Source organism: Camellia sinensis, chromosome 14 (genome assembly GCF_055761805.1).
Source record: "Camellia sinensis isolate YWXY chromosome 14, ASM5576180v1, whole genome shotgun sequence".
Lineage (NCBI taxonomy): Eukaryota > Viridiplantae > Streptophyta > Magnoliopsida > Ericales > Theaceae > Camellia > Camellia sinensis.
The window spans coordinates 123,350,407-123,422,495 of NC_138974.1; positions in this window are offsets into that span (position 1 = coordinate 123,350,407).

Consider the following 72,089-nt stretch of genomic DNA (forward strand, 5'->3'; position numbering starts at 1 on the left):
TCTTCTGCACAGTGGCAGATATGTAAATACGGGGTTTACATACCATTTCTTACGCATTACGGTTCGAACACTCGAACACCTATACGGATTCTCCCGCACAGTGGCAGATATGTAAATACGGGTTTTACTTACCATTTCTTGCGCATTACGGTTCGAACACTCGAACACCTATACGGATTCTCCTACACAGTGGCAGATATGTAAATACGGGGTTTACATACCATTTCTTGCGCATTACGGTTCGAACACTCGAACACCTATACGGATTCTCCTGCACAGTGGCAGATATGTAAATACGGGGTTCACATACCATTTCTTGCGCATTACGGTTCGAACACTCGAACACCTATACGGATTCTCCTGCACAGTGGCAGATATGTAAATACGGGGTTTACATACCCTTTCTTGCGCATTACGGTTCGAACACTCTAACACCTATACGGATTCTCCAGCTCAGTGGCAGATATGTAAATACGCCGTTTACTTACCATTTCTCACGCATTAGGGTTCGAACACTCGAACACCTATACAGATTCTTCTGCACAGTGGCAGATATGTAAATACGGGGTTTACATACCATTTCTTGTGCATTACGGTTCGAACACTCGAACACCTATACGGATTCTCCCGCACGGGGGCAGATATGTAAATATGGGGTTTACAAACCATTTCTGGCGCATTACGGTTCGAACACTCGAACACCTATACGGATTCTCCAACTCAGTGGCGGATATGTAAATACGGCGTTTACTTACCATTTCTAACGCATTAGCGTTTGAACACTCGAACACCTATACGGATTCTTCTGCACAGTGGCAGATATGTAAATACGGGGTTTACATACCATTTCTTGCGCATTACGGTTCGAACACTCGAACACCTATACGGATTCTCCAGCACAGTGGCAGATATATAAATACGGGGTTTACAAACCATTTCTTGCGCATTACGGTTCGAACACTCGAACACCTATACGGATTCTCCCGCACAGTGGCAGATAGGTAAATACGGGGTTTACTTACCATTTCTTGCGCATTACGGTTCGAACACTTGAACACCTATACGGATTCTCCTGCACAGTGGCAGATATGTAAATACGGGCTTTACATACCATTTCTTGCGCATTACGGTTCGAACACTCAAACACCTAAACGGATTCTCCTGCACAGTGGCAGATATGTAAGTACGGGGTTTACATACCATTTCTTGCGCATTACGGTTCGAACACTCGAACACCTATACGGATTCTCCCGCATAGTGGCAGATATGTAAACACGGGGTTTACTTACCATTTCTCACGCATTAGGGTTTGAACACTCGAACACCTATACGGATTCTTCTGCACAGTGGCAGATATGTAAATACGGGGTTTACATACCATTTCTTACGCATTACGGTTCGAACACTCGAACACCTATACGGATTCTCCCGCACAGTGGCAGATATGTAAATACGGGGTTTACTTACCATTTCTTGCGCATTACGGTTCGAACACTGGAACACCTATACGGATTCTCCTGCACAGTGGCAGATATGTAAATACGGGCTTTACATACCATTTCTTGCGCATTACGGTTCGAACACTCGAACACCTAAACGGATTCTCCTGCACAGTGGCAGATATGTAAATACGGGGTTTACATACCATTTCTTGCGCATTACGGTTCGAACACTCGAACACCTATACGAATTCTCCCGCACAGTGGCAGATATGTAAATACGGGGTTTACAAACCATTTCTTGCGCATTACGGTTCGAACACTCGAACACCTATACGGATTCTCCCGCACAGTGGCAGATATGTAAATACGGGGTTTACTTACCATTTCTCACGCATTAGGGTTTGAACACTCGAACACCTATACGGATTCTTCTGCACAGTGGCAGATATGTAAATACGGGGTTTACATACCATTTCTTACGCATTACGGTTCGAACACTCGAACACCTATACGGATTCTCCCGCACAGTGGCAGATATGTAAATACGGGGTTTACATACCATTTCTTGCGCATTACGGTTTGAACACTCGAACACCTATACGGATTCTCCTGCACAGTGGCAGATATGTAAATACGGGGTTTGCATACCATTTCTTGCGCATTACGGTTCGAACACTCGAACACCAATATGGATTCTCCAGCACAGTGGCAGATATGTAAATACGGGGTTTACATACCATTTTTTGCGCATTATGGTTCGAACACACGAACACCTATGCTGATTCACCTGCACAGTGGCAGATATGTAAATACGGGGTTTACATACCATTTCTTGTGCATTACGGTTCGAACAATCGAACACCTATACGGATTCTCCAGTACAGTGGCAGATATGTAAATACGGCGTTTACTTACCTTTTCTCACGCGTTAGGGTTCGAACACTCGAACACCTATACGGATTCTTCTGCACAGTGGCAGATATGTAAATACGGGGTTTACATACCATTTCTTGCGCATTACGGTTCGAACACTCGAACACCTATACGGATTCTCCCGCACAGTGGCAGATATGTAAATATGGGGTTTACAAACCATTTCTTGCGCATTACGGTTCGAACACTCGAACACCTATACGGATTCTCCCGCACAGTGGCAGATATGTAAATACGGGGTTTACTTACCATTTCTTGCGCATTACGGTTTGAACACTTGAACACCTATACGGATTCTCCTGCACAGTGGCAGATTTCTAAATACGGGGTTTACATACCATTTCTTGCGCATTACGGTTCGAACACTCGAACACCTATACGGATTCTCCTGCACAGTGGCAGATATGTAAATTCGGGGTTTACATACCATTTCTTGCGCATTACGGTTCGAACACTCGAACACCTATACGGATTCTCCAACTCAGTGGCAGATATGTAAATACGGCATTTACTTACAATTTCTCACGCATTAGGGTTTGAACACTCGAACACCTATACGGATTCTTCTGCACAGTGGCAGATATGTAAATACGGGGTTTACATACCATTTCTTGCGCATTACGGTTCGAACACTCGAACACCTATACGGATTCCCCAGCACAGTGGCAGATATATAAATACGGGGTTTACAAACCATTTCTTGCGCATTACGGTTCGAACACTCGAACACCTATACGGATTCTCCCGCACAGTGGCAGATATGTAAATACGGGGTTTACTTACCATTTCTTGCGCATTACGGTTCGAGCACTTGAACACCTATACGGATTCTCCTGCACAGTGGCAGATATGTAAATACGGGCTTTACATACCATTTCTTGCGCATTACGGTTCGAACACTCGAACACCTAAACGGATTCTCCTGCACAGTGGCAGATATGTAAATACGGGGTTTACATACCATTTCTTTCGCATTACGGTTCGAACACTCGAACACCTATACGGATTCTCCCGCACAGTGGCAGAGATGTAAATACGGGGTTTACTTACCATTTCTCACGCATTAGGGTTTGAACCCTCGAACACCTATACGGATTCTTCTGCACAGTGGCAGATATGTAAATACGGGGTTTACATACCATTTCTTACGCATTACGGTTCGAACACTCGAACACCTATACGGATTCTCCCGCACAGTGGCAGATATGTAAATACGGGTTTTACTTACCATTTCTTGCGCATTACGGTTCGAACACTCGAACACCTATACGGATTCTCCTACACAGTGGCAGATATGTAAATACGGGGTTTACATACCATTTCTTGCGCATTACGGTTCGAACACTCGAACACCTATACGGATTCTCCTGCACAGTGGCAGATATGTAAATACGGGGTTCACATACCATTTCTTGCGCATTACGGTTCGAACACTCGAACACCTATACGGATTCTCCTGCACAGTGGCAGATATGTAAATACGGGGTTTACATACCCTTTCTTGCGCATTACGGTTCGAACACTCTAACACCTATACGGATTCTCCAGCTCAGTGGCAGATATGTAAATACGCCGTTTACTTACCATTTCTCACGCATTAGGGTTCGAACACTCGAACACCTATACAGATTCTTCTGCACAGTGGCAGATATGTAAATACGGGGTTTACATACCATTTCTTGTGCATTACGGTTCGAACACTCGAACACCTATACGGATTCTCCCGCACGGGGGCAGATATGTAAATATGGGGTTTACAAACCATTTCTGGCGCATTACGGTTCGAACACTCGAACACCTATACGGATTCTCCAACTCAGTGGCGGATATGTAAATACGGCGTTTACTTACCATTTCTAACGCATTAGCGTTTGAACACTCGAACACCTATACGGATTCTTCTGCACAGTGGCAGATATGTAAATACGGGGTTTACATACCATTTCTTGCGCATTACGGTTCGAACACTCGAACACCTATACGGATTCTCCAGCACAGTGGCAGATATATAAATACGGGGTTTACAAACCATTTCTTGCGCATTACGGTTCGAACACTCGAACACCTATACGGATTCTCCCGCACAGTGGCAGATAGGTAAATACGGGGTTTACTTACCATTTCTTGCGCATTACGGTTCGAACACTTGAACACCTATACGGATTCTCCTGCACAGTGGCAGATATGTAAATACGGGCTTTACATACCATTTCTTGCGCATTACGGTTCGAACACTCAAACACCTAAACGGATTCTCCTGCACAGTGGCAGATATGTAAGTACGGGGTTTACATACCATTTCTTGCGCATTACGGTTCGAACACTCGAACACCTATACGGATTCTCCCGCATAGTGGCAGATATGTAAACACGGGGTTTACTTACCATTTCTCACGCATTAGGGTTTGAACACTCGAACACCTATACGGATTCTTCTGCACAGTGGCAGATATGTAAATACGGGGTTTACATACCATTTCTTACGCATTACGGTTCGAACACTCGAACACCTATACGGATTCTCCCGCACTGTAGCAGATATGTAAATACGGGGTTTACAAACCATTTCTTGCGCATTACGGTTCGAACACTCGAACACCTATACGGATTCTCCCGCACAGTGGCAGATATGTAAATACGGGGTTTACTTACCATTTCTTGCGCATTACGGTTCGAACACTCGAACACCTATACGGATTCTCCTGCACAGTGGCAGATATGTAAATACGGGGTTTACATACCATTTCTTGCGCATTACGGTTCGAACACTCGAACACCTATACGGATTCTCCCGCACGGGAGCAGATATGTAAATATGGGGTTTACAAACCATTTCTTGCGCATTACGGTTCGAACACTCGAACACCTATACGGATTCTCCAACTCAGTGGCGGATATGTAAATACGGCGTTTACTTACCATTTCTCACGCATTAGGGTTTGAACACTCGAACACCTATACGGATTCTTCTGCACAGTGGCAGATATGTAAATACGGGGTTTACATACAATTTCTGGCGCATTACGGTTCGAACACTCGAACACCTATACGGATTCTCCAGCACAGTGGCAGATATATAAATACGGGGTTTACAAACCATTTCTTGCGCATTACGGTTCGAACACTCGAACACCTATACGGATTCTCCCGCACAGTGGCAGATATGTAAATACGGGGTTTACTTACCTTTTCTTGCGCATTACGGTTCGAACACTTGAACACCTATACGGATTCTCCGGCACAGTGGCAGATATGTAAATACGGGCTTTACATACCATTTCTTGCGCATTACGGTTCGAACACTCGAACACCTAAACGGATTCTCCTGCACAGTGGCAGATATGTAAATACGGGGTTTACATACCGTTTCTTGCGCATTACGGTTCGAACACTCGAACACCTATACGAATACTCCCGCACAGTGGCAGATATGTAAATACGGGGTTTACAAACCATTTCTTGCGCATTACGGTTCGAACACTCGAACACCTATACGGATTCTCCCGCACAGTGGCAGATATGTAAATACGGGGTTTACTTACCATTTCTCACGCATTAGGGTTTGAACACTCGAACACCTATACGGATTCTTCTGCACAGTGGCAGATATGTAAATACGGGGTTTACATACCATTTCTTACGCATTACGGTTCGAACACTCGAACACCTATACGGATTCTCCCGCACAGTGGCAGATATGTAAATACGGGGTTTACATACCATTTCTTGCGCATTACGGTTTGAACACTCGAACACCTATACGGATTCTCCTGCACAGTGGCAGATATGTAAATACGGGGTTTGCATACCATTTCTTGCGCATTACGGTTCGAACACTCGAACACCAATACGGATTCTCCAGCACAGTGGCAGATATGTAAATACGGGGTTTACATACCATTTTTTGCGCATTATGGTTCGAACACACGAACACCTATGCTGATTCACCTGCACAGTGGCAGATATGTAAATACGGGGTTTACATACCATTTCTTGTGCATTACGGTTCGAACAATCGAACACCTATACGGATTCTCCAGCACAGTGGCAGATATGTAAATATGGCGTTTACTTACCTTTTCTCACGCGTTAGGGTTCGAACACTCGAACACCTATACGGATTCTCCTGCACAGTGGCAGATATGTAAATACGGGCTTTACATACCATTTCTTGCGCATTACGGTTCGAACACTCGAACACCTAAACGGATTCTCCTGCATAGTGGCAGATATGTAAATACGGGGTTTACATACCATTTCTTTCGCATTACGGTTCGAACACTCGAACACCTATACGGATTCTCCCGCACAGTGGCAGAGATGTAAATACGGGGTTTACTTACCATTTCTCACGCATTAGGGTTTGAACCCTCGAACACCTATACGGATTCTTCTGCACAGTGGCAGATATGTAAATACGGGGTTTACATACCATTTCTTACGCATTACGGTTCGAACACTCGAACACCTATACGGATTCTCCCGCACAGTGGCAGATATGTAAATACGGGTTTTACTTACCATTTCTTGCGCATTACGGTTCGAACACTCGAACACCTATACGGATTCTCCTACACAGTGGCAGATATGTAAATACGGGGTTTACGTACCATTTCTTGCGCATTACGGTTCGAACACTCGAACACCTATACGGATTCTCCTGCACAGTGGCAGATATGTAAATACGGGGTTTACATACCATTTCTTGCGCATTACGGTTCGAACACTCGAACACCTATACGGATTCTCCTGCACAGTGGCAGATATGTAAATACGGGGTTTACATACCCTTTCTTGCGCATTACGGTTCGAACACTCTAACACCTATACGGATTCTCCAGCTCAGTGGCAGATATGTAAATACGCCGTTTACTTACCATTTCTCACGCATTAGGGTTCGAACACTCGAACACCTATACGGATTCTTCTGCACAGTGGCAGATATGTAAATACGGGGTTTACATACCATTTCTTGCGCATTACGGTTCGAACACTCGAACACCTATACGGATTCTCCCGCACGGGGGCAGATATGTAAATATGGGGTTTACAAACCATTTCTTGCGCATTACGGTTCGAACACTCGAACACCTATACGGATTCTCCAACTCAGTGGCGGATATGTAAATACGGCGTTTACTTACCATTTCTCACGCATTAGCGTTTGAACACTCGAACACCTATACGGATTCTTCTGCACAGTGGCAGATATGTAAATACGGGGTTTACATACCATTTCTTGCGCATTACGGTTCGAACACTCGAACACCTATACGGATTCTCCCGCACAGTGGCAGATATATAAATACGGGGTTTACAAACCATTTCTTGCGCATTACGGTTCGAACACTCGAACACCTATACGGATTCTCCCGCACAGTGGCAGATAGGTAAATACGGGGTTTACTTACCATTTCTTGCGCATTACGGTTCGAACACTTGAACACCTATACGGATTCTCCTGCACAGTGGCAGATATGTAAATACGGGCTTTACATACCATTTCTTGCGCATTACGGGTCGAACACTCGAACACCTAAACGGATTCTCCTGCACAGTGGCAGATATGTAAGTACGGGGTTTACATACCATTTCTTGCGCATTACGGTTCGAACACTCGAACACCTATACGGATTCTCCCGCATAGTGGCAGATATGTAAACACGGGGTTTACATACCATTTCTCACGCATTAGGGTTTGAACACTCGAACACCTATACGGATTCTTCTGCACAGTGGCAGATATGTAAATACGGGGTTTACATACCATTTCTTACGCATTACGGTTCGAACACTCGAACACCTATACGGATTCTCCCGCACTGTAGCAGATATGTAAATACGGGGTTTACAAACCATTTCTTGCGCATTACGGTTCGAACACTCGAACACCTATACGGATTCTCCCGCACAGTGGCAGATATGTAAATACGGGGTTTACTTACCATTTCTCACGCATTAGGGTTTGAACACTCGAACACCTATACGGATTCTTCTGCACAGTGGCAGATATGTAAATACGGGGTTTACATACCATTTCTTACGCATTACGGTTCGAACACTCGAACACCTATACGGATTCTCCCGCACAGTGGCAGATATGTAAATACGGGGTTTACTTACCATTTCTTGCGCATTACGGTTCGAACACTCGAACACCTATACGGATTCTCCTGCACAGTGGCAGATATGTAAATACGGGGTTTACATACCATTTCTTGCGCATTACGGTTCGAACACTCGAACACCTATACGGATTCTCCTACACAGTGGCAGATATGTAAATACGGGGTTTACATACCATTTCTTGCGCATTACGGTTCGAACACTCGAACACCTATACGGATTCTCCTGCACAGTGGCAGATATGTAAATACGGGGTTTACATACCATTTCTTGCGCATTACGGTTCGAACACTCGAACACCTATACGGATTCTCCTGCACAGTGGCAGATATGTAAATACGGGCTTTACATACCATTTCTTGCGCATTACGGTTCGAACACTCGAACACCTAAACAGATTCTCCTGCACAGTGGCAGATATGTAAATACGGGGTTTACATACCATTTCTTACGCATTACGGTTCGAACACTCGAACACCTATACGGATTCTCCCGCACAGTGGCAGATATGTAAATACGGGGTTTACTTACCATTTCTTGCGCATTACGGTTCGAACACTCGAACACCAATACGGATTCTCCTGCACAGTGGCAGATATGTAAATACGGGGTTTACATACCATTTCTTGCGCATTACGGTTCGAACACTCGAACACCTATACGGATTCTCCTGCACAGTGGCAGATATGTAAATACGGGGTTTACATACCATTTCTTGCGCATTACGGTTCGACCACTCGAACACCTATACGGATTCTCCAGCTCAGTGGCAGATATGTAAATACGGCGTTTACTTACCATTTCTCACGCATTAGGGTTCGAACACTCGAACACCTATACGGATTCTTCTGCACAGTGGCAGATATGTAAATACGGGGTTTACATACCATTTCTTGCGCATTACGGTTCGAACACTCGAACACCTATACGGATTCTCCCGCACGGGGGCAGATATGTAAATATGGGGTTTACAAACCATTTCTTGCGCATTACGGTTCGAACACTCGAACACCTATACGGATTCTCCAACTCAGTGGCAGATATGTAAATACGGCGTTTACTTACCATTTCTCACGCATTAGGGTTTGAACACTCGAACACCTGTACGTATTCTTCTGCACAGTGGCAGATATGTAAATACGGGGTTTACATACCATTTCTTGCGCATTACGGTTCGAACACTCGAACACCTATACGGATTCTCCAACACAGTGGCAGATATATAAATACGGGGTTTACAAACCATTTCTTGCGCATTACAGTTCGAACACTCGAACACCTATACGGATTCTCCCGCACAGTGGCAGATATGTAAATACGGGGTTTACTTACCATTTCTTGCGCATTACGGTTCGAACACTTGAACACCTATACGGATTCTCCTACACAGTGGCAGATATGTAAATACGGGCTTTACATACCATTTCTTGCGCATTACGGTTCGAACACTCGAACACCTAAACGGATTCTCCTGCACAGTGGCAGATATGTAAATACGGCGTTTACATACCATTTCTTGCGCATTACGGTTCGAACACTCGAACACCTATACGAATTCTCCCGCACAGTGGCAGATATGTAAATACGGGGTTTACAAACCATTTCTTGCGCATTACGGTTCGAACACTCGAACACCCATACGGATTCTCCCGCACAGTGGCAGATATGTAAATACGGGGTTTACTTACCATTTCTCACGCATTAGGGTTTGAACACTCGAACACCTATACGGATTCTTCTGCACAGTGGCAGATATGTAAATACGGGGTTTACATACCATTTCTTACGCATTACGGTTCGAACACTCGAACAACTATACGGATTCTCCCGCACAGTGGCAGATATGTAAATACGGGGTTTACTTACCATTTCTTGCGCATTACGGTTCGAACACTTGAACACCTATACGGATTCTCCTACACAGTGGCAGATATGTAAATACGGGCTTTACATACCATTTCTTGCGCATTACGGTTCGAACACTCGAACACCTAAACGGATTCTCCTGTACAGTGGCAGATATGTAAGTACGGGGTTTACATACCATTTCTTGCGCATTACGGTTCGAACACTCGAACACCTATACGAATTCTCCCGCACAGTGGCAGATATGTAAATACGGGGTTTACAAACCATTTCTTGCGCATTACGGTTCGAACACTCGAACACCTATACGGATTCTCCCGCACAGTGGCAGATATGTAAATACGGGGTTTACTTACCATTTCTCACGCATTAGGGTTTGAACACTCGAACACCTATACGGATTCTTCTGCACAGTGGCAGATATGTAAATACGGGGTTTACATACCATTTCTTACGCATTACGGTTCGAACACTCGAACACCTATACGGATTCTCCCGCACAGTGGCAGATATGTAAATACGGGGTTTACTTACCATTTCTTGCGCATTACGGTTCGAACACTCGAACACCTATACGGATTCTCCTGCACAGTGGCAGATATGTAAATACGGGGTTTACATACCATTTCTTGCGCATTACGGTTCGAACACTCGAACACCTATACGGATTCTCTTGCACAGTGGCAGATATGTAAATACGGGGTTTACATACCATTTCTAGCGCATTACGGTTCGAACACTCGAACACCTATACGGATTCTCCTGCACAGTGGCAGATATGTAAATACGGGGTTTACATACCATTTCTTGCGCATTACGGTTCGAACACTCGAAGACCTATACGGATTCTCCAGCTCAGTGGCAGATATGTAAATACGCCGTTTACTTACCATTTCTCACGCATTAGGGTTCGAACACTCGAACACCTATACGGATTCTTCTGCACAGTGGCAGATATGTAAATACGGGGTTTACATACCATTTCTTGCGCATTACGGTTCGAACACTCGAACACCTATACGGATTCTCCCGCACGGGGGCAGATATGTAAATATGGGGTTTACAAACCATTTCTTGCGCATTACGGTTCGAACACTCGAACACCTATACGGATTCTCCAACTCAGTGGCAGATATGTAAATACGGGGTTTACATACCATTTCTCACGCATTAGGGTTTGAACACTCGAACACCTATACGGATTATTCTGCACAGTGGCAGATATGTAAATACGGGGTTTACATACCATTTCTTGCGCATTACGGTTCGAACACTCGAACACCTAAACGGATTCTCCTGCACAGTGGCAGATATGTAAATACGGCGTTTACATACCATTTCTTGCGCATTACGGTTCGAACACTCGAACACCTATACGAATTCTCCCGCACAGTGGCAGATATGTAAATACGGGGTTTACAAACCATTTCTTGCGCATTACGGTTCGAACACTCGAACACCCATACGGATTCTCCCGCACAGTGGCAGATATGTAAATACGGGGTTTACTTACCATTTCTCACGCATTAGGGTTTGAACACTCGAACACCTATACGGATTCTTCTGCACAGTGGCAGATATGTAAATACGGGGTTTACATACCATTTCTTACGCATTACGGTTCGAACACTCGAACAACTATACGGATTCTCCCGCACAGTGGCAGATATGTAAATACGGGGTTTACTTACCATTTCTTGCGCATTACGGTTCGAACACTTGAACACCTATACGGATTCTCCTACACAGTGGCAGATATGTAAATACGGGCTTTACATACCATTTCTTGCGCATTACGGTTCGAACACTCGAACACCTAAACGGATTCTCCTGTACAGTGGCAGATATGTAAGTACGGGGTTTACATACCATTTCTTGCGCATTACGGTTCGAACACTCGAACACCTATACGAATTCTCCCGCACAGTGGCAGATATGTAAATACGGGGTTTACAAACCATTTCTTGCGCATTACGGTTCGAACACTCGAACACCTATACGGATTCTCCCGCACAGTGGCAGATATGTAAATACGGGGTTTACTTACCATTTCTCACGCATTAGGGTTTGAACACTCGAACACCTATACGGATTCTTCTGCACAGTGGCAGATATGTAAATACGGGGTTTACATACCATTTCTTACGCATTACGGTTCGAACACTCGAACACCTATACGGATTCTCCCGCACAGTGGCAGATATGTAAATACGGGGTTTACTTACCATTTCTTGCGCATTACGGTTCGAACACTCGAACACCTATACGGATTCTCCTGCACAGTGGCAGATATGTAAATACGGGGTTTACATACCATTTCTTGCGCATTACGGTTCGAACACTCGAACACCTATACGGATTCTCTTGCACAGTGGCAGATATGTAAATACGGGGTTTACATACCATTTCTTGCGCATTACGGTTCGAACACTCGAACACCTATACGGATTCTCCTGCACAGTGGCAGATATGTAAATACGGGGTTTACATACCATTTCTTGCGCATTACGGTTCGAACACTCGAAGACCTATACGGATTCTCCAGCTCAGTGGCAGATATGTAAATACGCCGTTTACTTACCATTTCTCACGCATTAGGGTTCGAACACTCGAACACCTATACGGATTCTTCTGCACAGTGGCAGATATGTAAATACGAGGTTTACATACCATTTCTTGCGCATTACGGTTCGAACACTCGAACACCTATACGGATTCTCCCGCACGGGGGCAGATATGTAAATATGGGGTTTACAAACCATTTCTTGCGCATTACGGTTCGAACACTCGAACACCTATACGGATTCTCCAACTCAGTGGCAGATATGTAAATACGGGGTTTACATACCATTTCTCACGCATTAGGGTTTGAACACTCGAACACCTATACGGATTATTCTGCACAGTGGCAGATATGTAAATACGGGGTTTACATACCATTTCTTGCGCATTACGGTTCGAACACTCGAACACCTATACGGATTCTCCAGCACAGTGGCAAATATATAAATACGGGGTTTACAAACCATTTCTTGCGCATTACGGTTCGAACACTCGAACACCTATACGGATTCTCCCGCACAGTGGCAGATATGTAAATACGGGCTTTACTTACCATTTCTTGCGCATTACGGTTCGAACACTTGAACACCTATACGGATTCTCCTGCAGAGTGGCAGATATGTAAATACGGGCTTTACATACCATTTCTTGCGCATTACGGTTCGAACACTCGAACACCTAAACGGATTCTCCTGCACAGTGGCAGATATGTAAATACGGGGTTTACATACCATTTCTTGCGCATTACGGTTCGAACACTCGAACACCTATACGAATTCTCCCGCACAGTGGCAGATATGTAAATACGGGGTTTACAAACCATTTCTTGCGCATTACGGTTCGAACACTCGAACACCTATACGGATTCTCCCGCACAGTGGCAGATATGTAAATACGGGGTTTACTTACCATTTCTCACGCATTAGGGTTTGAACACTCGAACACCTATACGGATTCTTCTGCACAGTGGCAGATATGTAAATACGGGGTTTACATACCATTTCTTACGCATTACGGTTCGAACACTCGAACACCTATACGGATTCTCCCGCACAGTGGCAGATATGTAAATACGGGGTTTACATACCATTTCTTGCGCATTACGGTTTGAACACTCGAACACCTATACGGATTCTCCTGCACAGTGGCAGATATGTAAATACGGGGTTTGCATACCATTTCTTGCGCATTACGGTTCGAACACTCGAACACCTATACGGATTCTCCAGCACAGTGGCAGATATGTAAATACGGGGTTTACATACCATTTTTTGCGCATTATGGTTCGAACACACGAACACCTATGCTGATTCTCCTGCACAGTGGCAGATATGTAAATACGGGGTTTACATACCATTTCTTCTGCATTACGGTTCGAACAATCGAACACCTATACAGATTCTCCAGCACAGTGGCAGATATGTAAATACGGCGTTTACTTACCTTTTCTCACGCGTTAGGGTTCGAACACTCGAACACCTATACGGATTCTTCTGCACAGTGGCAGATATGTAAATACGGGGTTTACATACCATTTCTTGCGCATTACGGTTCGAACACTCGACCACCTATACGGATTCTCCCGCACAGTGGCTGATATGTAAATATGGAGTTTACAAACCATTTCTTGCGCATTACGGTTCGAACACTCGAACACCAATACGGATTCTCCCGCACAGTGGCAGATATGTAAATACGGGGTTTGCTTACCATTTCTTGCGCATTACGGTTCGAACACTTGAACACCTATACGGATTGTCCTGCACAGTGGCAGATTTCTAAATACGGGGTTTACATACCATTTCTTGCGCATTACGGTTCGAACACTCGAACACCTATACGGATTCTCCCGCACGGGGGCAGATATGTAAATATGGGGTTTACAAACCATTTCTTGCGCATTACGGTTCGAACACTCGAACACCTATACGGATTCTCCAACTCAGTGGCAGATATGTAAATACGGCGTTTACTTACCATTTCTCACGCATTAGGGTTTGAACACTCGAACACCTATACGGATTCTTCTGCACAGTGGCAGATATGTAAATACGGGGTTTACATACCATTTCTTGCGCATTACGGTTCGAACACTCGAACACCTATACGGATTCTCCAGCACAGTGGCAGATATATAAATACGGGGTTTACAAACCATTTCTTGCGCATTACGGTTCGAACACTCGAACACCTATACGGATTCTCCCGCACAGTGGCAGATATGTAAATACGGGCTTTACTTACCATTTCTTGCGCATTACGGTTCGAACACTTGAACACCTATACGGATTCTCCTGCACAGTGGCAGATATGTAAATACGGGCTTTACATACCATTTCTTGCGCATTACGGTTCGAACACTAGAACACCTAAACGGATTCTCCTGCACAGTGGCAGATATGTAAATACGGGGTTTACATACCATTTCTTGCGCATTACGGTTCGAACACTCGAACACCTATACGAATTCTCCCGCACAGTGGCAGATATGTAAATACGGGGTTTACAAACCATTTCTTGCGCATTACGGTTCGAACACTCGAACACCTATACGGATTCTCCCGCACAGTGGCAGATATGTAAATACGGGGTTTACTTACCATTTCTCACGCATTAGGGTTTGAACACTCGAACACCTATACGGATTCTTCTGCACAGTGGCAGATATGTAAATACGGGGTTTACATACCATTTCTTACGCATTACGGTTCGAACACTCGAACACCTATACGGATTCCCCCGCACAGTGGCAGATATGTAAATACGTGGTTTACATACCATTTCTTGCGCATTTCGGTTTGAACACTCGAACACCTATACGGATTCTCCTGCACAGTGGCAGATATGTAAATACGGGGTTTGCATACCATTTCTTGCGCATTACGGTTCGAACACTCGAACACCTATACGGATTCTCCAGCACAGTGGCAGATATGTAAATACGGGGTTTACATACCATTTTTTGCGCATTATGGTTCGAACACACGAACACCTATGCTGATTCTCCTGCACAGTGGCAGAAATGTAAATACGGGGTTTACATACCATTTCTTGTGCATTACGGTTCGAACAATCGAACACCAATACAGATTCTCCAGCACAGTGGCAGATATGTAAATACGGCGTTCACTTACCTTTTCTCACGCGTTAGGGTTCGAACACTCGAACACCTATGCGGATTCTTCTGCACAGTGGCAGATATGTAAATACGGGGTTTACATACCATTTCTTGCGCATTACGGTTCGAACACTCGAACACCTATACGGATTCTCCCGCATAGTGGCAGATATGTAAATATGGGGTTTACAAACCATTTCTTGCGCATTACGGTTCGAACACTCGAACACCTATACGGATTCTCCCGCACAGTGGCAGATATGTAAATACGGGGTTTACTTACCATTTCTTGCGCATTACGGTTCGAACACTTGAACACCTATACGGATTCTCCTGCACAGTGGCAGATTTCTAAATACGGGGTTTACATACCATTTCTTGCGCATTACGGTTCGAACACACGAACACCTATACGGATTCTCCTGCACAGTGGCAGATATGTAAATACGGGGTTTACAAACCATTTCTTGCGCATTACGGTTCGAACACTCGAACACCTATACGGATTCTCCAACTCAGTGGCAGATATGTAAATACGGCATTTACTTACAATTTCTCACGCATTAGGGTGTGAACACTCGAACACCTACACGGATTCTTCTGCACAGTGGCAGATATGTAAATACGGGGTTTACATACCATTTCTTGCGCATTACGGTTCGAACACTCGAACACCTATACGGATTCTCCAGCACAGTGGCAGATATATAAATACAAGGTTTACAAACCATTTCTTGCGCATTACGGTTCGAGCACTCGAACACATATACGGATTCTCCCGCACAGTGGCAGATATGTAAATACGGGGTTTACTTACCATTTCTTGCGCATTACGGTTCGAACACTTGAACACCTATACGGATTCTCCTGCACAGTGGCAGATATGTAAATACGGGCTTTACATACCATTTCTTGCGCATTACGGTTCGAACACTCGAACACCTAAACGGATTCTCCTGCACAGTGGCAGATATGTAAATACGGGGTTTACATACCATTTCTTCCGCATTACGGTTCGAACACTCGAACACCTATACGGATTCTCCCGCACAGTGGCAGAGATGTAAATACGGGGTTTACTTACCATTTCTCACGCATTAGGGTTTGAACACTCGAACACCTATACGGATTCTTCTGCACAGTGGCAGATATGTAAATACGGGGTTTACATACCATTTCTTAGGCATTACGGTTCGAACACTCGAACACCTATACGGATTCTCCCGCACAGTGCCAGATATGTAAATACGGGTTTTACTTACCATTTCTTGCGCATTACGGTTCGAACACTCGAACACCTATACGGATTCTCCTGCACAGTGGCAGATATGTAAATACGGGGTTTACATACCATTTCTTGCGCATTACGGTTCGAACACTCGAACACCTATACGGATTCTCCTGCACAGTGGCAGATATGTAAATACGGGGTTTACATACCATTTCTTGCGCTTTACGGTTCGAACACTCGAACAAATATACGGATTCTCCTGCACAGTGGCAGATATGTAAATACGGGGTTTACATACCATTTCTTGCGCATTACGGTTCGAACACTCGACCACCTATACGGATTCTCCAGCACAGTGGCAGATATGTAAATACGGCGTTTACTTACCATTTCTCACGCATTAGGGTTCGAACACTCGAACACCTATACGGATTCTTCTGCACAGTGGCAGATATGTAAATACGGGGTTTACTTACCATTTCTTGCGCATTACGGTTCGAACACTCGAACACCTATATGGATTCTCCTGCACAGTGGCAGATATGTAAATACGGGGTTTACTTACCATTTCTTGCGCATTACGGTTCGAACACTTGAACACCTATACGGATTCTCCTGCACAGTGGCAGATATATAAATACGAGCTTTACATACCATTTCTTGCGCATTACGGTTCGAACACTCGAACACCTATACGGATTCTCCTGCACAGTGGCAGATATGTAAATACGGGGTTTACATACCATTTCTTGCGCATTACGGTTCGAACACTCGAACACCTATACGGATTCTCCCGCACAGTGGCAAATATATAAATACGGGGTTTACAAACCATTTCTTGCGCATTACGGTTCGAACACTCGAACACCTATACGGATTCTCCCGCACAGTGGCAGATATGTAAATACGGGCTTTACTTACCATTTCTTGCGCATTACGGTTCGAACACTTGAACACCTATACGGATTCTCCTGCAGGGTGGCAGATATGTAAATACGGGCTTTACATACCATTTCTTGCGCATTACGGTTCGAACACTCGAACACCTAAACGGATTCTCCTGCACAGTGGCAGATATGTAAATACGGGGTTTACATACCATTTCTTGCGCATTACGGTTCGAACACTCGACCACCTATACGAATTCTCCCGCACAGTGGCAGATATGTAAATACGGGGTTTACAAACCATTTCTTGCGCATTACGGTTCGAACACTCGAACACCTATACGGATTCTCCCGCACAGTGGCAGATATGTAAATACGGGGTTTACTTACCATTTCTCACGCATTAGGGTTTGAACACTCGAACACCTATACGGATTCTTCTGCACAGTGGCAGATATGTAAATACGGGGTTTACATACCATTTCTTACGCATTACGGTTCGAACACTCGAACACCTATACGGATTCTCCCGCACAGTGGCAGATATGTAAATACGGGGTTTACATACCATTTCTTGCGCATTACGGTTTGAACACTCGAACACCTATACGGATTCTCCTGCACAGTGGCAGATATGTAAATACGGGGTTTGCATACCATTTCTTGCGCATTACGGTTCGAACACTCGAACACCTATACGGATTCTCCAGCACAGTGGCAGATATGTAAATACGGGGTTTACATACCATTTTTTGCGCATTATGGTTCGAACACACGAACACCTATGCTGATTCTCCTGCACAGTGGCAGATATGTAAATACGGGGTTTACATACCATTTCTTCTGCATTACGGTTCGAACAATCGAACACCTATACAGATTCTCCAGCACAGTGGCAGATATGTAAATACGGCGTTTACTTACCTTTTCTCACGCGTTAGGGTTCGAACACTCGAACACCTATACGGATTCTTCTGCACAGTGGCAGATATGTAAATACGGGGTTTACATACCATTTCTTGCGCATTACGGTTCGAACACTCGACCACCTATACGGATTCTCCCGCACAGTGGCTGATATGTAAATATGGAGTTTACAAACCATTTCTTGCGCATTACGGTTCGAACACTCGAACACCAATACGGATTCTCCCGCACAGTGGCAGATATGTAAATACGGGGTTTGCTTACCATTTCTTGCGCATTACGGTTCGAACACTTGAACACCTATACGGATTGTCCTGCACAGTGGCAGATTTCTAAATACGGGGTTTACATACCATTTCTTGCGCATTACGGTTCGAACACTCGAACACCTATACGGATTCTCCCGCACGGGGGCAGATATGTAAATATGGGGTTTACATACCATTTCTTGCGCATTACGGTTCGAACACTCGAACACCTATACGGATTCTCCAACTCAGTGGCAGATATGTAAATACGGCGTTTACTTACCATTTCTCACGCATTAGGGTTTGAACACTCGAACACCTATACGGATTCTTCTGCACAGTGGCAGATATGTAAATACGGGGTTTACATACCATTTCTTGCGCATTACGGTTCGAACACTCGAACACCTATACGGATTCTCCAGCACAGTGGCAGATATATAAATACGGGGTTTACAAACCATTTCTTGCGCATTACGGTTCGAACACTCGAACACCTATACGGATTCTCCCGCACAGTGGCAGATATGTAAATACGGGCTTTACTTACCATTTCTTGCGCATTACGGTTCGAACACTTGAACACCTATACGGATTCTCCTGCACAGTGGCAGATATGTAAATACGGGCTTTACATACCATTTCTTGCGCATTACGGTTCGAACACTAGAACACCTAAACGGATTCTCCTGCACAGTGGCAGATATGTAAATACGGGGTTTACATACCATTTCTTGCGCATTACGGTTCGAACACTCGAACACCTATACGAATTCTCCCGCACAGTGGCAGATATGTAAATACGGGGTTTACAAACCATTTCTTGCGCATTACGGTTCGAACACTCGAACACCTATACGGATTCTCCCGCACAGTGGCAGATATGTAAATACGGGGTTTACTTACCATTTCTCACGCATTAGGGTTTGAACACTCGAACACCTATACGGATTCTTCTGCACAGTGGCAGATATGTAAATACGGGGTTTACATACCATTTCTTACGCATTACGGTTCGAACACTCGAACACCTATACGGATTCCCCCGCACAGTGGCAGATATGTAAATACGTGGTTTACATACCATTTCTTGCGCATTTCGGTTTGAACACTCGAACACCTATACGGATTCTCCTGCACAGTGGCAGATATGTAAATACGGGGTTTGCATACCATTTCTTGCGCATTACGGTTCGAACACTCGAACACCTATACGGATTCTCCAGCACAGTGGCAGATATGTAAATACGGGGTTTACATACCATTTTTTGCGCATTATGGTTCGAACACACGAACACCTATGCTGATTCTCCTGCACAGTGGCAGAAATGTAAATACGGGGTTTACATACCATTTCTTGTGCATTACGGTTCGAACAATCGAACACCAATACAGATTCTCCAGCACAGTGGCAGATATGTAAATACGGCGTACACTTACCTTTTCTCACGCGTTAGGGTTCGAACACTCGAACACCTATGCGGATTCTTCTGCACAGTGGCAGATATGTAAATACGGGGTTTACATACCATTTCTTGCGCATTACGGTTCGAACACTCGAACACCTATACGGATTCTCCCGCATAGTGGCAGATATGTAAATATGGGGTTTACAAACCATTTCTTGCGCATTACGGTTCGAACACTCGAACACCTATACGGATTCTCCCGCACAGTGGCAGATATGTAAATACGGGGTTTACTTACCATTTCTTGCGCATTACGGTTCGAACACTTGAACACCTATACGGATTCTCCTGCACAGTGGCAGATTTCTAAATACGGGGTTTACATACCATTTCTTGCGCATTACGGTTCGAACACACGAACACCTATACGGATTCTCCTGCACAGTGGCAGATATGTAAATACGGGGTTTACAAACCATTTCTTGCGCATTACGGTTCGAACACTCGAACACCTATACGGATTCTCCAACTCAGTGGCAGATATGTAAATACGGCATTTACTTACAATTTCTCACGCATTAGGGTGTGAACACTCGAACACCTACACGGATTCTTCTGCACAGTGGCAGATATGTAAATACGGGGTTTACATACCATTTCTTGCGCATTACGGTTCGAACACTCGAACACCTATACGGATTCTCCAGCACAGTGGCAGATATATAAATACAAGGTTTACAAACCATTTCTTGCGCATTACGGTTCGAGCACTCGAACACATATACGGATTCTCCCGCACAGTGGCAGATATGTAAATACGGGGTTTACTTACCATTTCTTGCGCATTACGGTTCGAACACTTGAACACCTATACGGATTCTCCTGCACAGTGGCAGATATGTAAATACGGGCTTTACATACCATTTCTTGCGCATTACGGTTCGAACACTCGAACACCTAAACGGATTCTCCTGCACAGTGGCAGATATGTAAATACGGGGTTTACATACCATTTCTTCCGCATTACGGTTCGAACACTCGAACACCTATACGGATTCTCCCGCACAGTGGCAGAGATGTAAATACGGGGTTTACTTACCATTTCTCACGCATTAGGGTTTGAACACTCGAACACCTATACGGATTCTTCTGCACAGTGGCAGATATGTAAATACGGGGTTTACATACCATTTCTTAGGCATTACGGTTCGAACACTCGAACACCTATACGGATTCTCCCGCACAGTGCCAGATATGTAAATACGGGTTTTACTTACCATTTCTTGCGCATTACGGTTCGAACACTCGAACACCTATACGGATTCTCCTGCACAGTGGCAGATATGTAAATACGGGGTTTACATACCATTTCTTGCGCATTACGGTTCGAACACTCGAACACCTATACGGATTCTCCTGCACAGTGGCAGATATGTAAATACGGGGTTTACATACCATTTCTTGCGCTTTACGGTTCGAACACTCGAACAAATATACGGATTCTCCTGCACAGTGGCAGATATGTAAATACGGGGTTTACATACCATTTCTTGCGCATTACGGTTCGAACACTCGACCACCTATACGGATTCTCCAGCACAGTGGCAGATATGTAAATACGGCGTTTACTTACCATTTCTCACGCATTAGGGTTCGAACACTCGAACACCTATACGGATTCTTCTGCACAGTGGCAGATATGTAAATACGGGGTTTACTTACCATTTCTTGCGCATTACGGTTCGAACACTCGAACACCTATATGGATTCTCCTGCACAGTGGCAGATATGTAAATACGGGGTTTACTTACCATTTCTTGCGCATTACGGTTCGAACACTTGAACACCTATACGGATTCTCCTGCACAGTGGCAGATATATAAATACGAGCTTTACATACCATTTCTTGCGCATTACGGTTCGAACACTCGAACACCTATACGGATTCTCCTGCACAGTGGCAGATATGTAAATACGGGGTTTACATACCATTTCTTGCGCATTACGGTTCGAACACTCGAACACCTATACGGATTCTCCCGCACAGTGGCAAATATATAAATACGGGGTTTACAAACCATTTCTTGCGCATTACGGTTCGAACACTCGAACACCTATACGGATTCTCCCGCACAGTGGCAGATATGTAAATACGGGCTTTACTTACCATTTCTTGCGCATTACGGTTCGAACACTTGAACACCTATACGGATTCTCCTGCAGGGTTGCAGATATGTAAATACGGGCTTTACATACCATTTCTTGCGCATTACGGTTCGAACACTCGAACACCTAAACGGATTCTCCTGCACAGTGGCAGATATGTAAATACGGGGTTTACATACCATTTCTTGCGCATTACGGTTCGAACACTCGACCACCTATACGAATTCTCCCGCACAGTGGCAGATATGTAAATACGGGGTTTACAAACCATTTCTTGCGCATTACGGTTCGAACACTCGAACACCTATACGGATTCTCCCGCACAGTGGCAGATATGTAAATACGGGGTTTACTTACCATTTCTCACGCATTAGGGTTTGAACACTCGAACACCTATACGGATTCTTCTGCACAGTGGCAGATATGTAAATACGGGGTTTACATACCATTTCTTACGCATTACGGTTCGAACACTCGAACACCTATACGGATTCTCCCGCACAGTGGCAGATATGTAAATACGGGGTTTACATACCATTTCTTGCGCATTACGGTTTGAACACTCGAACACCTATACGGATTCTCCTGCACAGTGGCAGATATGTAAATACGGGGTTTGCATACCATTTCTTGCGCATTACGGTTCGAACACTCGAACACCTATACGGATTCTCCAGCACAGTGGCAGATATGTAAATACGGGGTTTACATACCATTTTTTGCGCATTATGGTTCGAACACACGAACACCTATGCTGATTCTCCTGCACAGTGGCAGATATGTAAATACGGGGTTTACATACCATTTCTTCTGCATTACGGTTCGAACAATCGAACACCTATACAGATTCTCCAGCACAGTGGCAGATATGTAAATACGGCGTTTACTTACCTTTTCTCACGCGTTAGGGTTCGAACACTCGAACACCTATACGGATTCTTCTGCACAGTGGCAGATATGTAAATACGGGGTTTACATACCATTTCTTGCGCATTACGGTTCGAACACTCGACCACCTATACGGATTCTCCCGCACAGTGGCTGATATGTAAATATGGAGTTTACAAACCATTTCTTGCGCATTACGGTTCGAACACTCGAACACCTATACGGATTCTCCCGCACAGTGGCAGATATGTAAATACGGGGTTTGCTTACCATTTCTTGCGCATTACGGTTCGAACACTTGAACACCTATACGGATTGTCCTGCACAGTGGCAGATTTCTAAATACGGGGTTTACATACCATTTCTTGCGCATTACGGTTCGAACACTCGAACACCTATACGGATTCTCCCGCACGGGGGCAGATATGTAAATATGGGGTTTACAAACCATTTCTTGCGCATTACGGTTCGAACACTCGAACACCTATACGGATTCTCCAACTCAGTGGCAGATATGTAAATACGGCGTTTACTTACCATTTCTCACGCATTAGGGTTTGAACACTCGAACACCTATACGGATTCTTCTGCACAGTGGCAGATATGTAAATACGGGGTTTACATACCATTTCTTGCGCATTACGGTTCGAACACTCGAACACCTATACGGATTCTCCAGCACAGTGGCAGATATATAAATACGGGGTTTACAAACCATTTCTTGCGCATTACGGTTCGAACACTCGAACACCTATACGGATTCTCCCGCACAGTGGCAGATATGTAAATACGGGCTTTACTTACCATTTCTTGCGCATTACGGTTCGAACACTTGAACACCTATACGGATTCTCCTGCACAGTGGCAGATATGTAAATACGGGCTTTACATACCATTTCTTGCGCATTACGGTTCGAACACTAGAACACCTAAACGGATTCTCCTGCACAGTGGCAGATATGTAAATACGGGGTTTACATACCATTTCTTGCGCATTACGGTTCGAACACTCGAACACCTATACGAATTCTCCCGCACAGTGGCAGATATGTAAATACGGGGTTTACAAACCATTTCTTGCGCATTACGGTTCGAACACTCGAACACCTATACGGATTCTCCCGCACAGTGGCAGATATGTAAATACGGGGTTTACTTACCATTTCTCACGCATTAGGGTTTGAACACTCGAACACCTATACGGATTCTCCTGCACAGTGGCAGATATGTAAATACGGGGTTTACATACCATTTCTTGCGCATTACGGTTCGAACACTCGAACAAATATACGGATTCTCCTGCACAGTGGCAGATATGTAAATACGGGGTTTACATACCATTTCTTGCGCATTACGGTTCGAACACTCGACCACCTATACGGATTCTCCAGCACAGTGGCAGATATGTAAATACGGCGTTTACTTACCATTTCTCACGCATTAGGGTTCGAACACTCGAACACCTATACGGATTCTTCTGCACAGTGGCAGATATGTAAATACGGGGTTTACATACCATTTCTTGCGCATTACGGTTCGAACACTCGAACACCTATATGGATTCTCCTGCACAGTGGCAGATATGTAAATACGGGGTTTACTTACCATTTCTTGCGCATTACGGTTCGAACACTTGAACACCTATACGGATTCTCCTGCACAGTGGCAGATATGTAAATACGAGCTTTACATACCATTTCTTGCGCATTACGGTTCGAACACTCGAACACCTATACGGATTCTCCTGCACAGTGGCAGATATGTAAATACGGGGTTTACATACCATTTCTTGCGCATTACGGTTCGAACACTCGAACACCTATACGGATTCTCCCGCACAGTGGCAAATATATAAATACGGGGTTTACAAACCATTTCTTGCGCATTACGGTTCGAACACTCGAACACCTATACGGATTCTCCCGCACAGTGGCAGATATGTAAATACGGGGTTTACTTACCATTTCTTGCGCATTACGGTTCGAACACTTGAACACCTATACGGATTCTCCTGCACAGTGGCAGATTTCTAAATACGGGGTTTACATACCATTTCTTGCGCATTACGGTTCGAACACTCGAACACCTATACGGATTCTCCTGCACAGTGGCAGATATGTAAATACGGGGTTTACAAACCATTTCTTGCGCATTACGGTTCGAACACTCGAACACCTATACGGATTCTCCAACTCAGTGGCAGATATGTAAATACGGCATTTACTTACAATTTCTCACGCATTAGGGTTTGAACACTCGAACACCTACACGGATTCTTCTGCACAGTGGCAGATATGTAAATACGGGGTTTACATACCATTTCTTGCGCATTACGGTTCGAACACTCGAACACCTATACGGATTCTCCAGCACAGTGGCAGATATATAAATACAAGGTTTACAAACCATTTCTTGCGCATTACGGTTCGAACACTCGAACACATATACGGATTCTCCCGCACAGTGGCAGATATGTAAATACGGGGTTTACTTACCATTTCTTGCGCATTACGGTTCGAACACTTGAACACCTATACGGATTCTCCTGCACAGTGGCAGATATGTAAATACGGGCTTTACATACCATTTCTTGCGCATTACGGTTCGAACACTCGAACACCTAAACGGATTCTCCTGCACAGTGGCAGATATGTAAATACGGGGTTTACATACCATTTCTTCCGCATTACGGTTCGAACACTCGAACACCTATACGGATTCTCCCGCACAGTGGCAGAGATGTAAATACGGGGTTTACTTACCATTTCTCACGCATTAGGGTTTGAACACTCGAACACCTATACGGATTCTTCTGCACAGTGGCAGATATGTAAATACGGGGTTTACAAACCATTTCTTACGCATTACGGTTCGAACACTCGAACACCTATACGGATTCTCCCGCACAGTGCCAGATATGTAAATACGGGTTTTACTTACCATTTCTTGCGCATTACGGTTCGAACACTCGAACACCTATACGGATTCTCCTGCACAGTGGCAGATATGTAAATACGGGGTTTACATACCATTTCTTGCGCATTACGGTTCGAACACTCGAACACCTATACGGATTCTCCTGCACAGTGGCAGATATGTAAATACGGGGTTTACATACCATTTCTTGCGCATTACGGTTCGAACACTCGAACAAATATACGGATTCTCCTGCACAGTGGCAGATATGTAAATACGGGGTTTACATACCATTTCTTGCGCATTACGGTTCGAACACTCGACCACCTATACGGATTCTCCAGCACAGTGGCAGATATGTAAATACGGCGTTTACTTACCATTTCTCACGCATTAGGGTTCGAACACTCGAACACCTATACGGATTCTTCTGCACAGTGGCAGATATGTAAATACGGGGTTTACATACCATTTCTTGCGCATTACGGTTCGAACACTCGAACACCTATATGGATTCTCCTGCACAGTGGCAGATATGTAAATACGGGGTTTACTTACCATTTCTTGCGCATTACGGTTCGAACACTGGAACACCTATACGGATTCTCCTGCACAGTGGCAGATATGTAAATACGAGCTTTACATACCATTTCTTGCGCATTACGGTTCGAACACTCGAACACCTATACGGATTCTCCTGCACAGTGGCAGATATGTAAATACGGGGTTTACATACCATTTCTTGCGCATTACGGTTCGAACACTCGAACACCTATACGGATTCTCCCGCACAGTGGCAAATATATAAATACGGGGTTTACAAACCATTTCTTGCGCATTACGGTTCGAACACTCGAACACCTATACGGATTCTCCCGCACAGTGGCAGATATGTAAATACGGGCTTTACTTACCATTTTTTGCGCATTACGGTTCGAACACTTGAACACCTATACGGATTCTCCTGCAGGGTGGCAGATATGTAAATACGGGCTTTACATACCATTTCTTGCGCATTACGGTTCGAACACTCGAACACCTAAACGGATTCTCCTGCACAGTGGCAGATATGTAAATACGGGGTTTACATACCATTTCTTGCGCATTACGGTTCGAACACTCGACCACCTATACGAATTCTCCCGCACAGTGGCAGATATGTAAATACGGGGTTTACAAACCATTTCTTGCGCATTACGGTTCGAACACTCGAACACCTATACGGATTCTCCCGCACAGTGGCAGATATGTAAATACGGGGTTTACTTACCATTTCTCACGCATTAGGGTTTGAACACTCGAACACCTATACGGATTCTTCTGCACAGTGGCAGATATGTAAATACGGGGTTTACATACCATTTCTTACGCATTACGGTTCGAACACTCGAACACCTATACGGATTCTCCCGCACAGTGGCAGATATGTAAATACGGGGTTTACATACCATTTCTTGCGCATTACGGTTTGAACACTCGAACACCTATACGGATTCTCCTGCACAGTGGCAGATATGTAAATACGGGGTTTGCATACCATTTCTTGCGCATTACGGTTCGAACACTCGAACACCTATACGGATTCTCCAGCACAGTGGCAGATATGTAAATACGGGGTTTACATACCATTTTTTGCGCATTATGGTTCGAACACACGAACACCTATGCTGATTCTCCTGCACAGTGGCAGATATGTAAATACGGGGTTTACATACCATTTCTTCTGCATTACGGTTCGAACAATCGAACACCTATACAGATTCTCCAGCACAGTGGCAGATATGTAAATACGGCGTTTACTTACCTTTTCTCACGCGTTAGGGTTCGAACACTCGAACACCTATACGGATTCTTCTGCACAGTGGCAGATATGTAAATACGGGGTTTACATACCATTTCTTGCGCATTACGGTTCGAACACTCGACCACCTATACGGATTCTCCCGCACAGTGGCAGATATGTAAATATGGAGTTTACAAACCATTTCTTGCGCATTACGGTTCGAACACTCGAACACCTATACGGATTCTCCCGCACAGTGGCAGATATGTAAATACGGGGTTTGCTTACCATTTCTTGCGCATTACGGTTCGAACACTTGAACACCTATATGGATTGTCCTGCACAGTGGCAGATTTCTAAATACGGGGTTTACATACCATTTCTTGCGCATTACGGTTCGAACACTCGAACACCTATACGGATTCTCCCGCACGGGGGCAGATATGTAAATATGGGGTTTACAAACCATTTCTTGCGCATTACGGTTCGAACACTCGAACACCTATACGGATTCTCCAACTCAGTGGCAGATATGTAAATACGGGGTTTACATACCATTTCTCACGCATTAGGGTTTGAACACTCGAACACCTATACGGATTCTTCTGCACAGTGGCAGATATGTAAATACGGGGTTTACATACCATTTCTTGCGCATTACGGTTCGAACACTCGAACACCTATACGGATTCTCCCGCACAGTGGCAGATATGTAAATACGGGGTTTGCTTACCATTTCTTGCGCATTACGGTTCGAACACTTGAACACCTATACGGATTCTCCTGCACAGTGGCAGATTTCTAAATACGGGGTTTACATACCATTTCTTGCGCATTACGGTTCGAACACTCGAACACCTATACGGATTCTCCTGCACAGTGGCAGATATGTAAATACGGGGTTTACAAACCATTTCTTGCGCATTACGGTTCGAACACTCGAACACCTATACGGATTCTCCAACTCAGTGGCAGATATGTAAATACGGCATTTACTTACAATTTCTCACGCATTAGGGTTTGAACACTCGAACACCTACACGGATTCTTCTGCACAGTGGCAGATATGTAAATACGGGGTTTACATACCATTTCTTGCGCATTACGGTTCGAACACTCGAACACCTATACGGATTCTCCAGCACAGTGGCAGATATATAAATACAAGGTTTACAAACCATTTCTTGCGCATTACGGTTCGAACACTCGAACACATATACGGATTCTCCCGCACAGTGGCAGATATGTAAATACGGGGTTTACTTACCATTTCTTGCGCATTACGGTTCGAACACTTGAACACCTATACGGATTCTCCTGCACAGTGGCAGATATGTAAATACGGGCTTTACATACCATTTCTTGCGCATTACGGTTCGAACACTCGAACACCTAAACGGATTCTCCTGCACAGTGGCAGATATGTAAATACGGGGTTTACATACCATTTCTTCCGCATTACGGTTCGAACACTCGAACACCTATACGGATTCTACCGCACAGTGGCAGAGATGTAAATACGGGGTTTACTTACCATTTCTCACGCATTAGGGTTTGAACACTCGAACACCTATACGGATTCTTCTGCACAGTGGCAGATATGTAAATACGGGGTTTACATACCATTTCTTACGCATTACGGTTCGAACACTCGAACACCTATACGGATTCTCCCGCACAGTGCCAGATATGTAAATACGGGTTTTACTTACCATTTCTTGCGCATTACGGTTCGAACACTCGAACACCTATACGGATTCTCCTGCACAGTGGCAGATATGTAAATACGGGGTTTACATACCATTTCTTGCGCATTACGGTTCAAACACTCGAACACCTATACGGATTCTCCTGCACAGTGGCAGATATGTAAATACGGGGTTTACATACCATTTCTTGCGCATTACGGTTCGAACACTCGAACAAATATACGGATTCTCCTGCACAGTGGCAGATATGTAAATACGGGGTTTACATACCATTTCTTGCGCATTACGGTTCGAACACTCGACCACCTATACGGATTCTCCAGCACAGTGGCAGATATGTAAATACGGCGTTTACTTACCATTTCTCACGCATTAGGGTTCGAACACTCGAACACCTATACGGATTCTTCTGCACAGTGGCAGATATGTAAATACGGGGTTTACATACCATTTCTTGCGCATTACGGTTCGAACACTCGAACACCTATATGGATTCTCCTGCACAGTGGCAGATATGTAAATACGGGGTTTACTTACCATTTCTTGCGCATTACGGTTCGAACACTTGAACACCTATACGGATTCTCCTGCACAGTGGCAGATATGTAAATACGAGCTTTACATACCATTTCTTGCGCATTACGGTTCGAACACTCGAACAGCTATACGGATTCTCCTACACAGTGGCAGATATGTAAATACGGGGTTTACATACCATTTCTTGCGCATTACGGTTCGAACACTCGAACACCTATACGGATTCTCCCGCACAGTGGCAAATATATAAATACGGGGTTTACAAACCATTTCTTGCGCATTACGGTTCGAACACTCGAACACCTATACGGATTCTCCCGCACAGTGGCAGATATGTAAATACGGGCTTTACTTACCATTTTTTGCGCATTACGGTTCGAACACTTGAACACCTATACGGATTCTCCTGCAGGGTGGCAGATATGTAAATACGGGCTTTACATACCATTTCTTGCGCATTACGGTTCGAACACTCGAACACCTAAACGGATTCTCCTGCACAGTGGCAGATATGTAAATACGGGGTTTACATACCATTTCTTGCGCATTACGGTTCGAACACTCGACCACCTATACGAATTCTCCCGCACAGTGGCAGATATGTAAATACGGGGTTTACAAACCATTTCTTGCGCATTACGGTTCGAACACTCGAACACCTATACGGATTCTCCCGCACAGTGGCAGATATGTAAATACGGGGTTTACTTACCATTTCTCACGCATTAGGGTTTGAACACTCGAACACCTATACGGATTCTTCTGCACAGTGGCAGATATGTAAATACGGGGTTTACATACCATTTCTTACGCATTACGGTTCGAACACTCGAACACCTATACGGATTCTCCCGCACAGTGGCAGATATGTAAATACGGGGTTTACATACCATTTCTTGCGCATTACGGTTTGAACACTCGAACACCTATACGGATTCTCCTGCACAGTGGCAGATATGTAAATACGGGGTTTGCATACCATTTCTTGCGCATTACGGTTCGAACACTCGAACACCTATACGGATTCTCTAGCACAGTGGCAGATATGTAAATACGGGGTTTACATACCATTTTTTGCGCATTATGGTTCGAACACACGAACACCTATGCTGATTCTCCTGCACAGTGGCAGATATGTAAATACGGGGTTTACATACCATTTCTTCTGCATTACGGTTCGAACAATCGAACACCTATACAGATTCTCCAGCACCGTGGCAGATATGTAAATACGGCGTTTACTTACCTTTTCTCACGCGTTAGGGTTCGAACACTCGAACACCTATACGGATTCTTCTGCACAGTGGCAGATATGTAAATACGGGGTTTACATACCATTTCTTGCGCATTACGGTTCGAACACTCGACCACCTATACGGATTCTCCCGCACAGTGGCAGATATGTAAATATGGAGTTTACAAACCATTTCTTGCGCATTACGGTTCGAACACTCGAACACCTATACGGATTCTCCCGCACAGTGGCAGATATGTAAATACGGGGTTTGCTTACCATTTCTTGCGCATTACGGTTCGAACACTTGAACACCTATATGGATTGTCCTGCACAGTGGCAGATTTCTAAATACGGGGTTTACATACCATTTCTTGCGCATTACGGTTCGAACACTCGAACACCTATACGGATTCTCCCGCACGGGGGCAGATATGTAAATATGGGGTTTACAAACCATTTCTTGCGCATTACGGTTCGAACACTCGAACACCTATACGGATTCTCCAACTCAGTGGCAGATATGTAAATACGGGGTTTACATACCATTTCTCACGCATTAGGGTTTGAACACTCGAACACCTATACGGATTCTTCTGCACAGTGGCAGATATGTAAATACGGGGTTTACATACCATTTCTTGCGCATTACGGTTCGAACACTCGAACACCTATACGGATTCTCCAACACAGTGGCAAATATATAAATACGGGGTTTACAAACCATTTCTTGCGTATTACGGTTCGAACACTCGAACACCTATACGGATTCTCCCGCACAGTGGCAGATATGTAAATACGGGCTTTACTTACCATTTCTTGCGCATTACGGTTCGAACACTTGAACACCTATACGGATTCTCCTGCAGAGTGGCAGATATGTAAATACGGGCTTTACATACCATTTCTTGCGCATTACGGTTCGAACACTCGAACACCTAAACGGATTCTCCTGCACAGTGGCAGATATGTAAATACGGGGTTTACATACCATTTCTTGCGCATTACGGTTCGAACACTCGAACACCTATACGAATTCTCCCGCACAGTGGCAGATATGTAAATACGGGGTTTACAAACCATTTCTTGCGCATTACGGTTCGAACACTCGAACACCTATACGGATTCTCCCGCACAGTGGCAGATATGTAAATACGGGGTTTACTTACCATTTCTCACGCATTAGGGTTTGAACACTCGAACACCTATACGGATTCTTCTGCACAGTGGCAGATATGTAAATACGGGGTTTACATACCATTTCTTACGCATTACGGTTCGAACACTCGAACACCTATACGGATTCTCCCGCACAGTGGCAGATATGTAAATACGGGGTTTACATACCATTTCTTGCGCATTACGGTTTGAACACTCGAACACCTATACGGATTCTCCTGCACAGTGGCAGATATGTAAATACGGGGTTTGCATACCATTTCTTGCGCATTACGGTTCGAACACTCGAACACCTATACGGATTCTCCAGCACAGTGGCAGATATGTAAATACGGGGTTTACATACCATTTTTTGCGCATTATGGTTCGAACACACGAACACCTATGCTGATTCTCCTGCACAGTGGCAGATATGTAAATACGGGGTTTACATACCATTTCTTCTGCATTACGGTTCGAACAATCGAACACCTATACAGATTCTCCAGCACAGTGGCAGATATGTAAATACGGCGTTTACTTACCTTTTCTCACGCGTTAGGGTTCGAACACTCGAACACCTATGCGGATTCTTCTGCACAGTGGCAGATATGTAAATACGGGGTTTACATACCATTTCTTGCGCATTACGGTTCGAACACTCGAACACCTATACGGATTCTCCCGCACAGTGGCAGATATGTAAATATGGGGTTTACAAACCATTTCTTGCGCATTACGGTTCGAACACTCGAACACCTATACGGATTCTCCCGCACAGTGGCAGATATGTAAATACGGGGTTTACTTACCATTTCTTGCGCATTACGGTTCGAACACTTGAACACCTATACGGATTCTCCTGCACAGTGGCAGATTTCTAAATACGGGGTTTACATACCATTTCTTGCGCATTACGGTTCGAACACTCGAACACCTATACGGATTCTCCTGCACAGTGGCAGATATGTAAATACGGGGTTTACAAACCATTTCTTGCGCATTACGGTTCGAACACTCGAACACCTATACGGATTCTCCAACTCAGTGGCAGATATGTAAATACGGCATTTACTTACAATTTCTCACGCATTAGGGTTTGAACACTCGAACACCTATACGGATTCTTCTGCACAGTGGCAGATATGTAAATACGGGGTTTACATACCATTTCTTGCGCATTACGGTTCGAACACTCGAACACCTATACGGATTCTCCAGCACAGTGGCAGATATATAAATACAAGGTTTACAAACCATTTCTTGCGCATTACGGTTCGAACACTCGAACACATATACGGATTCTCCCGCACAGTGGCAGATATGTAAATACGGGGTTTACTTACCATTTCTTGCGCATTACGGTTCGAACACTTGAACACCTATACGGATTCTCCTGCACAGTGGCAGATATGTAAATACGGGCTTTACATACCATTTCTTGCGCATTACGGTTCGAACACTCGAACACCTAAACGGATTCTCCTGCACAGTGGCAGATATGTAAATACGGGGTTTACATACCATTTCTTCCGCATTACGGTTCGAACACTCGAACACCTATACGGATTCTCCCGCACAGTGGCAGAGATGTAAATACGGGGTTTACTTACCATTTCTCACGCATTAGGTTTTGAACACTCGAACACCTATACGGATTCTTCTGCACAGTGGCAGATATGTAAATACGGGGTTTACATACCATTTCTTGCGCATTACGGTCCGAACACTCGAACACCTATACGGATTCTCCTGCACAGTGGCAGATATGTAAATACGGGGTTTACAAACCATTTCTTGCGCATTACGGTTCGAACACTCGAACACCTATACGGATTCTCCAACTCAGTGGCAGATATGTAAATACGGCATTTACTTACAATTTCTCACGCATTAGGGTTTGAACACTCGAACACCTATACGGATTCTTCTGCACAGTGGCAGATATGTAAATACGGGGTTTACATACCATTTCTTGCGCATTACGGTTCGAACACTCGAACACCTATACGGATTCTCCAGCACAGTGGCAGATATATAAATACAAGGTTTACAAACCATTTCTTGCGCATTACGGTTCGAACACTCGAACACATATACGGATTCTCCCGCACAGTGGCAGATATGTAAATACGGGGTTTACTTACCATTTCTTGCGCATTACGGTTCGAACACTTGAACACCTATACGGATTCTCCTGCACAGTGGCAGATATATAAATACGGGCTTTACATACCATTTCTTGCGCATTACGGTTCGAACACTCGAACACCTAAACGGATTCTCCTGCACAGTGGCAGATATGTAAATACGGGGTTTACATACCATTTCTTCCGCATTACGGTTCGAACACTCGAACACCTATACGGATTCTCCCGCACAGTGGCAGAGATGTAAATACGGGGTTTACTTACCATTTCTCACGCATTAGGTTTTGAACACTCGAACACCTATACGGATTCTTCTGCACAGTGGCAGATATGTAAATACGGGGTTTACATACCATTTCTTGCGCATTACGGTCCGAACACTCGAACACCTATACGGATTCTCCTGCACAGTGGCAGATATGTAAATACGGGGTTTACATACCATTTCTTGCGCATTACGGTTCGAACACTCGAACAAATATACGGATTCTCCTGCACAGTGGCAGATATGTAAATACGGGGTTTACATACCATTTCTTGCGCATTACGGTTCGAACACTCGAACACCTATACGGATTCTCCAGCTCTGTGGCAGATATGTAAATACGGCGTTTACTTACCATTTCTCACGCATTAGGGTTCGAACACTCGAACACCTATACGGATTCTTCTGCACAGTGGCAGATATGTAAATACGGGGTTTACATACCATTTCTTGCGCATTACGGTTCGAACACTCGAACACCTATACGGATTCTCCCGCACGGGGGCAGATATGTAAATATGGGGTTAACAAACCATTTCTTGCGCATTACGGTTCGAACACTCGAACACCTATACGGATTCTCCAACTCAGTGGCAGATATGTAAATACGGCGTTTACTTACCATTTCTCACGCATTAGGGTTTGAACACTCGAACACCTATACGGATTCTTCTGCACAGTGGCAGATATGTAAATACGGGGTTTACATACCATTTCTTGCGCATTACGGTTCGAACACTCGAACACCTATACGGATTCTCCAGCACAGTGGCAGATATATAAATACGGGGTTTACAAACCATTTTTGCGCATTACGGTTCGAACACTCGAACACCTATACGGATTCTCCCGCACAGTGGCAGATATGTAAATACGGGGTTTACTTACCATTTCTTGCGCATTACGGTTCGAACACTTGAACACCTATACGGATTCTCCTGCACAGTGGCAGATATGTAAATACGGGCTTTACATACCATTTCTTGCGCATTACGGTTCGAACACTCGAACACCTAAACGGATTCTCCTGCACAGTGGCAGATATGTAAATACGGGGTTTACAAACCATTTCTTGCGCATTACGGTTCGAACACTCGAACAACTATACAGATTCTCCCGCACAGTGGCAGATATGAAAATACGGGGTTTACTTACCATTTCTCACGCATTAGGGTTTGAACACTCGAACACCTATACGGATTCTTCTGCACAGTGGCAAATATGTAAATACGGGGTTTACATACCATTTCTTACGCATTACGGTTCGAACACTCGAACACCTATACGGATTCTCCCGCACAGTGGCAGATATGTAAATACGAGGTTTACTTACCATTTCTTGCGCATTACGGTTCGAACACTCGAACACCTATATGGATTCTCCTGCACAGTGGCAGATATGTAAATACGGGGTTTACTTACCATTTCTTGCGCATTACGGTTCGAACACTTGAACACCTATACGGATTCTCCTGCACAGTGGCAGATATGTAAATACGAGCTTTACATACCATTTCTTGCGCATTACGGTTCAAACACTCGAACACCTATACGGATTCTCCTGCACAGTGGCAGATATGTAAATACGGGGTTTACATACCATTTCTTGCGCATTACGGTTCGAACACTCGAACACCTATACGGATTCTCCCGCACAGTGGCAGATATGTAAATACGTGGTTTACATACCATTTCTTGCGCATTACGGTTCGAACACTCGAACACCTATACGGATTCTCCCGCAAAGTGGCAGATATGTAAATACGGGGTTTACTTTCCATTTCTCACGCATTAGGTTTTGAACACTCGAACACCTATACGGATTCTTCTGCACAGTGGCAGATATGTAAATACGGGGTTTACATACCATTTCTTACGCATTACGGTTCGAACACTCGAACACCTATACGGATTCTCCCGCACAGTGGCAGATATGTAAATACGGGGTTTACTTACCATTTCTTGCGCATTACGGTTCGAACACTTGAACACCTATACGGATTCTCCTGCACAGTGGCAGATATGTAAATACGGGGTTTACATACCATTTCCTGCGCATTACGGTTCGAACACTCGAACACCTATACGGATTCTCCTGCACAGTGGCAGATATGTAAATACGGGGTTTACATACCATTTCTTGCACATCACGGTTCGAACACTCGAACACCTATACGGATTCTCCTGCACAGTGGCAGATATGTAAATACGGGGTTTACATACCATTTCTTGCGCATTACGGTTCGAACACTCGAACACCTATACGGATTCTCCAGCTCAGTGGCAGATATGTAAATACGGCGTTTACTTACCATTTCTCACGCATTAGGGTTCGAACACTCGAACACCTATACGGATTCTTCTGCACAGTGGCAGATATGTAAATACGGGGTTTACATACCATTTCTTGCGCATTACGGTTCGAACACTCGAACACCTATACGGATTCTCCCGCACGGGGGCAGATATGTAAATATGGGGTTTACAAACCATTTCTTGCGCATTACGGTTCGAACACTCGAACACCTATACGGATTCTCCAACTCAGTGGCAGATATGTAAATACGGCGTTTACTTACCATTTCTCACGCATTAGGGTTTGAACACTCGAACACCTATACGGATTCTTCTGCACAGTGGCAGATATGTAAATACGGGGTTTCCATACCATTTCTTGCGCATTACGGTTCGAACACTCGAACACCTATACGGATTCTCCAGCACAGTGGCAGATATATAAATACGGGGTTTACAAACCATTTCTTGCGCATTACGGTTCGAACACTCGAACACCTATACGGATTCTCCCGCACAGTGGCAGATATGTAAATACGGGGTTTACTTACCATTTCTTGCGCATTACGGTTCGAACACTTGAACACCTATACGGATTCTCCTGCACAGTGGCAGATATGTAAATACGGGCTTTACATACCATTTCTTGCGCATTACGGTTCGAACACTCGAACACCTAAACGGATTCTCCTACACAGTGGCAGATATGTAAATACGGGGTTTACAAACCATTTCTTGCGCATTACGGTTCGAACACTCGAACAACTATACAGATTCTCCCGCACAGTGGCAGATATGAAAATACGGGGTTTACTTACCATTTCTCACGCATTAGGGTTTGAACACTCGAACACCTATACGGATTCTTCTGCACAGTGGCAAATATGTAAATACGGGGTTTACATACCATTTCTTACGCATTACGGTTCGAACACTCGAACACCTATACGGATTCTCCCGCACAGTGGCAGATATGTAAATACGAGGTTTACTTACCATTTCTTGCGCATTACGGTTCGAACACTCGAACACCTATATGGATTCTCCTGCACAGTGGCAGATATGTAAATACGGGGTTTACTTACCATTTCTTGCGCATTACGGTTCGAACACTTGAACACCTATACGGATTCTCCTGCACAGTGGCAGATATGTAAATACGAGCTTTACATACCATTTCTTGCGCATTACGGTTCAAACACTCGAACACCTATACGGATTCTCCTGCACAGTGGCAGATATGTAAATACGGGGTTTACATACCATTTCTTGCGCATTACGGTTCGAACACTCGAACACCTATACGGATTCTCCCGCACAGTGGCAGATATGTAAATACGTGGTTTACATACCATTTCTTGCGCATTACGGTTCGAACACTCGAACACCTATACGGATTCTCCCGCAAAGTGGCAGATATGTAAATACGGGGTTTACTTTCCATTTCTCACGCATTAGGTTTTGAACACTCGAACACCTATACGGATTCTTCTGCACAGTGGCAGATATGTAAATACGGGGTTTACATACCATTTCTTACGCATTACGGTTCGAACACTCGAACACCTATACGGATTCTCCCGCACAGTGGCAGATATGTAAATACGGGGTTTACTTACCATTTCTTGCGCATTACGGTTCGAACACTTGAACACCTATACGGATTCTCCTGCACAGTGGCAGATATGTAAATACGGGGTTTACATACCATTTCCTGCGCATTACGGTTCGAACACTCGAACACCTATACGGATTCTCCTGCACAGTGGCAGATATGTAAATACGGGGTTTACATACCATTTCTTGCACATCACGGTTCGAACACTCGAACACCTATACGGATTCTCCTGCACAGTGGCAGATATGTAAATACGGGGTTTACATACCATTTCTTGCGCATTACGGTTCGAACACTCGAACAACTATACGGATTCTCCAGCTCAGTGGCAGATATGTAAATACGGCGTTTACTTACCATTTCTCACGCATTAGGGTTCGAACACTCGAACACCTATACGGATTCTTCTGCACAGTGGCAGATATGTAAATACGGGGTTTACATACCATTTCTTGCGCATTACGGTTCGAACACTCGAACACCTATACGGATTCTCCCGCACGGGGGCAGATATGTAAATATGGGGTTTACAAACCATTTCTTGCGCATTACGGTTCGAACACTCGAACACCTATACGGATTCTCCAACTCAGTGGCAGATATGTAAATACGGCGTTTACTTACCATTTCTCACGCATTAGGGTTTGAACACTCGAACACCTATACGGATTCTTCTGCACAGTGGCAGATATGTAAATACGGGGTTTCCATACCATTTCTTGCGCATTACGGTTCGAACACTCGAACACCTATACGGATTCTCCAGCACAGTGGCAGATATATAAATACGGGGTTTACAAACCATTTCTTGCGCATTACGGTTCGAACACTCGAACACCTATACGGATTCTCCCGCACAGTGGCAGATATGTAAATACGGGGTTTACTTACCATTTCTTGCGCATTACGGTTCGAACACTTGAACACCTATACGGATTCTCCTGCACAGTGGCAGATATGTAAATACGGGCTTTACATACCATTTCTTGCGCATTACGGTTCGAACACTCGAACACCTAAACGGATTCTCCTACACAGTGGCAGATATGTAAATACGGGGTTTACAAACCATTTCTTGCGCATTACGGTTCGAACACTCGAACAACTATACAGATTCTCCCGCACAGTGGCAGATATGAAAATACGGGGTTTACTTACCATTTCTCACGCATTAGGGTTTGAACACTCGAACACCTATACGGATTCTTCTGCACAGTGGCAAATATGTAAATACGGGGTTTACATACCATTTCTTACGCATTACGGTTCGAACACTCGAACACCTATACGGATTCTCCCGCACAGTGGCAGATATGTAAATACGAGGTTTACTTACCATTTCTTGCGCATTACGGTTCGAACACTCGAACACCTATATGGATTCTCCTGCACAGTGGCAGATATGTAAATACGGGGTTTACTTACCATTTCTTGCGCATTACGGTTCGAACACTTGAACACCTATACGGATTCTCCTGCACAGTGGCAGATATGTAAATACGAGCTTTACATACCATTTCTTGCGCATTACGGTTCAAACACTCGAACACCTATACGGATTCTCCTGCACAGTGGCAGATATGTAAATACGGGGTTTACATACCATTTCTTGCGCATTACGGTTCGAACACTCGAACACCTATACGGATTCTCCCGCACAGTGGCAGATATGTAAATACGTGGTTTACATACCATTTCTTGCGCATTACGGTTCGAACACTCGAACACCTATACGGATTCTCCCGCAAAGTGGCAGATATGTAAATACGGGGTTTACTTTCCATTTCTCACGCATTAGGTTTTGAACACTCGAACACCTATACGGATTCTTCTGCACAGTGGCAGATATGTAAATACGGGGTTTACATACCATTTCTTACGCATTACGGTTCGAACACTCGAACACCTATACGGATTCTCCCGCACAGTGGCAGATATGTAAATACGGGGTTTACTTACCATTTCTTGCGCATTACGGTTCGAACACTTGAACACCTATACGGATTCTCCTGCACAGTGGCAGATATGTAAATACGGGGTTTACATACCATTTCCTGCGCATTACGGTTCGAACACTCGAACACCTATACGGATTCTCCTGCACAGTGGCAGATATGTAAATACGGGGTTTACATACCATTTCTTGCACATCACGGTTCGAACACTCGAACACCTATACGGATTCTCCTGCACAGTGGCAGATATGTAAATACGGGGTTTACATACCATTTCTTGCGCATTACGGTTCGAACACTCGAACACCTATACGGATTCTCCAGCTCAGTGGCAGATATGTAAATACGGCGTTTACTTACCATTTCTCACGCATTAGGGTTCGAACACTCGAACACCTATACGGATTCTTCTGCACAGTGGCAGATATGTAAATACGGGGTTTACATACCATTTCTTGCGCATTACGGTTCGAACACTCGAACACCTATACGGATTCTCCCGCACGGGGGCAGATATGTAAATATGGGGTTTACAAACCATTTCTTGCGCATTACGGTTCGAACACTCGAACACCTATACGGATTCTCCAACTCAGTGGCAGATATGTAAATACGGCGTTTACTTACCATTTCTCACGCATTAGGGTTTGAACACTCGAACACCTATACGGATTCTTCTGCACAGTGGCAGATATGTAAATACGGGGTTTCCATACCATTTCTTGCGCATTACGGTTCGAACACTCGAACACCTATATGGATTCTCCAGCACAGTGGCAGATATATAAATACGGGGTTTACAAACCATTTCTTGCGCATTACGGTTCGAACACTCGAACACCTATACGGATTCTCCCGCACAGTGGCAGAGATGTAAATACGGGGTTCACTTACCATTTCTTGCGCATTACGGTTCGAACACTTGAACACCTATACGGATTCTCCTGCACAGTGGCAGATATGTAAATACGGGCTTTACATACCATTTCTTGCGCATTACGGTTCGAACACTCGAACACCTAAACGGATTCTCCTGCACAGTGGCAGATATGTAAATACGGGGTTTACATACCATTTCTTGCGCATTACGGTTCGAACACTCGAACACCTATACGAATTCTCCCGCACAGTGGCAGATATTAAATACGGGGTTTACAAACCATTTCTTGCGCATTACGGTTCGACCACTCGAACAACTATACAGATTCTCCCGCACAGTGGCAGATATGTAAATACGGGGTTTACATACCATTTCTCACGCATTAGGGTTTGAACACTCGAACACCTATACGGATTCTCCCGCACAGTGGCAGATATGTAAATACGGGGTTTACTTACCATTTCTTGCGCATTACGGTTCGAACACTTGAACACCTATACGGATTCTCCTGCACAGTGGCAGATATGTAAATACGGGGTTTACATACCATTTCCTGCGCATTACGGTTCGAACACTCGAACACCTATACGGATTCTCCTGCACAGTGGCAGATATGTAAATACGGGGTTTACATACCATTTCTTGCACATCACGGTTCGAACACTCGAACACCTATACGGATTCTCCTGCACAGTGGCAGATATGTAAATACGGGGTTTACATACCATTTCTTGCGCATTACGGTTCGAACACTCGAACACCTATACGGATTCTCCAGCTCAGTGGCAGATATGTAAATACGGCGTTTACTTACCATTTCTCACGCATTAGGGTTCGAACACTCGAACACCTATACGGATTCTTCTGCACAGTGGCAGATATGTAAATACGGGGTTTACATACCATTTCTTGCGCATTACGGTTCGAACACTCGAACACCTATACGGATTCTCCCGCACGGGGGCAGATATGTAAATATGGGGTTTACAAACCATTTCTTGCGCATTACGGTTCGAACACTCGAACACCTATACGGATTCTCCAACTCAGTGGCAGATATGTAAATACGGCGTTTACTTACCATTTCTCACGCATTAGGGTTTGAACACTCGAACACCTATACGGATTCTTCTGCACAGTGGCAGATATGTAAATACGGGGTTTCCATACCATTTCTTGCGCATTACGGTTCGAACACTCGAACACCTATACGGATTCTCCAGCACAGTGGCAGATATATAAATACGGGGTTTACAAACCATTTCTTGCGCATTACGGTTCGAACACTCGAACACCTATACGGATTCTCCCGCACAGTGGCAGAGATGTAAATACGGGGTTTACTTACCATTTCTTGCGCATTACGGTTCGAACACTTGAACACCTATACGGATTCTCCTGCACAGTGGCAGATATGTAAATACGGGCTTTACATACCATTTCTTGCGCATTACGGTTCGAACACTCGAACACCTAAACGGATTTTCCTGCACAGTGGCAGATATGTAAATACGGGGTTTACATACCATTTCTTGCGCATTACGGTTCGAACACTCGAACACCTATACGAATTCTCCCGCACAGTGGCAGATATTAAATACGGGGTTTACAAACCATTTCTTGCGCATTACGGTTCGACCACTCGAACAACTATACAGATTCTCCCGCACAGTGGCAGATATGTAAATACGGGGTTTACTTACCATTTCTCACGCATTAGGGTTTGAACACTCGAACACCTATACGGATTCTTCTGCACAGTGGCAGATATGTAAATACGGGGTTTACATACCATTTCTTACGCATTACGGTTCGAACACTCGAACACCTATACGGATTCTCCCGCACAGTGGCAGATATGTAAATACGGGGTTTACTTACCATTTCTTGCGCATTACGGTTCGAACACTCGAACACCTATATGGATTCTCCTGCACAGTGGCAGATATGCAAATACGGGGTTTACTTACCATTTCTTGCGCATTACGGTTCGAACACTTGAACACCTAAACGGATTCCCCTGCACAGTGGCAGATATGTAAATACGAGCTTTACATACCATTTCTTGCGCATTACGGTTCGAACACTCGAACACCTATACGGATTCTCCTGCACAGTGGCAGATATGTAAATACGGGGTTTACATACCATTTCTTGCGCATTACGGTTCGAACACTCGAACACCTATACGTATTCTCCCGCACAGTGGCAGATATGTAAATACGTGGTTTACATACCATTTCTTGCGCATTACGGTTCGAACACTCGAACACCTATACGGATTCTCCGGCACAGTGGCAGATATGTAAATACGGGGTTTACTTACCATTTCTCACGCATTAGGTTTTGAACACTCGAACACCTATACGGATTCTTCTGCACAGTGGCAGATATGTAAATACGGGGTTTACATACCATTTCTTACGCATTACGGTTCGAACACTCGAACACCTATACGGATTCTCCCGCACAGTGGCAGATATGTAAATACGGGGTTTACTTACCATTTCTTGCGCATTACGGTTCGAACACTTGAACACCTATACGGATTCTCCTGCACAGTGGCAGATATGTAAATACGGGGTTTACATACCATTTCTTGCGCATTACGGTTCGAACACTCGAACACCTATACGGATTCTCCTGCACAGTGGCAGATATGTAAATACGGGGTTTACATACCATTTCTTGCGCATCACGGTTCGAACACTCGAACACCTATACGGATTCTCCTGCACAGTGGCAGATATGTAAATACGGGGTTTACATACCATTTCTTGCGCATTACGGTTCGAACACTCGAACACCTATACGGATTCTCCAGCTCAGTGCCAGATATGTAAATACGGCGTTTACTTACCATTTCTCACGCATTAGGGTTCGAACACTCGAACACCTGTACGGATTCTTCTGCACAGTGGCAGATATGTAAATACGGGGTTTACATACCATTTCTTGCGCATTACGGTTCGAACACTCGAACACCTATACGGATTCTCCCGCACGGGGGCAGATATGTAAATATGGGGTTTACAAACCATTTCTTGCGCATTACGGTTCGAACACTCGAACACATATACGGATTCTCCAACTCAGTGGCAGATATGTAAATACGGCGTTTACTTACCATTTCTCACGCATTAGGGTTTGAACACTCGAACACCTATACGGATTCTTCTGCACAGTGGCAGATATGTAAATACGGGGTTTACATACCATTTCTTGCGCATTACGGTTCGAACACTCGAACACCTATACGGATTCTCCAGCACAGTGGCAGATATATAAATACGGGGTTTACAAACCATTTCTTGCGCATTACGGTTCGAACACTCGAACACCTATACGGATTCTCCCGCACAGTGGCAGATATGTAAATACGGGCTTTACTTACCATTTCTTGCGCATTACGGTTCGAACACTTGAACACCTATACGGATTCTCCTGCACAGTGGCAGATATGTAAATACGGGCTTTACATACCATTTCTTGCGCATTACGGTTCGAACACTCGAACACCTAAACGGATTCTCCTGCACAGTGGCAGATATGTAAATACGGGGCTACATACCATTTCTTGCGCATTACGGTTCGAACACTCGAACACCTATACGAATTCTCCCGCACAGTGGCAGATATGTAAATACGGGGTTTACAAACCATTTCTTGCGCATTACGGTTCGAACACTCGAACAACTATACAGATTCTCCCGCACAGTGGCAGATATGTAAATACGGGGTTTACTTACCATTTCTCACGCATTAGGGTTTGAACACTCGAACACCTATACGGATTCTTCTGCACAGTGGCAGATATGTAAATACGGGGTTTACATACCATTTCTTACGCATTACGTTTCGAACACTCGAACACCAATACGGATTCTCCCGCACAGTGGCAGATATGTAAATACGGGGTTTACTTACCATTTCTTGCGCATTACGGTTCGAACACTCGAACACCTATATGGATTCTCCTGCACAGTGGCAGATATGTAAATACGGGGTTTACTTACCATTTCTTGCGCATTACGGTTCGAACACTTGAACACCTATACGGATTCTCCTGCACAGTGGCAGATATGTAAATACGAGCTTTACATACCATTTCTTGCGCATTACGGTTCGAACACTCGAACACCTATACGGAATCTCCTGCACAGTGGCAGATATGTAAATACGGGGTTTACATACCATTTCTTGCGCATTACGGTTCGAACACTCGAACACCTATACGGATTCTCCCGCACAGTGGCAGATATGTAAATACGTGGTTTACATACCATTTCTTGCGCACTACGGTTCGAACACTCGAACACCTATACGGATTCTCCCGCACAGTGGCAGATATGTAAATACGGGGTTTACTTACCATTTCTCACGCATTAGGTTTTGAACACTCGAACACCTATACGGATTCTTCTGCACAGTGGCAGATATGTAAATACGGGGTTTACATACCATTTCTTACGCATTACGGTTCGAACACTCGAACACCTATACGGATTCTCCCGCACAGTGGCAGATATGTAAATACGGGGTTTACTTACCATTTCTTGCGCATTACGGTTCGAACACTTGAACACCTATACGGATTCTCCTGCACAGTGGCAGATATGTAAATACGGGGTTTACATACCATTTCTTGCGCATTACGGTTCGAACACTCGAACACCTATACGGATTCTCCTGCACAGTGGCAGATATGGAAATACGGGGTTTACATACCATTTCTTGCGCATTACGGTTCGAACACTCGAACACCTATACGGATTCTCCTGCACAGTGGCAGATATGTAAATACGGGGTTTACATACCATTTCTTGCGCATTACGGTTCGAACACTCGAACACCTATACGGATTCTCCAGCTCAGTGGCAGATATGTAAATACGGCGTTTACTTACCATTTCTCACGCATTAGGGTTCGAACACTCGAACACCTATACGGATTCTTCTGCACAGTGGCAGATATGTAAATACGGGGTTTACATACCATTTCTTGCGCATTACGGTTCGAACATTCGAACACCTATACGGATTCTCCCGCACGGGGGCAGATATGTAAATATGGTGTTTACAAACCATTTCTTGCGCATTACGGTTCGAACACTCGAACACCTATACAGATTCTCCAACTCAGTGGCAGAGATGTAAATACGGGGTTTACTTACCATTTCTCACGCATTAGGGTTTGAACACTCGAACACCTATACGGATTCTTCTGCACAGTGGCAGATATGTAAATACGGGGTTTACATACCATTTCTTACGCATTACGGTTCGAACACTCGAACACATATACGGATTCTCCCGCACAGTGGCAGATATGTAAATACGGGGTTTACATACCATTTCTTGCGCATTACGGTTCGAACACTCGAACACCTATACGGATTCTCCTGCACAGTGACAGATATGTAAATACGGGGTTTACATACCATTTCTTGCGCATTACGGTTCGAACACTCGAACACCTATACGGATTCTCCAGCTCAGTGGCAGATATGTAAATACGGCGTTTACTTACCATTTCTCACGCATTAGGGTTTGAACACTCGAACACCTATACGGATTCTTCTGCACAGTGGCAGATATGTAAATACGGGGTTTACATACCATTTCTTGCGCATTACGGTTCGAACACTCGAACACCTATACGGATTCTCCAGCACAGTGGCAGATATATAAATACGGGGTTTACAAACCATTTCTTGCGCATTACGGTTCGAACACTCGAACACCTATACGGATTCTCCCGCACAGTGGCAGATATGTAAATACGGGCTTTACTTACCATTTCTTGCGCATTACGGTTCGAACACTTGAACACCTATACGGATTCTCCTGCACAGTGGCAGATATGTAAATACGGGCTTTACATACCATTTCTTGCGCATTACGGTTCGAACACTCGAACACCTAAACGGATTCTCCTGCACAGTGGCAGATATGTAAATACGGGGCTACATACCATTTCTTGCGCATTACGGTTCGAACACTCGAACACCTATACGAATTCTCCCGCACAGTGGCAGATATGTAAATACGGGGTTTACAAACCATTTCTTGCGCATTACGGTTCGAACACTCGAACAACTATACAGATTCTCCCGCACAGTGGCAGATATGTAAATACGGGGTTTACTTACCATTTCTCACGCATTAGGGTTTGAACACTCGAACACCTATACGGATTCTTCTGCACAGTGGCAGATATGTAAATACGGGGTTTACATACCATTTCTTACGCATTACGTTTCGAACACTCGAACACCAATACGGATTCTCCCGCACAGTGGCAGATATGTAAATACGGGGTTTACTTACCATTTCTTGCGCATTACGGTTCGAACACTCGAACACCTATATGGATTCTCCTGCACAGTGGCAGATATGTAAATACGGGGTTTACTTACCATTTCTTGCGCATTACGGTTCGAACACTTGAACACCTATACGGATTCTCCTGCACAGTGGCAGATATGTAAATACGAGCTTTACATACCATTTCTTGCGCATTACGGTTCGAACACTCGAACACCTATACGGAATCTCCTGCACAGTGGCAGATATGTAAATACGGGGTTTACATACCATTTCTTGCGCATTACGGTTCGAACACTCGAACACCTATACGGATTCTCCCGCACAGTGGCAGATATGTAAATACGTGGTTTACATACCATTTCTTGCGCACTACGGTTCGAACACTCGAACACCTATACGGATTCTCCCGCACAGTGGCAGATATGTAAATACGGGGTTTACTTACCATTTCTCACGCATTAGGTTTTGAACACTCGAACACCTATACGGATTCTTCTGCACAGTGGCAGATATGTAAATACGGGGTTTACATACCATTTCTTACGCATTACGGTTCGAACACTCGAACACCTATACGGATTCTCCCGCACAGTGGCAGATATGTAAATACGGGGTTTACTTACCATTTCTTGCGCATTACGGTTCGAACACTTGAACACCTATACGGATTCTCCTGCACAGTGGCAGATATGTAAATACGGGGTTTACATACCATTTCTTGCGCATTACGGTTCGAACACTCGAACACCTATACGGATTCTCCTGCACAGTGGCAGATATGGAAATACGGGGTTTACATACCATTTCTTGCGCATTACGGTTCGAACACTCGAACACCTATACGGATTCTCCTGCACAGTGGCAGATATGTAAATACGGGGTTTACATACCATTTCTTGCGCATTACGGTTCGAACACTCGAACACCTATACGGATTCTCCAGCTCAGTGGCAGATATGTAAATACGGCGTTTACTTACCATTTCTCACGCATTAGGGTTCGAACACTCGAACACCTATACGGATTCTTCTGCACAGTGGCAGATATGTAAATACGGGGTTTACATACCATTTCTTGCGCATTACGGTTCGAACATTCGAACACCTATACGGATTCTCCCGCACGGGGGCAGATATGTAAATATGGTGTTTACAAACCATTTCTTGCGCATTACGGTTCGAACACTCGAACACCTATACAGATTCTCCAACTCAGTGGCAGAGATGTAAATACGGGGTTTACTTACCATTTCTCACGCATTAGGGTTTGAACACTCGAACACCTATACGGATTCTTCTGCACAGTGGCAGATATGTAAATACGGGGTTTACATACCATTTCTTACGCATTACGGTTCGAACACTCGAACACATATACGGATTCTCCCGCACAGTGGCAGATATGTAAATACGGGGTTTACATACCATTTCTTGCGCATTACGGTTCGAACACTCGAACACCTATACGGATTCTCCTGCACAGTGACAGATATGTAAATACGGGGTTTACATACCATTTCTTGCGCATTACGGTTCGAACACTCGAACACCTATACGGATTCTCCAGCTCAGTGGCAGATATGTAAATACGGCGTTTACTTACCATTTCTCACGCATTAGGGTTTGAACACTCGAACACCTATACGGATTCTTCTGCACAGTGGCAGATATGTAAATACGGGGTTTACATACCATTTCTTGCGCATTACGGTTCGAACACTCGAACACCTATACGGATTCTCCAGCACAGTGGCAGATATATAAATACGGGGTTTACAAACCATTTTTGCGCATTACGGTTCGAACACTCGAACACCTATACGGATTCTCCCGCACAGTGGCAGATATGTAAATACGGGGTTTACTTACCATTTCTTGCGCATTACGGTTCGAACACTTGAACACCTATACGGATTCTCCTGCACAGTGGCAGATATGTAAATACGGGCTTTACATACCATTTCTTGCGCATTACGGTTCGAACACTCGAACACCTATACGGATTCTCCTGCACAGTGGCAGATATGTAAATATGGGGTTTACATACCATTTCTTGCGCATTACGGATCGAACACTCGAACACCTATACGGATTCTCCTCCACAGTGGCAGATATGTAAATACGGGGTTTACATACCACTTCTTGCGCATTACGGTTTGAACACTTGAACACCTATACGGATTCTCCTGCACAGTGGCAGATATGTAAATACGGGGTTTACATACCATTTCTTGCGCATTACGGTTCGAACACTCGAACACCTATACGGATTCTCCCGCACAGTGACAGATATGTAAATACGGGGTTTACTTGCCATTTCTTGCGCATTACGGTTCGAACACTTGAACACCTATACGGATTCTCCTGCACAGTGGCAGATATGTAAATAGGGGGTTTACATCCCATTTCTTGCGCATTACGGTTCGAACACTCGAACACCTATACGGATTCTCCTGCACAGTGGCAGATATGTAAATACGGGGTTTACATACCATTTCTTGCGCATTACGGTTCGAACACTCGAACACCTATACGGATTCTCCTCCACAGTGGCAGATATGTAAATACGGGGTTTACATACCATTTCTTGCGCATTACGGATCGAACACTCGAACACCTATACGGATTCTCCTGCACAGTGGCTGATATGTAAATACGGGGTTTACATACCATTTCTTGCGCATTACGGTTCGAACACTCGAACACCTATACGGATTCTCCCGCACGGGGGCAGATATGTAAATATGGGGTTTACAAACCATTTCTTGCGCATTACGGTTCGAACACTCGAACACCTATACGGATTATCCCGCACAGTGACAGATATGTAAATACGGGGTTTACTTACCATTTCTTGCGCATTACGGTTCGAACACTTGAACACCTATACGGATTCTCCTGCACAGTGGCAGATATGTAAATACGGGGTTTACATACCATTTCTTGCGCATTACGGTTCGAACACTCGAACACCTATACGGATTCTCCTGCACAGTGGCAGATATGTAAATATGGGGTTTACATACCATTTCTTGCGCATTACGGATCGAACACTCGAACACCTATACGGATTCTCCTGCACCGTGGCAGATATGTTAATACGGGGTTTACATACCACTTCTTGCGCATTACGGTTTGAACACTCGAACACCTATACGGATTCTCCTGCACAGTGGCAGATATGTAAATACGGGGTTTACATACCATTTCTTGCGCATTACGGTTCGAACACTCGAACACCTATACGGATTCTCCCGCACAGTGACAGATATGTAAATACGGGGTTTACTTGCCATTTCTTGCGCATTACGGTTCGAACACTTGAACACCTATACGGATTCTCCTGCACAGTGGCAGATATGTAAATACGGGGTTTACATACCATTTCTTGCGCATTACGGTTCGAACACTCGAACACCTATACGGATTCTCCCGCACGGGGGCAGATATGTAAATATGGGGTTTACAAACCATTTCTTGCGCATTACGGTTCGAACACTCGAACACCTATACGGATTCTCCCGCACAGTGACAGAAATGTAAATACGGGGTTTACTTACCATTTCTTGCGCATTACGGTTCGAACACTTGAACACCTATACGGATTCTCCTGCACAGTGGCAGATATGTAAATACGGGGTTTACATACCATTTCTTGCGCATTACGGTTCGAACACTCGAACACCTATACGGATTCTCCTGCACAGTGGCAGATATGTAAATATGGGGTTTACATACCAATTCTTGCGCATTACGGATCGAACACTCGAACACCTATACGGATTCTCCTGCACCGTGGCAGATATGTAAATACGGGGTTTACATACCACTTCTTGCGCATTACGGTTTGAACACTCGAACACCTATACGGATTCTCCTGCACAGTGGCAGATATGTAAATACGGGGTTTACATACCATTTCTTGCGCATTACGGTTCGAACACTCGAACACCTATACGGATTCTCCCGCACAGTGACAGATATGTAAATACGGGGTTTACTTGCCATTTCTTGCGCATTACGGTTCGAACACTTGAACACCTATACGGATTCACCTGCACAGTGGCAGATATGTAAATACGGGGTTTACATACCATTTCTTGCGCATTACGGATCGAACACTCGAACACCTATACGGATTCTCCAGCACAGTGGCAGATATGTAAATACGGGGTTTACATACCATTTCTTGCGCATTACGGTTCGAACACTCGAACACCTATACGGATTCTCCCGCACAGTGGCAGATATGTAAATACGGGGTTTACATACCATTTCTTGCGCATTACGGATGGAACACTCGAACACCTATACGGATTCTCCTGCACAGTGGCAGATATGTAAATACGGGGTTTACATATCATTTCTTGCGCATTACGGTTCGAACACTCGAACACCTATACGGATTCTCCTGCACAGTGGCAGATATGTAAATACAGGGTTTACATACCGTTTCTTGCGCATTACGGATCGAACACTCGAACACCTATACGGATTCTCCCGCACAGTGGCAGATATGTAAATACGGGGTTTACTTACCATTTCTTGCGCATTACGGTTCGAACACTCGAACACCTATACGGATTCTCCTGCACAGTGGCAGATATGTAAATACGGGGTTTACATACCATTTCTTGCGCATTACGGTTCGAACACTCGAACACCTATACGGATTGTCCTGCACAGTGGCAGATATGTAAATACGGGGTTTACATACCATTTCTTGCGCATTACGGATCGAACACTCGAACACCTTTACGGATTCTCCTGCACAGTGGCAGATATGTAAATACGGGGTTTACATACCATTTCTTGTGCATTACGGTTCGAACACTCGAACACCTATACGGATTCTCCTGCACAGTGGCAGATATGTAAATACGGGGTTTACATACCATTTCTTGCGCATTACGGTTTGAACACTCGAACACCTATACGGATTCTCCTGCACAGTGGCAGATATGTAAATACGGGGTTTACATACCATTTCTTGCGCATTACGGTTCGAACACTCGAACACCTATACGGATTCTCCTGCACAGTGGCAGATATGTAAATACGGGGTTTACATACCATTTCTTGCGCATTACGGTTCGAACACTCGAACACCTATACGGATTCTCCTGCACAGTGGCAGATATGTAAATACGGGGTTTACATACCATTTCTTGCGCATTACGGTTCGAACACTCGAACACCTATACGGATTCTCCTCCACAGTGGCAGATATGTAAATACGGGGTTTACATACCATTTCTTGCGCATTACGGATCGAACACTCGAACACCTATACGGATTCTCCTGCACAGTGGCAGATATGTAAATACGGGGTTTACATACCATTTCTTGCGCATTACGGTTCGAACACTCGAACACCTATACGGATTCTCCCGCACGGGGGCAGATATGTAAATATGGGGTTTACAAACCATTTCTTGCGCATTACGGTTCGAACACTCGAACACCTATACGGATTCTCCCGCACAGTGACAGATATGTAAATACGGGGTTTACTTACCATTTCTTGCGCATTACGGTTCGAACAGTTGAACACCTATACGGATTCTCCTGCACAGTGGCAGATATGTAAATACGGGGTTTACATACCATTTCTTGCGCATTACGGTTCGAACACTCGAACACCTATACGGATTGTCCTGCACAGTGGCAGATATGTAAATACGGGGTTTACATACCATTTCTTGCGCATTACGGATCGAACACTCGAACACCTTTACGGATTCTCCTGCACAGTGGCAGATATGTAAATACGGGGTTTACATACCATTTCTTGTGCATTACGGTTCGAACACTCGAACACCTATACGGATTCTCCTGCACAGTGGCAGATATGTAAATACGGGGTTTACATACCATTTCTTGCGCATTACGGTTTGAACACTCGAACACCTATACGGATTCTCCTGCACAGTGGCAGATATGTAAATACGGGGTTTACATACCATTTCTTGCGCATTACGGTTCGAACACTCGAACACCTATACGGATTCTCCTGCACAGTGGCAGATATGTAAATACGGGGTTTACATACCATTTCTTGCGCATTACGGTTCGAACACTCGAACACCTATACGGATTCTCCTGCACAGTGGCAGATATGTAAATACGGGGTTTACATACCATTTCTTGCGCATTACGGTTCGAACACTCGAACACCTATACGGATTCTCCTCCACAGTGGCAGATATGTAAATACGGGGTTTACATACCATTTCTTGCGCATTACGGATCGAACACTCGAACACCTATACGGATTCTCCTGCACAGTGGCAGATATGTAAATACGGGGTTTACATACCATTTCTTGCGCATTACGGTTCGAACACTCGAACACCTATACGGATTCTCCCGCACGGGGGCAGATATGTAAATATGGGGTTTACAAACCATTTCTTGCGCATTACGGTTCGAACACTCGAACACCTATACGGATTCTCCCGCACAGTGACAGATATGTAAATACGGGGTTTACTTACCATTTCTTGCGCATTACGGTTCGAACACTTGAACACCTATACGGATTCTCCTGCACAGTGGCAGATATGTAAATACGGGGTTTACATACCATTTCTTGCGCATTACGGTTCGAACACTCGAACACCTATACGGATTCTCCTGCACAGTGGCAGATATGTAAATATGGGGTTTACATACCATTTCTTGCGCATTACGGATCGAACACTCGAACACCTATACGGATTCTCCTCCACAGTGGCAGATATGTAAATACGGGGTTTACATACCACTTCTTGCGCATTACGGTTTGAACACTCGAACACCTATACGGATTCTCCTGCACAGTGGCAGATATGTAAATACGGGGTTTACATACCATTTCTTGCGCATTATGGTTCGAACACTCGAACACCTATACGGATTCTCCCGCACAGTGACAGATATGTAAATACGGGGTTTACTTGCCATTTCTTGCGCATTTCGGTTCGAACACTTGAACACCTATACGGATTCTCCTGCACAGTGGCAGATATGTAAATACGGGGTTTACATACCATTTCTTGCGCATTACGGCTCGAACACTCGAACACCTATACGGATTCTCCTGCACAGTGGCAGATATGTAAATACGGGGTTTACATACCATTTCTTGCGCATTACGGTTCGAACACTCGAACACCTATACGGATTCTCCTCCACAGTGGCAGATATGTAAATACGGGGTTTACATACCATTTCTTGCGCATTACGGATCGAACACTCGAACACCTGTACGGATTCTCCTGCACAGTGGCTGATATGTAAATACGGGGTTTACATACCATTTCTTACGCATTACGGTTCGAACACTCGAACACCTATACGGATTCTCCCGCACGGGGGCAGATATGTAAATATGGGGTTTACAAACCATTTCTTGCGCATTACGGTTCGAACACTCGAACACCTATACGGATTCTCCCGCACAGTGACAGATATGTAAATACGGGGTTTACTTACCATTTCTTGCGCATTACGGTTCGAACACTTGAACACCTATACGGATTCTCCTGCACAGTGGCAGATATGTAAATACGGGGTTTACATACCATTTCTTGCGCATTACGGTTCGAACACTCGAACACCTATACGGATTCTCCTGCACAGTGGCAGATATGTAAATATGGGGTTTACATACCATTTCTTGCGCATTACGGATCGAACACTCGAACACCTATACGGATTCTCCTGCACCGTGGCAGATATGTAAATACGGGGTTTATATACCACTTCTTGCGCATTACGGTTTGAACACTCGAACACCTATACGGATTCTCCTGCACAGTGGCAGATATGTAAATACGGGGTTTACATACCATTTCTTGCGCATTACGGTTCGAACACTCGAACACCTATACGGATTCTCCCGCACAGTGACAGATATGTAAATACGGGGTTTACTTGCCATTTCTTGCGCATTACGGTTCGAACACTTGAACACCTATACGGATTCTCCTGCACAGTGGCAGATATGTAAATACGGGGTTTACATACCATTTCTTGCGCATTACGGTTCGAACACTCGAACATCTATACGGATTCTCCTGCACAGTGGCAGATATGTAAATACGGGGTTTACATACCATTTCTTGCGCATTACGGTTCGAACACTCGAACACCTATACGGATTCTCCCGCACGGGGGCAGATATGTAAATAAGGGATTTACAAACCATTTCTTGCGCATTACGGTTCGAACACTCGAACACCTATACGGATTCTCCCGCACAGTGACAGATATGTAAATACGGGGTTTACTTACCATTTCTTGCGCATTACGGTTCGAACACTTGAACACCTATACGGATTCTCCTGCACAGTGGCAGATATGTAAATACGGGGTTTACATACCATTTCTTGCGCATTACGGTTCGAACACTAGAACACCTATACGGATTCTCCTGCACAGTGGCAGATATGTAAATATGGGGTTTACATACCATTTCTTGCGCATTACGGATCGAACACTCGAACACCTATACGGATTCTCCTGCACAGTGGCGGATATGTAAATACGGGGTTTACGTACCATTTCTTGCGCATTACGGTTTGAACACTCGAACACCTATACGGATTCTCCTGCACAGTGGCAGATATGTAAATACGGGGTTTACATACCATTTCTTGCGCATTACGGATCGAACACTCGAACACCTATACGGATTCTCCTGCACAGTGGCAGATATGTAAATACGGGGTTTACATACCATTTCTTGTGCATTACGGTTCGAACACTCGAACACCTATACGGATTCTCCTGCACAGTGGCAGATATGTAAATACGGGGTTTACATACCATTTCTTGCGCATTACGGATGGAACACTCGAACACCTACACGGATTCTCCTGCACAGTGGCAGATATGTAAATACGGGGTTTACATACCATTTCTTGCGCATTACGGTTCAAACACTCGAACACCTATACGGATTCTCCTGCACAGTGGCAGATATGTAAATACGGGGTTTACATACCATTTCTTGCGCATTACGGTTCGAACACTCGAACACCTATACGGATTCTCCTGCACAGTGGCAGATATGTAAATACGGGGTTTACATACCATTTCTTGCGCATTACGGTTCGAACACTCGAACACCTATACGGATTCTCCCGCACAGTGGCAGATATGTAAATATGGGGTTTACATACCATTTCTTGCGCATTACGGTTCGAACACTCGAACACCTATACGGATTCTCCTGCACAGTGGCAGATATGTAAATATGGGGTTTACATACCATTTCTTGCGCATTACGGATCGAACACTCGAACACCTATACGGATTCTCCTGCACAGTGGCAGATATGTAAATACGGGGTTTACGTACCATTTCTTGCGCATTACGGTTTGAACACTCGAACACCTATACAGATTCTCCTGCACAGTGGCAGATATGTAAATACGGGGTTTACATACCATTTCTTGCGCATTACGGTTCGAACACTCGAACACCTATACGGATTGTCCTGCACAGTGGCAGATATGTAAATACGGGGTTTACATACCATTTCTTGCGCATTACGGATCGAACACTCGAACACCTATACGGATTCTCCTGCACAGTGGCAGATATGTAAATACGGGGTTTACATACCATTTCTTGTGCATTACGGTTCGAACACTCGAACACCTATACGGATTCTCCTGCACAGTGGCAGATATGTAAATACGGGGTTTACATACCATTTCTTGCGCATTACGGATCGAACACTCGAACACCTATACGGATTCTCCTGCACAGTGGCAGATATGTAAATACGGGGTTTACATACCATTTCTTGCGCATTACGGTTCGAACACTCGAACACCTATACGGATTCTCCTGCACAGTGGCAGATATGTAAATACGGGGTTTACATACCATTTCTTGCGCATTACGGTTCGAACACTCGAACACCTATACGGATTCTCCTCCACAGTGGCAGATATGTAAATACGGGGTTTACATACCATTTCTTGCGCATTACGGATCGAACACTCGAACACCTATACAGATTCTCCTGCACAGTGGCAGACATGTAAATACGGGGTTTACATACCATTTCTTGCGCATTACGGTTCGAACACTCGAACACCTATACGGATTCTCCCGCACGGGGGCAGATATGTAAATATGGGGTTTACAAACCATTTCTTGCGCATTACGGTTCGAACACTCGAACACCTATACGGATTCTCCCGCACGGGGGCAGATATGTAAATATGGGGTTTACAAACCATTTCTTGCGCATTACGGTTCGAACACTTGAACACCTATACGGATTCTCCTGCACAGTGGCAGATATGTAAATACGGTGTTTACATACCATTTCTTGTGCATTACGGTTCGAACACTCGAACACCTATACGGATTCTCCTGCACAGTGGCAGATATGTAAATATGGGGTTTACATACCATTTCTTGCGCGTTACGGATCGAACACTCGAACACCTATACGGATTCTCCTGCACAGTGGCAGATATGTAAATACGGGGTTTACATACCACTTCTTGCGCATTACGGTTTGAACACTCGAACACCTATACGGATTCTCCTGCACAGTGGCAGATATGTAAATACGGGGTTTACATACCATTTCTTGCGCATTACGGTTCGAACACTCGAACACCTATACGGATTCTCCCGCACAGTGACAGATATTTAAATACGGGGTTTACTTGCCATTTCTTGCGCATTACGGTTCAAACACTTGAACACCTATACGGATTCTCCTACACAGTGGCAGATATGTAAATACGGGGTTTACATACCATTTCTTGCGCATTACGGTTCGAACACTCGAACACCTATACGGATTCTCCTGCACAGTGGCAGATATGTAAATACGGGGTTTACATACCATTTCTTGCGCATTACGGTTCGAACACTCGAACACCTATACGGATTCTCCTCCACTGTGGCAGATATGTAAATACGGGGTTTACATACCATTTCTTGCGCATTACGGATCGAACACTCGAACACCTATACGGATTCTCCTGCACAGTGGCTGATATGTAAATACGGGGTTTACATACCATTTCTTGCGCATTACGGTTCGAACACTCGAACATCTATACGGATTCTCCCGCACGGGGGCAGATATGTAAATATGGGGTTTACAAACCATTTCTTGCGCATTACGGTTCGAACACTCGAACACCTATACGGATTCTCCCGCACAGTGACAGATATGTAAATACGGGGTTTACTTACCATTTCTTGCGCATTACGGTTCGAACACTTGAACACCTATACGGATTCTCCTGCACAGTGGCAGATATGTAAATACGGGGTTTACATACCATTTCTTGCGCATTACGGTTCGAACACTCGAACACCTATACGGATTCTCCTGCACAGTGGCAGATATGTAAATATGGGGTTTACATACCATTTCTTGCGCATTACGGATCGAACACTCGAACACCTATACGGATTCTCCTGCACAGTGGCAGATATGTAAATACGGGGTTTACATACCACTTCTTGCGCATTACGGCTTGAACACTCGAACACCTATACGGATTCTCCTGCACAGTGGCAGATATGTAAATACGGGGTTTACATACCATTTCTTGCGCATTACGGTTCGAACACTCGAACACCTATACGGATTCTCCCGCACAGTGACAGATATGTAAATACGGGGTTTACTTGCCATTTCTTGCGCATTACGGTTCGAAAACTGGAACACCTATACGGATTCTCCTGCACAGTGGCAGATATGTAAATACGGGGTTTACATACCATTTCTTGCGCATTACGGTTCGAACACTCGAACACCTATACGGATTCTCCTGCACAGTGGCAGATATGTAAATACGGGGTTTACATACCATTTCTTGCGCATTACGGTTCGAACACTCGAACACCTATACGGATTCTCCCGCACGGGGGCAGATATGTAAATATGGGGTTTACAAACCATTTCTTGCGCATTACGGTTCGAACACTCGAACACCTATACGGATTCTCCCGCACAGTGACAGATATGTAAATACGGGGTTTACTTACCATTTCTTGCGCATTACGGTTCGAACACTTGAACACCTATACGGATTCTCCTGCACAGTGGCAGATATGTAAATACGGGGTTTACATACCATTTCTTGCGCATTACGGTTCGAACACTCGAACACCTATACAGATTCTCCTGCACAGTGGCAGATATGTAAATATGGGGTTTACATACCATTTCTTGCGCATTACGGATCGAACACTCGAACACCTATACGGATTCTCCTGCACAGTGGTAGATATGTAAATACGGGGTTTACATACCATTTCTTGGGCATTACGGTTTGAACACTCGAACACCTATACGGATTCTCCTGCACAGTGGCAGATATGTAAATACGGGGTTTACATACCATTTCTTGCGCATTACGGTTCCAACACTCGAACACCTATACGGATTGTCCTGCACAGTGGCAGATATGTAAATACGGGGTTTACATACCATTTCTTGCGCATTACGGATCGAACACTCGAACACCTATACGGATTCTCCTGCACAGTGGCAGATATGTAAATACGGGGTTTACATACCATTTCTTGTGCATTACGGTTCGAACACTCGAACACCTATACGGATTCTCCTGCACAGTGGCAGATATGTAAATACGGGGTTTACATACCATTTCTTGCGCATTACGGATGGAACACTCGAACACCTATACGGATTCTCCTGCACAGTGGCAGATATGTAAATACGGGGTTTACATACCATTTCTTGCGCATTACGGTTCGAACACTCGAACACCTATACGGATTCTCCAGCTCAGTGGCAGATATGTAAATACGGCGTTTACTTACCATTTCTCACGCATTAGGGTTCGAACACTCGAACACCTATACGGATTCTTCTGCACAGTGGCAGATATGTAAATACGGGGTTTACATACCATTTCTTGCGCATTACGGTTCGAACACTCGAACACCTATACGGATTCTCCCGCATGGGGGCAGATATGTAAATATGGGGTTTACAAACCATTTCTTGCGCATTACGGTTCGAACACTCGAACACCTATACGGATTCTCCCGCACAGTGACAGATATGTAAATACGGGGTTTACTTGCCATTTCTTGCGCATTACGGATCGAACACTCGAACACCTATACGGATTCTCCTGCACAGTGGCAGATATGTAAATACGGGGTTTACATACCATTTCTTGCGCATTACGGTTCGAACACTCGAACACCTATACGGATTCTCCCGCACAGTGACAGATATTTAAATACGGGGTTTACTTGCCATTTCTTGCGCATTACGGTTCGAACACTTGAACACCTATACGGATTCTCCTGCACAGTGGCAGATATGTAAATACGGGGTTTACATACCATTTCTTGCGCATTACGGTTCGAACACTCGAACACCTATACGGATTCTCCTGCACAGTGGCAGATATGTAAATACGGGGTTTACATACCATTTCTTGCGCATTACGGTTCGAACACTCGAACACCTATACGGATTCTCCTCCACAGTGGCAGATATGTAAATACGGGGTTTACATACCATTTCTTGCGCATTACGGATCGAACACTCGAACACCTATACGGATTCTCCTGCACAGTGGCTGATATGAAAATACGGGGTTTACATATCATTTTTTGCGCATTACGGTTCGAACACTCGAACACCTATACGGATTCTCCCGCACGGGGGCAGATATGTAAATATGGGGTTTACAAACCATTTCTTGCGCATTACGGTTCGAACACTCGAACACCTATACGGATTCTCCCGCACAGTGACAGATATGTAAATACGGGGTTTACTTACCATTTCTTGCGCATTACGGTTCGAACACTTGAACACCTATACGGATTCTCCTGCACAGTGGCAGATATGTAAATACGGGGTTTACATACCATTTCTTGCGCATTACGGTTCGAACACTCGAACACCTATACGGATTCTCCTGCACAGTGGCAGATATGTAAATATGGGGTTTACATACCATTTCTTGCGCATTACGGATCGAACACTTGAACACCTATACGGATTCTCCTGCACAGTGGCAGATATGTAAATACGGGGTTTACATACCACTTCTTGCGCATTACGGCTTGAACACTCGAACACCTATACGGATTCTCCTGCACAGTGGCAGATATGTAAATACGGGGTTTACATACCATTTCTTGCGCATTACGGTTCGAACACTCGAACACCTATACGGATTCTCCCGCACAGTGACAGATATGTAAATACGGGGTTTACATACCATTTCTTGCGCATTACGGTTCGAACACTCGAACACCTATACGGATTCTCCCGCACAGTGACAGATATGTAAATACGGGGTTTACTTGCCATTTCTTGCGCATTACGGTTCGAAAACTTGAACACCTATACGGATTCTCCTGCACAGTGGCAGATATGTAAATACGGGGTTTACATACCATTTCTCGCGCATTACGGTTCGAACACTCGAACACCTATACGGATTCTCCTGCACAGTGGCAGATATGTAAATATGGGGTTTACATACCATTTCTTGCGCATTACGGATCGAACACTCGAACACCTATACGGATTCTCCTGCACAGTGGTAGATATGTAAATACGGGGTTTACATACCATTTCTTGGGCATTACGGTTTGAACACTCGAACACCTATACGGATTCTCCTGCACAGTGGCAGGTATGTAAATACGGGGTTTACATACCATTTCTTGCGCATTACGGTTCCAACACTCGAACACCTATACGGATTGTGCTGCACAGTGGCAGATATGTAAATACGGGGTTTACATACCATTTCTTGCGCATTACGGATCGAACACTCGAACACCTATACGGATTCTCCTGCACAGTGGCAGATATGTAAATACGGGGTTTACATACCATTTCTTGTGCATTACGGTTCGAACACTCGAACACCTATACGGATTCTCCTGCACAGTGGCAGATATGTAAATACGGGGTTTACATACCATTTCTTGCGCATTACGGATGGAACACTCGAACACCTATACGGATTCTCCTGCACAGTGGCAGATATGTAAATACGGGGTTTACATACCATTTCTTGCGCATTACGGTTCGAACACTCGAACACCTATACGGATTCTCCAGCTCAGTGGCAGATATGTAAATACGGCGTTTACTTACCATTTCTCACGCATTAGGGTTCGAACACTCGAACACCTATACGGATTCTTCTGCACAGTGGCAGATATGTAAATACGGGGTTTACATACCATTTCTTGCGCATTACGGTTCGAACACTCGAACACCTATACGGATTCTCCCGCATGGGGGCAGATATGTAAATATGGGGTTTACAAACCATTTCTTGCGCATTACGGTTCGAACACTCGAACACCTATACGGATTCTCCCGCACAGTGACAGATATGTAAATACGGGGTTTACTTGCCATTTCTTGCGCATTACGGTTCGAACACTTCAACACCTATACGGATTCTCCTGCACAGTGGCAGATATGTAAATACGGGGTTTACATACCTTTTCTTGCGCATTACGGTTCGAACACTCGAACACCTATACGGATTCTCCTGCACAGTGGCAGATATGTAAATACGAGGTTTACATACCATTTCTTGCGCATTACGGTTCGAACACTCGAACACCTATACGGATTCTCCTCCACAGTGGCAGATATGTAAATACGGGGTTTACATACCATTTCTTGCGCATTACGGATCGAACACTCGAACACCTATACGGATTCTCCTCCACAGTGGCAGATATGTAAATACGGGGTTTACATACCATTTCCTGCGCATTACGGTTCGAACACTCGAACACCTATACGGATTCTCCTGCACAGTGGCAGATATGTAAATACGGGGTTTACATACCATTTCTTGCGCATTACGGATCGAACACTCGAACACCTATACGGATTCTCCTACACAGTGGCAGATATGTAAATACGGGGTTTACATACCATTTCTTGTGCATTACGGTTCGAACACTCGAACACCTATACGGATTCTCCTGCAAAGTGGCAGATATGTAAATACGGGGTTTACATACCATTTCTTGCGCATTACGGTTCGAACACTCGAACACCTATACGGATTCTCCTGCACAGTGGCAGATATGTAAATACGGGGTTTACATACCATTTCTTGCGCATTACGGATCGAACACTCGAACACCTATACGGATTCTCCTACACAGTGGCAGATATGTAAATACGGGGTTTACATACCATTTCTTGTGCATAACGGTTCGAACACTCGAACACCTATACGGATTCTCCTGCACAGTGGCAGATATGTAAATACGGGGTTTACATACCATTTCTTGCGCATTACGGTTCGAACACTCGAACACCTATACGGATTCTTCTGCACAGTGGCAGATATGTAAATACGGGGTTTACATACCATTTCTTGCGCATTACGGTTCGAACATTCGAACACCTATACGGATTCTCCCGCACGGGGGCAGATATGTAAATATGGGGTTTACAAACCATTTCTTGCGCATTACGGTTCAAACACTCGAACACCTATACGGATTCTCCCGCACAGTGACAGATATGTAAATACGGGGTTTACTTGCCATTTCTTGCGCATTACGGTTCGAACACTTGAACACCTATACGGATTCTCCTGCACAGTGGCAGATATGTAAATACGGGGTTTACATACCATTTCTTGCGCATTACGGTTCGAACACTCGAACACCTATACGGATTCTCCTGCACAGTGGCAGATATGTAAATACGGGGTTTACATACCATTTCTTGCCCATTACGGTTCGAACATTCGAACACCTATACGGATTCTCCCGCACGGGGGCAGATATGTAAATATGGGGTTTACAAACCATTTCTTGCGCATTACGGTTCGAACACTCGAACACCTATACGGATTCTCCCGCACAGTGACAGATATGTAAATACGGGGTTTACATGCCATTTCTTGCGCATTACGGTTCGAACACTTGAACACCTATACGGATTCTCCTGCACAGCGGCAGATATGTAAATACGGGGTTTACATACCATTTCTTGCGCATTACGGTTCGAACACTCGAACACCTATACGGATTCTCCTCCACAGTGGCAGATATGTAAATACGGGGTTTACATACCATTTCTTGCGCATTACGGATCGAACACTCGAACACCTATACGGATTCTCCTCCACAGTGGCAGATATGTAAATACGGGGTTTACATACCATTTCCTGCGCATTACGGTTCGAACACTCGAACACCTATACGGATTCTCCTGCACAGTGGCAGATATGTAAATATGGGGTTTACATACCATTTCTTGCGCATTACGGATCGAACACTCGAACACCTATACGGATTCTCCTGCACAGTGGCAGATATGTAAATACGGGGTTTACATACCATTTCTTGTGCATTACGGTTCGAACACTCGAACACCTACACGGATTCTCCTGCACAGTGGCAGATATGTAAATACGGGGTTTACATACCATTTCTTGCGCATTACGGTTCGAACACTCGAACACCTATACGGATTCTCCTGCACAGTGGCAGATATGTAAATACGGGGTTTACATACCATTTCTTGCGCATTACGGTTCGAACACTCGAACACCTATACGGATTCTCCAGCTCAGTGGCAGATATGTAAATACGGCGTTTACTTACCATTTCTCACGCATTAGGGTTCAAACACTCGAACACCTATACGGATTCTTCTGCACAGTGGCAGATATGTAAATACGGGGTTTACATACCATTTCTTGCGCATTACGGTTCGAACATTCGAACACCTATACGGATTCTCCCGCACGGGGGCAGATATGTAAATATGGGGTTTACAAACCATTTCTTGCGCATTACGGTTCGAACACTCGAACACCTATACGGATTCTCCCGCACAGTGACAGATATGTAAATACGGGGTTTACTTGCCATTTCTTGCGCATTACGGTTCGAACACTTGAACACCTATACGGATTCTCCTGCACAGTGGCAGATATGTAAATACGGGATTACATACCATTTCTTGCGCATTACGGTTCGAACACTCGAACACCTATACGGATTCTCCTGCACAGTGGCAGGTATGTAAATACGGGGTTTACATACCATTTCTTGCGCATTACGGTTCGAACACTCGAACACCTATACGGATTCTCCCGCACGGGGGCAGATATGTAAATATGGGGTTTACAAACCATTTCTTGCGCATTACGGTTCGAACACTCGAACACCTATACGGATTCTCCCGCACAGTGACAGATATGTAAATACGGGGTTTACTTACCATTTCTTGCGCGTTACGGTTCGAACACTTGAACCCCTATACGGATTCTCCTGCACAGTGGCAGATATGTAAATACGGGGTTTACATACCATTTCTTGCGCATTACGGTTCGAACACTCGAACACCTATACGGATTCTCCTGCACAGTGGCAGATATGTAAATATGGGGTTTACATACCATTTCTTGCGCATTACGGATCGAACACTCGAACACCTATACGGATTCTCCTGCACGGTGGCAGATATGTAAATACGGGGTTTACATACCATTTCTTGCGCATTACGGTTCGAACACTCGAGCACCTATACGGATTCTCCCGCATGGGGGCAGATATGTAAATATGCGGTTTACAAACCATTTCTTGCGCATTACGGTTCGAACACTCGAACACCTATACGGATTCTCCCGCACAGTGACAGATATGTAAATACGGGGTTTACTAGCCATTTCTTGCGCATTACGGTTCGAACACTTGAACACCTATACGGATTCTCCTGCACAGTGGCAGATATGTAAATACGGGGTTTACATACCTTTTCTTGCGCACTACGGTTCGAACACTCGAACACCTATACGGATTCTCCTGCACAGTGGCAGATATGTAAATACGGGGTTTACATACCATTTCTTGCGCATTACGGTTCGAACACTCGAACACCTATACGGATTCTCCCGCACGGGTGCAGATATGTAAATATGGGGTTTACGAACCATTTCTTGCGCATTACGGTTCGAACACTTGAACACCTATACGGATTCTCCCGCACAGTGACAGATATGTAAATACGGGGTTTACTTACCATTTCTTGCGCATTACGGTTCGAACACTTGAACACCTATACGGATTCTCCTGCACAGTGGCAGATATGTAAATACGGGGTTTACATACCATTTCTTGCGCATTACGGTTCGAACACTCGAACACCTATACGGATTCTCCTCCACAGTGGCAGATATGTAAATACGGGGTTTACATACCATTTCTTGCGCATTACGGATCGAACACTCGAACACCTATACGGATTGTCCTGCACAGTGGCAGATATGTAAATACGGGGTTTACATACCATTTCCTGCGCGTTACGGTTCGAACACTCGAACACCTATACGGATTCTCCTGCACAGTGGCAGATATGTAAATACGGGGTTTACATACCATTTCTTGCGTATTACGGATCGAACACTCGAACACCTATACGGATTCTCCTGCACAGTGGCAGATATGTAAATACGGGGTTTACATATCATTTCTTGTGCATTACGGTTCGAACACTCGAACACCTATACGGATTATCCTGCACAGTGGCAGATATGTAAATACGGGGTTTACATACCATTTCTTGCGCATTACGGTTTGAACACTCGAACACCTATACGGATTCTCCTGCACAGTGGCAGATATGTAAATACGGGGTTTACATACCATTTCTTGCGCATTACGGTTCGAACACTCAAACACCTATACGGATTCTCCGGCTCAGTGGCAGATATGTAAATACGGCGTTTACTTACCATTTCTCACGCATTAGGGTTCGAACACTCGAACACCTATACGGATTCTTCTGCACAGTGGCAGATATGTAAATACGGGGTTTACATACCATTTCTTGCGCATTACGGTTCGAACATTCGAACACCTATACGGATTCTCCTGCACAGTGGCAGATATGTAAATACGGGGTTTACATACCATTTCTTGCGCATTACGGATCGAACACTCGAACACCTATACGGATTCTCCTGCACAGTGGCAGATATGTAAATACGGGGTTTACATACCATTTCTTGTGCATTACGGTTCGAACACTCGAACACCTATACGGATTCTCCTGCACAGTGGCTGATATGTAAATACGGGGTTTACATACCATTTCTTGCGCATTACGGTTCGAACACTCGAACACCTATACGGATTCTCCTGCACAGTGGCAGATATGTAAATACGGGGTTTACATACCATTTCTTGCGCATTACGGTTCGAACACTCGAACACCTATACGGATTATCCAGCTCAGTGGCAGATATGTAAATACGGCGTTTACTTACCATTTCTCACGCATTAGGGTTCGAACACTCGAACACCTATACGGATTCTTCTGCACAGTGGCAGATATGTAAATACGGGGTTTACATACCATTTCTTGCGCATTACGGTTCGAACATTCGAACACCTATACGGATTCTCCCGCACGGGGGCAGATATGTAAATATGGGGTTTACAAACCATTTCTTGCGCATTACGGTTCGAACACTCGAACACCTATACGGATTCTCCCGCACAGTGACAGATATGTAAATACGGGGTTAACTTACCATTTCTTGCGCGTTACGGTTCGAACACTTGAACCCCTATACGGATTCTCCTGCACAGTGGCAGATATGTAAATACGGGGTTTACATACCATTTCTTGCGCATTACGGTTCGAACACTCGAACACCTATACGGATTCTCCTGCACAGTGGCAGATATGTAAATATGGGGTTTACATACCATTTCTTGCGCATTACGGATCGAACACTCGAACACCTATACGGATTCTCCTGCACGGTGGCAGATATGTAAATACGGGGTTTACATACCATTTCTTGCGCATTACGGTTCGAACACTCGAGCACCTATACGGATTCTCCCGCATGGGGGCAGATATGTAAATATGCGGTTTACAAACCATTTCTTGCGCATTACGGTTCGAACACTCGAACACCTATACGGATTCTCCCGCACAGTGACAGATATGTAAATACGGGGTTTACTAGCCATTTCTTGCGCATTACGGTTCGAACACTTGAACACCTATACGGATTATCCTGCACAGTGGCAGATATGTAAATACGGGGTTTACATACCTTTTCTTGCGCATTACGGTTCGAACACTCGAACACCTATACGGATTCTCCTGCACAGTGGCAGATATGTAAATACGGGGTTTACATACCATTTCTTGCGCATTACGGTTCGAACACTCGAACACCTATACGGATTCTCCCGCACGGGGGCAGATATGTAAATATGGGGTTTACGAACCATTTCTTGCGCATTACGGTTCGAACACTTGAACACCTATACGGATTCTCCCGCACAGTGACAGATATGTAAATACGGGGTTTACTTACCATTTCTTGCGCATTATGGTTCGAACACTTGAACACCTATACGGATTCTCCTGCACAGTGGCAGATATGTAAATACGGGGTTTACATACCATTTCTTGCGCATTACGGTTCGAACACTCGAACACCTATACGGATTCTCCTCCACAGTGGCAGATATGTAAATACGGGGTTTACATACCATTTCTTGCGCATTACGGATCGAACACTCGAACACCTATACGGATTCTCCTGCACAGTGGCAGATATGTAAATACGGGGTTTACATACCATTTCTTGTGCATTACGGTTCGAACACTCGAACACCTATACGGATTCTCCTGCACAGTGGCTGATATGTAAATACGGGGTTTACATACCATTTCTTGCGCATTACGGTTCGAACACTCGAACACCTATACGGATTCTCCTGCACAGTGGCAGATATGTAAATACGGGGTTTACATACCATTTCTTGCGCATTACGGTTCGAACACTCAAACACCTATACGGATTCTCCGGCTCAGTGGCAGATATGTAAATACGGCGTTTACTTACCATTTCTCACGCATTAGGGTTCGAACACTCGAACACCTATACGGATTCTTCTGCACAGTGGCAGATATGTAAATACGGGGTTTACATACCATTTCTTGCGCATTACGGTTCGAACATTCGAACACCTATACGGATTCTCCTGCACAGTGGCAGATATGTAAATACGGGGTTTACATACCATTTCTTGCGCATTACGGATCGAACACTCGAACACCTATACGGATTCTCCTGCACAGTGGCAGATATGTAAATACGGGGTTTACATACCATTTCTTGTGCATTACGGTTCGAACACTCGAACACCTATACGGATTCTCCTGCACAGTGGCTGATATGTAAATACAGGGTTTACATACCATTTCTTGCGCATTACGGTTCGAACACTCGAACACCTATACGGATTCTCCTGCACAGTGGCAGATATGTAAATACGGGGTTTACATACCATTTCTTGCGCATTACGGTTCGAACACTCGAACACCTATACGGATTATCCAGCTCAGTGGCAGATATGTAAATACGGCGTTTACTTACCATTTCTCACGCATTAGGGTTCGAACACTCAAACACCTATACGGATTCTTCTGCACAGTGGCAGATATGTAAATACGGGGTTTACATACCATTTCTTGCGCATTACGGTTCGAACATTCGAACACCTATACGGATTCTCCCGCACGGGGGCAGATATGTAAATATGGGGTTTACAAACCATTTCTTGCGCATTACGGTTCGAACACTCGAACACCTATACGGATTCTCCCGCACAGTGACAGATATGTAAATACGGGGTTTACTTGCCATTTCTTGCGCATTACGGTTCGAACACTTGAACACCTATACGGATTCTCCTGCACAGTGGCAGATATGTAAATACGGGATTACATACCATTTCTTGCGCATTACGGTTCGAACACTCGAACACCTATACGGATTCTCCTGCACAGTGGCAGGTATGTAAATACGGGGTTTACTTACCATTTCTTGCGCATTACGGTTCGAACACTCGAACACCTATACGGATTCTCCCGCACGGGGGCCGATATGTAAATATGGGGTTTACAAACCATTTCTTGCGCATTACGGTTCGAACATTCGAACACCTATACGGATTCTCCCGCACAGTGGCAGATATGTAAATACGGGGTTTACTTACCATTTCTTGCGCATTACGGATCGAAAACTCGAACACCTATACGGATTCTCCTGCACAGTGGCAGATATGTAAATACGGGGTTTACATACCATTTCTTGTGCATTACGGTTCGAACACTCGAACACCTATACGGATTCTCCTGCACAGTGGCTGATATGTAAATACGGGGTTTACATACCATTTCTTGCGCATTACGGTTCGAACACTCGAACACCTATACGGATTCTCCTGCACAGTGGCAGATATGTAAATACGGGGTTTACATACCATTTCTTGCGCATTACGGTTCGAACACTCGAACACCTATACAGATTCTCCAGCTCAGTGGCAGATATGTAAATACGGCGTTTACTTACCATTTCTCACGCATTAGGGTTCGAACACTCGAACACCTATACGGATTCTTCTG